This window comes from Mixophyes fleayi, chromosome 6, assembly GCF_038048845.1.
Source record: "Mixophyes fleayi isolate aMixFle1 chromosome 6, aMixFle1.hap1, whole genome shotgun sequence".
Lineage (NCBI taxonomy): Eukaryota > Metazoa > Chordata > Amphibia > Anura > Limnodynastidae > Mixophyes > Mixophyes fleayi.
The window spans coordinates 114,410,136-114,482,224 of record NC_134407.1 but is presented as its reverse complement, the minus strand read 5'-3'; the positions used below and the strand labels follow the sequence as shown (position 1 = coordinate 114,482,224).

General features: G+C 40.5%; 1 protein-coding gene across 1 annotated transcript; it reads left to right on the top strand.

Annotated features, from left to right (window-relative positions):
- The first annotated feature begins 16,920 nt into the window (after positions 1-16,920).
- Positions 16,921-69,585, top strand: DRGX (dorsal root ganglia homeobox). The gene is made up of 6 exons (XM_075215272.1): positions 16,921-16,954; positions 19,725-19,825; positions 21,392-21,493; positions 40,208-40,380; positions 41,224-41,345; positions 69,311-69,585. The coding sequence occupies exons 1-6, from the start codon at positions 16,921-16,923 to the stop codon at positions 69,571-69,573; spliced, it is 795 nt and encodes a 264-aa protein (XP_075071373.1). The 3' UTR covers positions 69,574-69,585.
- Positions 69,586-72,089: the final 2,504 nt, after the last annotated feature.

The window sequence follows — 72,089 nt, the reverse complement described above, 5'->3', positions numbered from 1 at the left end:
ATTTGCAAATCCTAAAAAGCGTTGGATTGCTCGGAGAGTAGTTAGCTGGGGCCAACTTAATACAGCGTTCACCTTTTCTGGATCCATCTTAAGACCGACTCCGGACACAATGTATCCCAGGAATGGAATCTGGGATAATTCGAATGAACATTTCTCTAGTTTGCAAAATAAAGAATTTCTTTGGAGTCTGGAAAGGACCTCTGCCACCTGTTGATGATGAGTGGGCAGATCCTGGGAAAAAATTAATATGTCGTCCAGATAGACGACGACACAGACATACAGCAAGTCCCGGAAGATCTCATTCACGAAACCCTGGAAGATCGCGGGGGCGTTACACAACCCGAAGGGCATAACAAGATATTCATAATGGCCATCCCTGGTGTTAAAAGCTGTCTTCCATTCGTCTCCGGACTTGATCCGGATTAAATTATAGGCACCTCGAAGATCCAACTTGGTAAAGATCTGGGCTCCCTTAATGCGATCGAAAAGTTCAGTGATTAACGGAATAGGGTACCGATTTTTGATGGTAATGGCATTGAGTCCACGAAAATCTATACAGGGAGGTAATGATCCATCTTTCTTCTTTACGAAAAAGAACCCCGCTCCAGCGGGAGAGGTAGAAGGTCGGATAAATCCTCGCTGGAGGTTCTCCTTAATGTACTCAGATGTTGCTTGAGTCTCATGTAATGAAAGTGGATACACACGGCCCCTAGGAGGACTCTTGCCAGGTTGTAAGTCAATCGGACAATCCCATGCCCGATGAGGAGGAAGGCATTCTGACTGAACCTTATCGAACACATCCGCAAAGGAAGCATACTGAGGAGGGAGGCCCGGTGGACATGGTGAAATGGACAACTGCTGTATTTTGAGTGGAACAACTTGAGAGAGACAATGATGACGACATCCGGGACCCCAGGAAGTGACTTGAGGAGTGCTCCAGTCAATCTGAGCGGAATGAAGTTGAAGCCATGGAAGGCATAGTACGATGGGACTGGTAGTAACAGGAAGGATCAATAAAGAATTTTTTTCTTGGTGTAAGGCTCCAATTTGAAGAGTCAGTGGAGACGTACTTTGAGTAATGAGGCCATTAATTATACGTGATCCATCATTAGCAGTAACGGCAATGGGAACCTTTAAGGAAATCACTGGTAGAGACCATTGATTCACTAGGGAACAAGAGATAAAATTTCCAGCAGCTTCAGAGTCTATAAGTGCTTGAGAGACAAAGGATTTGGTAGCAAAGGAAACGGTGACATCAAAAGCACAAACTTTCACATTCGTAGAACATGGAGAGGACTCCGGGGACCCTAACCTTACCTCTCCAGAACTGGTTAGGGCCTGGCATTTCCCGACTTCCTAGGACATGAGTTCAGCATGTGAGTAGAGTCAGCGCAACAGATACAGAGTCTATTTTTCACTCTTCGTTCTCTCTCCTCAGATGTTAGTTTAGAGTAGAGATGGTCACTAACCCCCGTGTTTTGGTTTTGGATCCGGTTTTGGATCTGAATTACCGTCGTGTTTTGGTTTTGGTTTTGGTTTTGCAAAACCGCCATTGCGTGTTTTGGTTTTGGTTTTGGTTTTGTTTGGTTTTGTTTTGCAATTTTTTTGGAAAATCCATGTTTTTGGGCCTAAATTAACCCAATTTAGTGCTCCAACTGTTTTAGAGACAAGTAATCTAATTGTTGAGGTAATAAATCATCCAAAAAAACAGTTTAATTCTTCGTTGGTAGGCCTATTCTACACACAAAACAGATTGTCTTCCTCTCCATCTATGCATATTGGCAATGCAGCCATTGTCTTTGAATGTATATTACACCCTACACTTATAGTTAAATATGTAAAGAAATGGAAAAAGCCAGTTTGGTTTCTGTCTCTCAAGGCCCCCCTCCACTTGTATAAAATACCAAAAAATTCAGCCATTATAGACTGTACAATATTAATTGACATGGAGAAAGCCAGTTTGGTTTCTGTCTCTCTAGGCCCCCCTCCACTTGTATAAAATACTAAACAATTCAGCCATTATAGACTGTACAATATTAATTGACATGGAGAAAGACAGTTTGGGGTCACTCTGTCTCTCTAGGCCCCCCTCCACTTGTATAAAATACCAAAAAATTCAGCCATTATAGACTGTACAATATTATGAAAAATGGACAAAGCCAGTTTAGGGTCACTCTGTCTATGACACCCTACCCTTAAGGATAAATTGCCCTAACAGCAGCCTTTCAAGATGGTATGTGATATGGAAATGCCACAAGTCCCTTTCCTCTTTGGGGGTAGATTGCACCCTACACTTACATAGAAAGTTTTAAAAAGATGTTATCGGCATCATCTTCAGCTTAATCCTCACCCTCATCAGTGTGTACGTCATCATCACAGACTATCAATTCATCGCCGCTTGAATCCGCCATTAGAGAACAGTCAGTGCTTGGATGTCTTGGATGGTAAAGGCCTTCCTCGTGAAAGATGTAGTTCATTTTTATAAACATCATTTTCTCCACATTTTTGGGAAGTAACCTTCTACGGCGATCACTGACTAAGTTCCCTGCTGTGCTGAACACTCGTTCAGAGTACACACTGGAGGGTGGGCAGCTTAGGTATTGCAAAGCAAGTTTGTACATGGGTTTCCAAATGGCCTGCTTTTCTTCCCAGTAAGGAAAGGGACTGTCTGACATTTCCATATCAACTACCTCTTGAAAGTAATCCTCCACCATCCTTTGCATGTTTATACTCATATTGGATGGAGTTATGGGCAAAGTGACACATTTTTTTGAAAAATCCTTCAAACCAGCCCAGATGTTAAATTGTTCTGGTCTGCCCCCTGTGTCTTCCCTGCTTCTTTTTTGGAAATTTAATTTTTTACGAGCAACAGCTTGAGAAAGTGAAGGAGGACACATCGTCAAGCCGAGGCCCAGTTCAGCGGCCAACTTGCTGAGCAATAGCTCCTTGCAAAAGTTCACATCTCGCTCATTTACAAATAAAGACTCATCATCATCATCATCATCATTTATTTATATAGCGCCAACATATTCCGTAGCGCTTTACAATTGGGGACAAACGTAATAAACTAATAAACAAACTGGGTAAAACAGACAAAGAGGTGAGAAGAGTGAGACTCAATGTAGGTTTTAAACCTTGGATCAAGCACAGTGGCCAAAACGTACTGATCCGAGTTCAAGATCTTAATAACTCGAGGATCATTGTGAAGCGAATTAAGTACTTGATCGACAAGGCCAACATACTTTGCTGAATTGCTTGCTTTCAGCTCCTCCTTCATTTTCTCAAGCTGCTTTTCCAATAGTCTAATTAAAGGAATGACTTGGCTCAAACCAGCAGAGTCTGCACTGACCTCACATGTCACAACTTCAAATGGTTTCAGCACCTTGCACAGCACTGAAAGGATTCCCCACTGTGCAAGAGTGAAATACATCCCCCCTCCTTTCCCAATGTCATGACTTGTGCAATATGCTTGGATGGCTTTGCGCTGTTCCTCCATCCTCTGAAGCATGTACAGGGTGGAATTCCACCGAGTTACCACCTATTGCTTAAGTTGGTGGCAGGGCAAGTTAAACTGCTCTTGGAGCTGCTGTAATCTCCTACATGCTGTGGCTGAATGCCTGAAATGGCCTGAAATTTTACGGGCCACCGAAAGCATCTCCTGCACCTCACGGTTATTTCGTAGGAAGCTCTGCACCACCAAGTTGATGGTGTGAGCAAAACAGGGAATATGTTGAAAATCACCCAGCTGTAATGCTCGCACTATATTGTTGGCGTTATCTGAAATGACATACCCTGGGGAGAGTCCGAGTGGTATAAGCCATGCATCAATCACATCTCTCAGTTTGCGTAACAAATTGTCAGCCGTATGCCTGTTAGTGAAGCCGGTGATACAAAGAGTGGCCTGCCTGTGACAAATGTTACGTAGTGGTGTACATGCTGCTGCTGTTCCTGCTGGTGAAGGTGAATGACCAACCCAGTGGGCTGTCACAGTCATATAGTCTTTGGTTTGGCCACTTCCACTTGTCCACATATCTGTGGTTAAGTGAACAGTGGGCAGAATGGCATTTTTCAGCGCAATCTCTACATTTTTACACACTTTTTGGTATAGTTGTGGAATAGCTTTACGGGAGAAATGGTGTCGCGATGGAATTCTGTAACGCGGACACAAAACCTCAATTAACTGTGAAAAACCAGCTGCGTTTATTGTGGAGATTGGACGCAGATCTAACACTAACATTGCAGCCATGGCGTCTGTGATTCGCTTGGCGACTGGGTGACTGCTGTCATATTTGCTTCCCCTCGCAAATGATTGTTTCACAGTTAATTGCTGAAATGTAGGACTGCTCATTTTATTAACCTGCCTCTGGGATGACAATTCACCCCCAGCAGCAGCAACAGCAGCAGCAGGACTAACGCTTTCTTCAGAGGAATCAATAATAGTGCCGGAGTCATCCAGCCTTAAGTGGGATGCCGGGCTAACTCCGAGCGCTACTGAGGGTATTGATGAGGATGGTGTGGTGGGTGTATTTTGTAGCCGTCGGTATGTCGGTGAGCGGAGGGTCTTAGCTGATGAGGGAGTGCTTGTATTCTTTTGGGAAGAACTTTCAGCTTTTCCCAACACTTTGCCATGAACTCTCGTTAAATGGCGTAACATAGACGAGGTTCCAAGATGGTTAAGGTCCCTCCCTCGAATGACTGTGGCTTCACATACACTACAAATGGCTATACAATTGTTGTCTGGATTTGGGTAGAAATAATTCCACACATAAGAAGTGGATTTTTTTGTTTTATGCCCAGGCATGACAATGGCCTTTTTCTTGTCACGTGCCAGAACTGCTGCCACTGGTGCAGGACTTACACAAACAACCTCATCCTAATCAACATCCTCATTAGCGCCCTCGTCGCCTACACAAATGTCCCCCTCATCCTCTTCTAATTCCAAAGTGGCATCCTCAATTTGGGTATCACCGGCTACACTCGGGCTATTAAGACACACATCAGCAGAATGCTCACGATTAGACATCCCACTGTTGGATGGACTCTCCACAGGGATTGTTGTCATTTGTGAATCAGAGCAAATATTCTCCTGTAATGCCTCACTGTTATCTTGCAGCTCGGCTTTGACGCGTAACAGTAGTTGTGCACCAATTGTAGGATGGGTAACTTTTTGGGATCTGCCACTAATAGCCAAAGGTGAAGGCCTCATTCTCTCTTTGCCACTGCGTGTGTAGAATGGCATGCTTGCAATTTTTTTTTTATCGTCACTTAACTTTTGCTCAGTTACACTTCTTTTTCGCTTCAATACAGTAAAAAATTTTTTGGTTTTTGTTTTTTGCACTAATTTGAAAACACTCTGTTGTTTGACATCGCCTTGGCCAGATGACGTACTGGGAACACTAACATCAGGACTGGTGACAGAACCTGGTTGCTCATTCAGATCATATGTGGACTGCTTTGAATCCATTCTGAGCGCAAACCACTGGGGAGTGCTAAAAATTATTTAGTAGATACTGCTGACAGTTATGACTTTTGACAGCCAGAAATATTAATGCACAATTAGGGAGGACACCCCAAAAGCACTGAGGAGTGCTAAAAATTATTTAGTAGATACTGCTGACAGATATGACTTTTGACAGCAGGAATATTAATGCACAATTAGGGAGGACACCCCAAAAGCACTGAGGAGTGCTAAAAATTATTTAGTAGATACTGCTGACAGATATGACTTTTGACAGCCAGAAATATTAATGCACAATTAGGGAGGACACCCCAAAAGCACTGAGGAGTGCTAAAAATTATTTAGTAGATACTGCTGACAGATATGACTTTTGACAGCCAGAAATATTAATGCACAATTAGGGAGGACACCCCAAAAGCACTGAGGAGTGCTAAAAATTATTTAGTAGATACTGCTGACAGATATGACTTTTGACAGCCAGAAATATTAATGCACAATTAGGGAGGACACCCCAAAAGCACTGAGGAGTGCTAAAAATTATTTAGTAGATACTGCTGACAGATATGACTTTTGACAGCCAGAAATATTTATGCACAATTATGGGGGACACCCCAAAAGCGCTGGGGAGTGCCAAATATGAAGAAAAAATAATAAACCTCTATCCTCCTCTCTGCACTAGCGATTTTGGTTAGAGCAATTGCAAGAACAATATTGTATTCTCTGTCCCTGCTCTAATTAGCCTATGACTACACCCTGCTCTCTCCCTCTGTCAAATGGCGATGGATTGCTGTGGAGGCGTGTATTTATAAAGTTGAAGTATCGCGAGAACCGAGCCCCGAGATCCGACGACGTCACAATGACGTTCGGCCTCGATTTGGATTCGGAATGGGCGGGAGAGTACCGAGCTGCTCAGCTCGGTACTCGGATACCCAAAGTTCGGGTGGGTTCGGTTCTCGGAGAACCGCACCCGCCCATCTCTAGTTTAGAGCGACCTAGCTCCATAGGTTCTACTGGAGGTGGAGAATGACGAACTTGAGATACTGAGCGAAGAGGCGCTTTGCAGGAAGTTATTCTCTCGGAATCTCTCTCACGAAATCTCATGTCTACATCAAATCATCCAAGGAGGAGGGTAACTCTTGAGAGGTCAGTGCGTCTTTAATTTTATCGGAAAGCCCCTGTCAGAAGGCGGCGATCAGTGAATCAGTGTTCCACTGAAGTTCAGAGGCAAGTATCCGAAATTGAATGACATACTGAGCCACAGTCCGAGATCCTTGGCGTAGTCGGAGGATACTGGAAGCTGCAGAGATAACACAACCAGGTTCGTCAAAAATACTTCGAAACGTAGAAATAAACAAAGCACTATCTTGTAATAGAGGGTCATTTCTTTCCCACAGAGGGGAGGCCCATGCGAGAGTCTGTCCGGAAAACAAAGAGATGAGGTAGGCCACTTTGGAACGATGAGTAGAGAAGTTATGAGGTTGAAGTTCAAAATGAACGGAGCATTGATTAAGAAAGCCCCTACAGGTTTTGGGATCTCCATCATATTTAGAAGGAGTAGGCAGGTGTAGCGTGGAAGCGATGGACACCTGGGATGGCACTGGGGAAGGAGATGGAGACACTGGAAGCTCAACGGTTGCTGCTACATTTTGCACAGGGGTTCCTTGGGAGGCTAAAGCCTGACAAAATTGCAACAACTGTTGTTGGCGAACATCTTGTTGTTCGATGCGGGTGACCAGATACTGCAGCATCTCTTTAGCTGTTGGTTCCGATCCTGGGTCTGTCATGCCCTGATCTTACTGTCACGGGCACTAGGAGTCTTGCCCAGGATTTCACCAGATGACTGGGCTTACCAGAGTCGTGAAGTTCACACAACGGTCCTCTGGTAGCGGGGTGACTAGCGGAACAGATATCACAGCAGATGGAGAGAGAATGCCAGTAAATAATAGGAAAGTCAGTGACTTGCAGCAATATTTGGTCAACGAATCAGCCTCTAGCTGATATAGTGGAAAGGCAGATTTGAACACGGAGATCAGGATGGACGTGAGTAGATGCAGGGAGGTGCAGGGAAGTCAGTGGTCTGCGTAAAGCAAGTTGTACCACTGCTTATGATGAGAAGACTTGTCCAGGTGCAGGTAGGTAGCGGGGAAGTCAGTGGTCTGCGTATAGCAAGTTGTACCACTGCTTATGGTGAGAAGACTTGTCCAGGTGCAGGTAGGTAGCGGGGAAGTCAGTGGTCTGTGTATAGCAAGTTGTACCACTGCTTATGGTGAGAAGACTTGTCCATTTGCAGGTAGGTAGCGGGGAAGTCAAAGGTCTACGTATAGCAAGGTGTACCACTGCTTAATAGGTGAGGATGTGTACAAGTGTTGATGAGTGGAAGCATACAAAGATAATAGGATGCAGACACTGAGAACACAGAGGAACTTGATCCCAATAGGTATGCAGCGTATCCAATAAAGTCTATATAACGGTATGTGTGGCGCTGCGTGGTAGAGACTTGCTCAGCACAGATATGCAGGCCAATAATGGATAGTCAATCACAGTTATGCATATAACGACTGAGTAGTACGGTTAATTCCAAACAGGTATGCAGCATAGCAATAACAGTCTATAGCGGGTATGGATACCGCTGCTGAGCGTGGAGACTTGTCCTAGCGGATATGCAGAGTAAACATAGAAAGTCAATAACAGATAGGCATACCGCTATTCAGTAGAACAGTCTGTCCACAGCGAGATGCAGGAACTGCAGAGACGCTGGACGGCAGAGACGAGTGTAGGAACCACAGGTAAGTAGATCCGGTAAACAGAGTCCAGCTGAGGACACAGGCAGGAAACAGAAGACTGTAGCAAGTATGGAAACCAGCGATGAAAAGCACAGGGAATCCACAGGAACTGAAGACACTAGTAGTACACAGGAGATAGTAGCGGGTATGGAAACCAGCGATGAGTAGATCAGGAATCAGCAGGAAACTGAAGACACTAGTAGAACACAGGGAACACCTTCAGAGACTCACAGGGAATGAGACTCCAAGATCAGGCAATGAGGTAATGCACACAGGTGCCTTAAATAGGGAGTTGCCTGATCAACCAATTTGGATTAAAAGCAACAGTCACAAGAGTTATTGGGAGCTGCGCATGCGCAGTCCATTAGGATGGCGGACGGCCGCGGTTTAGGACAGGTGCCGGCAGGAAGGCTAGCGAGCCACGCACCAGCGCAGAGGCACTCACGGTCCGGTGAGTGACAGACACATCAGAAAAGTCTGTGTGAATATTAGAGAAGTAAAGTGTATTTGCTTAGCAAGTGAATGCCAGTATTATAAAATTAAATAATGAATTTATAGTGGAGAGAGTCAGCTTTGGCAGCAGAGGATGTAGTGTCAGAGTATGTAAGCCAGGTTTCTATAGTGGTAAAGAGGTTAAGAGATGTCTGTAAGTGAGTAGATCATGGATGGATTTGAGTTTGTTACAAACAAATCTCACGTTTCAAAGTGCACAGGAATGGGGTTGGAGGGATTTAAAGTACAAGGTACAGTAAATGGGGTGGAACAAGGAGTGTGAGCAGATGGGGATTGGACAGGTCCATGGTTGGGTGAGATGTTGTCAGCAGCAATAAGAAGGAGCAGGGAAAGACAGAGGACATGCAAGGGTGATTTGGATAAGTGTGTGATGTTGGTTTGCCCATGTAGAAGAGGTTACTAATGGTGGGGCAAGCAGGTACCTGCTCAGCTATACTAAAAAGCTCTTAGTCACGTGATCTACAACTACATTATGCATTTTTTTTATTTTGGAGGTTCAATTTGGAAAGTGGAACAGAGCATGTAAAGCAAAACATTTCTTATACAGTATTGTGAGGTTAGTCTTCTTTTCTTCTCTTTTTCTATTTATTTATACAGCATTGACATATTACTGTAGAACAAAATATATACATTATATTAACATATACTGTATAACACTTCAAATAAACAAAATGTTGCCCATTTTTGCTTTCAGGCCCTATTTGCTACATACTTATGCCACAAGTAACTATTGGACCAAGGGCTTCAATTCTAGTAATGTTAAATATCATTTTCTATATAAATACAGACCAGATAAACTCTGGTGTGCCCACACTATATATTTAGCTACATATAAATACATATGTAGACAAATTACAAGGATCTGCTGTCTAGATGGAGAAATATAATAGAAAGAGTCCCACATTGAGGGCAGTAAAGAATGGTAAAGTGAAGGATCATGGGACCAGTTGTCTGTTGTTAAGTGACCAAAATATTTTATGTGCGTTTAAATTTATTAAAATAAAAATAATAGCTGTTACATTATTAGTAAGGTTGAAAAATGACAGGCCCATCAAGGTCAACCTTCCATTAATTCTTAATGTGAAGCCAAAGCAAAATTTTCAGTGTGATAGTTGCCAATTAAACTTCTCTAGTGAGAAAATAAATACTTGACTGCAAAAAGGGCAATCATATACATTTCTTGGATCATTCACCCCCATAATATCCTTTGCTAATTAAAGCTGCAGATACCCACAGTGTAGGGTCACCTTGTCATAGTTAGAGCGAAGCCCAGGCTGGTTAGCACAGGATTGGCACTTCTTTTGTGTTGCTAAAACACAGCATGGCCACTTACTTCCCAGAAACTATAAGCCACATGCTGAATAACTCTAATGTTCTTCCCAGTACCCCTAGCCTGTGGGTACCAGGGCAGTGAGAAATATTGGAGTGGCAACTTTACAGCCTCAGAAGTCCCAGTTCAACATAAGATAAGACCCTTATCCATTTTACAAAGAAGAGTATAATTACATAAATAAAACACTGCCACACATTTGTAAAAATAAAGAATAATTAAATAAAATACTCCTCAGTTCCGTTGTTCACCTTTTTATTATAAAAAAAACTACTTTCTTTCTTCTTCTCCTGGCATCCTTGCAGTTTTGAATCCAAAGGGATCTTGGACCTTAACCGTTGAAAGTTGAGGTGTAGCGTGGAGCCATGGAACCTGGAACAAGTATATGACCCATATGACCTCCCACATTCTGTTTACAGGCCCCACAGACCACACACACATGCCTTTTACATGCAACATATTGTAATCCTCCCTCAAAAATAACATTAATCATTCCATGTCACTTATCTATCTTACTGAAGGAGGCAGCCACAGAGCCACATGTAGAGAGGAGAGGGATGTAGAAGACAGGCTATAGGAGAGGAAATAGGAGGAGAGGGGATGAATGGGATGGAAAAAGAGTAGTGAAGGTCTGGAGACAGAGGTGAGGGGTGGGACTAGAAAGGTGATTTGTCCTTCGGGAACCATCAGCAAGTACAGCAATGATGGGGACTGCCCTCTTTAGGACAGGGCTGGCCCTGATAATACCACATGGTCCCCACTAGATCTTTAAGTCTGGGACCCCACTCAGAATGAGTGAGGGCCTCAACAGATCTTTGAAAATAAAAAAATGCTGGCCTCAGATGGCCAGTCTTTGCTCCATATATTTGGCAGCCCTGTCTTCCAGTATCAAACAGCAAAGTTATCCCAACACAACATGTACAAATGCTGTACAAAATCACATAGAATCACAAATAATGAGAAATTGACTATTATGGAGTAGCGGTTTGGAAAAAATGCTACAGTGTCAATCTCAGGCTTCTGACTTATGGGGACGGGTGTATTCTGTGTACTTTGCATACTGTGGGTTAAATTTTAGTTCTACAGTACAAACAGTGGAATGTGTAGTGAGTAGGTGAAATAAACTGGAGTACAAATTTCTGCTTGTTTCAGTGCCTATATTCTGATCAGTCATTAACTTATTTCACAATATCAGAACAGGCAGAGAAGGGACAATTGCTGGAAGACTGGAAATGGTAGGTTCAGTGTGTAGAAAGTATTGTGGTAAAGAAGGTGAAGTGTAACTTGCAGTAAGGATCAGGAAGATCTGAGCTTTTGGTAGATATGGGTGTATATTTTAAAGAGTCATCTGGAGTAAAGTGTGTACTGTGATTTAGTGTAAGTGGTGTTAGAGCAAGGTTATTGTCCATGACCATGCTAAATTGTATATGGGCATTCCATTTGAAGTTGCTACTATGTTTTAGTATATAGACTAGCAAAAGTGACCTGGATGTTGGCAAAGGTCAACTCTGCTCCATTTTTTGCATTATATGCAATAACTAAATACTGTATATAGCATTGCTTTGCTCCACTGGAGCACTGGTGCTCTATTTACATTAGCTCCCAATATACACATGTTTAATAAACACGTAAACATTAAATACATATATGCATTATTCACAAATTCATTATGGTCAGAACATACATGTATCATGCACACATACCCAACACATGCATGCATCATACACACATGCATTCTGCCCAATACATGCATGTATAAAATATACCTAATAGATATATTATACATATATGCATTCTCCAGATGTATCAATCTGGAGCTCTCCCTACATGTTCCCAACAAACCTTACTAATAAGCCATACCGGGGACCAGTATACAATGAATATGCTTGGCACTGCCTGGAGAAAGAAGCGATGAAGCTGCACATTCAAGGCATCTAGCCAGGGTGATAGAAGTCCATATAAGGGTTAGTAGCCACAATAGAATGTTTCTTGCCACCATAGAGAGTAAGTGGTTAGCATTGTTTATGGCATGGGTAGAGGGCAGGGAGGTGAGATGAGCAAGTGACTTAGTACTTAAATGGGTTCATGGGTAGCGTATGAACCCATGCAGGATAGGAAAGAAAGAAAGATCCTTTACAGCATTGCAAGGAGTTTAGTTGTGTTTCTTGTGTTTAGCTGGTGTTTGAGGGAGGACCATGTCCTCAGCCAGGTCTGTGTACACAACCATTTTCTGTCCCTGGAATGCAACTTTACTTTAGTACCATGATTAAAAATTTGCAGCTTCAATTAAACAATATTAATCAATATTAACATTGCCAAAACACCTGACCCAAATTCCATCGCCACATATACAGGGAAAATAAGCTCAGCAATGCATACCCCACTATTTATTACCTTTATGAACTTCCCAACTTTTTCAGTGTCACAAGACTGGCAGACGTCAGATATGGTACCAAAATTTAAAAGAGGAGCAAATCCAAACCAAATAAATTATAGATCAATGGGCTTGACACCAGAGTATTCTGATTTAAGAGATTCTAGGAGATAGTTTCAGAAATATTATATGGGGTTTTTCACTGTGATGAAAAATCAGGGTGTGGAATTCCCTGCGAGGGAAGGTGGCAAATGTTGTAAAGGTGTCTTATTTGCTGTCCTCTGGACGAACACAGATATAGTTTTAGAAAAGACTGAAAATGATTCACCTTCACTGTGTAGTTACCATATTGTGCATGAACAAAATAAACATAAACAGCTAATATCTAGGAAAAGTGCTGGATACACTTGTACACAGGCAGCAGGTAAATGTCAGTGTAGACAAATGTAAATGTAATTCATTCGGATCGTGGAAAAACAGAAGTAAAGTATTCATTAATTGATACTTTGCTTAGCAAATCATTGATGTAAAACATGAGAACAATTGTAGAACACAAATTACCCTAAAGAAAGATATGGCAGTAGCAGCCAAAGCTTAGAACATCTGTGGAGATCCTTTGAGTGAAACCAGACTCAGAGTACTTGGTGCTGATGGCCTAGTCTCTGATGTGCACAAAACACATTTTAGTGTTGGAAAAAGTGCAGCAAGGAAAGCCAAAGTGAGTTAGTAAAAAAAGCTCTTAGCCATGGTGTAGTTTAGGTCCCTGGTGCAAAATCTCAGCCTGGACCCCATCCAGATACACGGAGGCACCAGCATGGCTCTATTTAGTGGATATTAGAGACTTTTTAATACTGAAAACTGGTGAGAATGCTGTGCCATGATATCATCACACAGTGCACCACAGTTAGAGAAACCTCTTTATACTGCCTAACCAACTGTGAAGGTTCTTTTGTGGTCATAAGGAGTGTAAATAAAACAAACAGCTCTGAGCCACCATATCATACTGGGGTGGCAGAAAGTTATCAATGACGGTGTTTTTTTTTTGCTGCCAAGGTCATCCCTATTGTTATTGTACTGGCTGTTAACTATGATGAACAACTGTCAAAGTTGGGATTTGTTAATGCTTTTCCATTAGCAGGTTTTCATAAAAGACAAGAGGCAATCAGTGGAGATCATAAGGAAGATTTTATTAAAAGTCATTGGAAAAAGAGAGGAAGAAATGTCAAACCAAAATGACAAAACAGCTGCTCACATAGCGACATCCACTTGCAAATGTATAGTTATGGCTTCCACAGTTTTCATTAGGTATTAAAGATGCGGGATTATTTACCAGCAAAAAATATCAGCAGGCTAAATGCTCTGCATGTATTTACTGCTAAATAAAAACCTACTGTGTTGGAGTTAATCCAGGCTAGATTTGACTGAAGTGTTTAAGACATGGTAGATTTTTTTCCATTATTGAGGATAGCAAATGCTTAAATTTGATTTCCCCCTCCCCCATCCTGATGACTGCGATGTGAATGTTATGTGTATGTGGATGGAGTCATTTAATTGTGTTACCACTGAATACCATTATTATATTTAAATAGCACTACATCATTCCTTGTAAACATTGCATAGAGGTTAATTGAAATACATGTAAAATGATGATGATTATTATTATTATTATTTTATCTTTTCTATGCCCTACTGCAGTGATTAATAGTCTCTCACTTCCTTTTTTTAAACCCTTGAGAATAATCTGACAGGGACTTCACCTGGGTGTATGTTACATTTTCTTAAATGGGAAAAAAAGCTAATAAAGTCCCTGGTGAATTCCTGAAAAGCTTCCTACTAATGGACGGAGTCTGTGTGAAGTAATCTATTTCAGCGATGTTTGTTGTACAAACACATTGATTATAACAGACACAAGACAAGGGAGAGTTGCAGCGGCTTGGCTTGAGAGGGTAAACACCCTTGGTGATGTATCTGTTTTAAATGCACACACAAATGTATTAACCTCTTATTTTACAATGGGACTAATGGCTTTGTTGCAACCAAAAAGATAAATGTGATTAGTAAAAAAAAAACGTGACGAAACAGTTGATGGGAAACTAAAAACTACCATTCGCCCTGGTGTTACACCACATTCTGCATTGAACATTTCAATGTTTATGAAATATTAACTCTGCTTTTTCTTGACCCCAAAAATAACAGTCTAGACACCGAGCAGACAACAGCAACCTATCAACAGCTGTCTGACTTTAGATCTCCTGATGTATCTTGAGTGGGTCATCAGGCAAACTTTATTTTCAGTGGTGCATAAATTAATTACACGCATTTAATAACCAAAATATCATTAGATTTCCCCTTTAATATCATCAAGGCAATGCGCCAGGGAAGCTCTTAATAGTTCAGAGGGCCATAACAGGCTATTATCCTTGTGTAATGCTATTACAGAACCAATTAGGTACCATTATGCTGTGTATTTTTTTTCTATTTTTTTCTGTTTATGTGATCTGATCCAATCACTGGCCTCTGATTCGAATGTTTCAGGCTTGGATACTTTAGAGTTTGCGTTAGGCTGAAAGACTCTCTCCATCCATCCCTCCCTCCATCCCCCCTCCCTTCATCTTTCTCTGTCTCTGATGCATTTTAAAAAGTAATTGCTGGGGTCCCGCTGCATATTATTTACAGGGGAAAAAGGCTATAAATCCAGTTACCCCATGCTGAGAACAAAATCAAACTTTGTCTTTGCTACCGCTTGCAAAGCGCAGCTCTGCGCAAAGAGACCCTAAAAGCCATCCACGCTGACAATTAGAGGGCTGATTGCCAGTTACAAGCCAGCAGCTTGGATCCTCAGGGCATCAGGAACAATCTGTGCCAGTGAAAGGGAGGAGGCTGCACACACTGGAGAGCAGCAAGTCACATACATCTGGGAAAAAAGCTTCAATTACATTTATCCGCGACGCAAGACCCACACTTTTATCTCTTTCAGATCTCAAATGCATCCATAGATTTATATTGCGAAGAACTATTGTTATATCTGGACAGAACTCGATTTTAGAAGCAATGTCAGTTAGGTTTACCTTGTCAGCCTATCTTAATTTACAAGTTCAATTGCCCTTAATCTACCCGGTCCACCATAAACACAGTAGTAAGAACCAGAGGCAGTCGTCAGGGTAATTTACTAGATTTCTGATTACTCAAAAAACAAGCCCTATATAACTGATGGAAATCGCGAACTGGCTAACTACAAACGCATGAGTCATTAATAAGGTATTATGTATTAAAACAACATCTTGTCCCTGCAATAAGCACTAATTTCATCTTTACCCACCCGGGAAGTCACCTTTACCCACTCTGGGAGCCGGTCACTGTCACCCCTGGAACTACTCTCAGCTCTGCCTTGGGAAGAAAAAGAAGGCTTTTAAAGTGCTGCTGTTTGCTGATATGTGACGCGCTGTACCTCGTGACTCATTAGTGGTACCCAGCAGACCTATCCATGTTACTGACTGTACACAGCGCATCAAATAATCCGATTAGGGCCAATTATGCGTGAGATTATAAAGGCAAGTGCTGAAAGGCGAGGCAAGCATCACCCAGCGGCAGACAGACAGCTGGCCTTTCATCCGAGCTGAGGCACTACCTTCAGCACCGAGCAGCGGACAGTTCCTCGCAGTGCTTGATCTCAATTACTCTCTTGCCTTGTTTTTCCCACTTGACCCATTCCTCACATTCTTAGGTCCGTAGTTCTCTACGATTGCTTCATCAGTCTTAAGTACGTCTTTCCCAGCAAAATCACAACTTTGGCCTGTCATCATTTTTGAATACTGAACAACCTATCCTTACCATCCGCTATTCAGACTTCAGCAAAAGTAAAGGAACTATCAACGGAAAGGCGTCTACATCCAGGTAAGGCAGCATATTTGACAGGTGATAATGTAGCATGCATTGCGATAGGTAAAGGGAAACAGTATTCAAGTTCTGATAGTTACGTTTGTTTACTGTATTGAAAATACTTACAGATCTTTTATTGGAGTTTCATGCCTCTTTTCTCTATAGTTTGAATAGAGTAATAGGGAGGGAGTCAATTAAAGGTTTGGCCTCTGGTATCCATTAGGTTCCCCATACGGAGTTTCCCTACATGGTTACATATTGTATCTTACGAATTGGCTGACTGGGGTTTAAGACATATGTGTTGTGCAGTTTGTTTCAAAATTATATTTACACCCATTGTCATAAGATTGATATCAGATTGATGACAACTTGCTACAGTCGTTTATCGGGATTTTCGTTTTATTTGGGCGTGTGAAGAATAGTTTGAAGGCAAGCAAATTACACATTACTGAAATTATCTATCTATCTACCTATCTTATTTCTATAACTCATCATTCATTATATGTCTGCACAGGATACATCAGCAGCCGGGAGAACCTAATATTTTCCCCTTGGTTTAATTTGCAGGTGACAATCCAGTGAAATGTTTTACTTCCACTGTCCGCCACAACTAGAAGGTGAGCATATTTTCTACATGGCCTTGTCACATTTTATATATACAAATATAATACGATTTATTTAATGTTCAAATAAAGTAAAGATGAACACATTGCTATGTTTTAGAATTTTGTCAAATACTGGATTCTGTTTCAAAATTTTTTGCCGAATTCTGAAGTGAATAAAAAGCCTAATTTTAATATTAAAATGAAGAAAGGAGGGCTAAACAATGTTATTTATCTTTCGTTTTCTCTAAGTAATGAACAACTTTATTTTGTGCACTAAAATTATATGACAATCATGATTCAAATTGAATTGTTCGAACTCCAAATTTTGTCTGGAAATTGTCTGGAAGTCTGGAAATTACTAAGCCAAAATGAATATCGAATATGAGTTTCCTATATCCTAATATAAAGGTTATCATTTATTATTATTAATATTATTATAATTATTATTATTATTAGTAGTAGTAGTAGTAGTAGTAGAAGTAGTAGTATTATTTACAAGACTAATCCTTGCACTGCTCGGCTATCTTGCCACTCTATAATAAATGTCTTTGAATGTACTATAAAGCACATAAGTAGCAATAAGTAGCAACCCCAGTAAATCCATAGTAAATCCATCATATTTTTTGATATATAGAATTGCAAAGCTTTCTTCTCATTTACAAAGCAAAGCTTCCTCCAACTGTTAAGCGGGGCTCACTAATGCTGCATAAAATATGAAGCAAGCCTAGAAAGTCTCCCATTCGTTTCAGTAAAAGGCTGGGGGAGGTAAATGGGATTTGAGTAGGCTAAAGCCTGCCTCTCCCACCTGCTCACTGGAGCCTGAGGGCATAGTAGATAGATCTAGCGACACAGATGTTCACTGTCCAGGGCTGTGTCACATCCACACAACTCTAATACCGTTTTTCTAAACACATCAATCTTTCATGTTGTTTTACAAACATCCTGTGGAAAAAAAAACATTAAAAGATTTTACAACCTCTCAGTGCCTGCGGGTCAGTAGCAGTATGGCACTGCAACGCGGTGTTTGTTGTCCCTTTTTGGTCCTGAAGGAGTTATATTTGTAATCTCAAATAACAGCATTAACTTCTGCCTCAGGTGCATACATGGGAAATAAACCAAGCTGCTAATTAATAAATACAATCAATTATCGCCTTTAATTAAATACGAAATCTTATCTGATTTTTTGATCAATTTCTGGATATTGTCTTGCCCCGGGCAGTCATTTGCCACAGAAGAATGGGGTTTGTCCACAGACATTCTTATGAATGCACCTCTTCATTTGCAATTTGAATTTTAAGATAAATTGGTATGATCCTTATTTATTTCTTTACCAATTAATTAACTATTAAATGTTGCTTCTTATCAATAACAATTTAAACTTATTGAACCATTTCCTCCTGTTACTATTAGTTATCTGTGCAGAGTTTAAAAATATATAAGTAAAAAGGTATTTAGTCTCAGTTTGCAATTTTCGTGTGAAACAATATTTTTTTTATTCTTTGTATTATGTTTAAGTGTAAATATTTACAAGTAACCTGTTTTATTTATATATAATACACATGTTATTTTGTAATCCCGTTCGAAACTTCTTTTGTCCCACTTGAGCTTCCTATTGATGACAATTTTATGGATTGGAGGGATCAAACTGACTTTGTCGAAAATAAAATTATTTTCATTAGTAAATTCAAAATCGTTGTTTCTGGCGGACCACACTGAGCCTGGCATAAAAGTATCTTTCTGAAGAAATATACATTATGACAGTTTATAATTAGACTTGAATTGATTTAGATGTAGAAGCAGAATTTGCCAGTAATGACCCTCACAATAATACAGACACACACATATACACATACCGTAGCAAACAAGTGAAAGGTCTATAACTGGAAACAGGTTGATATTAAACGTGTGGGAGACATACATTCTCCTTTCTATGCTTTAGTTGCACCTTGCAACGTAAACATTCGCTTGAGGGTACTTGGACTTGTAACTACATGGTACATGGATGCCTTGTGCCCTGCTTCCTACGCACTTTTTGGATTATTGACGGATTTACTTCTATGGCGGTTAGTGTTTGGGCATCAATCCCCTCTTTTGACGTTTCCGATTTTATAGATGACTAGGAGTGTGACTTGCTGTATTTCGGTTTATTTTAATTCGTTGTGACATTTTGTATTTTAAGACGCATCTGATGTAGGCATCTTATTTGGAAACATTCGTTCATATAGGAGTGAATAATGGTTTTGATTGAATCGGATATTCCTTTCATTTGGGTTGACATATCTGTGGATATTTCGTGGATATACGCTTTCTTTCTTCTGACGTTGCTATAGCTAGTTGCCAAAATGGAAATAAAAATTTCAGGTACACTCTTACTTATCAGCTGAATCTGAGACGGCCACAAGTCGGCCTTGGTGCACTACAACCCCCATAGTGACAAGTTCACTAAATATGATTATAATATATTGTTTGTATTTACAATATTCTTTGTTCAATATTAGCATTAAAGCCCATAAGTTCGGAATACTTGGAGAGACTGGCACTTTATACAGAGAATCGGACAAATTGTTCTGGGCAGTAGGTTACTATGTGGACACTTTCAGGGACAAATTTCCCAGGGAACAATTTTTATAAGCTCAGGCTGCCCATTGAAATTACGGACACTTGGCAACAGTGTGTTATATCGGGCAAGCTGAGGTGACTGATTTGATTAGGCAATGTGTTATGAAATCGACAGGCTTCTGTTTAGAAGCTGAATCATAGCATGAATTATTTTGTGTTTCAGTGGGATCTCCTCCCTTCGGGGGCCATTCTGCAGCTGAGTTTGATGATGGATTCCTGCGCAGAAAGCAGCGGAGAAACCGGACCACATTCACATTGCAACAGGTATAGTAGTCGGGGAGGAATGGGGCTGCTCTTTTGGAACACCGTCATTTAAACACTCAACTTACTTTTTAAATAATAGTCTAATTTCTATTTTCACACCTGGTAATATTCAGTAAACTATGGTAATTAACAAAACTTAAACATTTAGCGTTCTAGCTGTTAAAGGACTATAATTCCCACAATCCCTACCACTGTATTTGACACGTGTTGAAGCATCCTGTCAGAGTAGATCTATGAAACGTTTGTAGAACAGTTCTGAATTTATTAAGATAATAACCAAGGCACAGAGTAAGAAAGAGCAGTTTGCAAGATCAAACATTAATTGAAATTTAAAATGCTGCACTAACCTAGGTTATGTGTATCAATTTACTGAGTAGCCATTTTAAATGGGTAATAATTTATTGGCAGCATTTCCTGTTTTTCTCATTTGATCAGATTGGCAGAGATATTTATGACATATTGAAAAGGCATATATTAGTAATTTAAAGCAGGGTGACCTATAAGCCAATGGGCTTTCAACAACAGAAAAAAAGTGCAAATAGTGATCAGTGAAATTATTGATTGAAGACAAGGTCTCATTGTAATCTTGATATATATTGTCTAATTTAGATCCAGTCATTGCGAATGATCAATCTACAAATTTAAATATTACATTTAAATATATTTTGACTACTAAAGTCTTTATCTGGATATGTATCTGTGGTATTTTCTTGAAAGGGATGTTACCATATACTTTCTTAGCTTTTTCCTAAATTTATATGTGTATTACTTTATTATTATATGTATTTTATATTAAATCTTTGTCTTAATTTTCTTCTGGAAAAACTCATGCTCATATTTGAAACAATGCCCTTAAGTGTCTTTGACAAATTCAGATAGAATATGCGTCGTGTGATGATCATAAATTCAGTTATATTAGTACATTGCTAGTCTAAAGAAACACAGGTCCATAAAGTAATTTTTTTCTAAAAGTAAATAAATAAAAAAAGGAAAAACAAATATAATTCACATATGTAGCGTTATGCAACAGAAAGCCTGATTTAGCACACTAATTCAGTCTTTGTGCACATAAAATACTTAGCACAGTCTCATAGAATATTATAGAAATAGTGCACTTGGTTGTGAACTTGGTTGTGAATGGCCCATGAGGGAATGTAATTATAAGAGCTCATTTACTACTCATGATTAATGTGCATATAATATACACTGTTGGTTTTAATATAGTTTTAATATAGTTTAATGGATCAGTACATATCTTTGAAGATATTCTGGTGCATAGTCTGTTAAACCCAAGAGGTCACTTCATCAGGAATTTCATATGATTTTCTTAAGACAGTGATTCATTGTATTCTTCCTTGTTCATATCCAACAAGAACTGAGCAACAGCAATATATAGCAGCCAGAATAATTACGAAAAATGCAATAGTTTATATGCACCTTGTTAAAATCCACCTCTTGTGCCTGACATCTTCCCTACCAATATCACCCGCTTTGTTTAGCTTTTAAATCTCCTTGTAATTAGCCATGAGAAATTCATCCTGCTGATACCTGTCTGTTTTACTCCAGCTGGAAGCATTAGAAGCTGTGTTTGCTCAAACTCACTATCCTGATGTGTTTACCAGAGAAGAACTCGCCATGAAAATTAATCTAACTGAAGCCAGAGTACAGGTAAGCAACCTGAAGTGTCTACATTGACTAAAAAGAATGATATAGTTGAAGGCAGAATGTGACTTTTAGTAATTTTTTGAAATTATGAGGTCTCTGTCTTTAAATGATTCACCTCACACAGTTGTTGACTTTTATACCAAAATTGATGGTACAGGAATGCTTAATTCAATGTGCATTGAAGAGACAACAAACTTTAATTCATTTACAATTATGCATACAAGCTTTTTATAAAAGTATGATACAAATACAAGAGAGTTTGTTTTTTAAGAAGAAGCATATATACCACAGTAATAAATAAAATAAAATAAAAATAACCCCTTTTTGCTTCTATCATGCATTATACATGGGTGATTGTTTAATGACCGAAGCAACCGATTAGATATTTGTGTTCAATGTCTAACTTGTACTAGATAAGTGGCATCTGTTGTTCACATAGGAAGCAATGTTTAATAAAGCTCAGACTAGGACGCTGGTAAATCTTGCACTATTGGAACATAGTGCATACTATCTTGAATGGCTTTTTCGCTGTGATTAGTGTTTTACACTGTTGACTGTCATGTCAAATGTAAGCATATGGTGGAACAAGTTTTAATGATCCCTGGGCTTGCAGCATTTTATAAGAGCTTTTCATCTATGTCCTGCTCAAAACTGTGAGAATATGTCAAATGATCACAAAATGGTTGTCTGAAGTAGTCCCAAGGGAGCATATATTCACTTCATATTTTAATCACCTGCAATCATTAATACTGGTGCCTGTACACCTCTACAAGAATTGCATTGTTAATTATGGGTCAGATTGAAGTGCAAGAAAAATGTGTAGGCTCAATCCCCCTCCCCCTTTATCTAGTCCACTTTTTATACCAATGCTCAGCAAAGCAGTGCAGAAACCAAGGTCATTGGTCTTGATGCCGGCATGATTTTCAGAGAGATGTTCTCCATTTGAAATGTGACAAGAGCACATTATGACAATATCTGTGAGAATGATGACAATTCATTTAAAGGATCAAATGTTGCAGTGAATAGCACTGAGAGAGAATGAGCTAGTGGACTTTTGTACTAAATCAAGCTTAAAACACACAAAAATTATATATGAATTACATATTTAAATATGTGCCTCTTGTCCAAAGCCTGCCCAATGTTACCAGACTTCATCAAAGAGCGTTTGCCAAAGAGATATTGAGCATTACTTATGAGCATTTGCAGCATATAAAGAAAATCCAGCGTGATACAATGCAGACACCTCATGGGTGCCTTGTTGTGAATGATGTGTATGAGGCCTTATGGTGGATGTGAAACTATTGTTTCTTTCAGGATGAACGATAATTTGATAACCTGCATTTGGGGAAATATGCAGGATTTTACTTCAGACTTTTAGAGCAAAAGGCCCACTTATTTAGAAAACAAGGTGGCAGTTTATGTTGTCATTTGTGGCAAAGGTTCTACTGAAAATGTAGGGAAATCTATGTTGGGATTGGCAGATATTATACAGTATACAGAAGGAGCTATGTAATGTGGCTATTCTGGAAAATTCCGCAAGGCTTGGACTTAATTTTATAAAATATTTTTTAGGTATAAATTTTGGATATAACTTGGACCTGACCGCACTGTAACATTTATTGCAAAGCAGTTTGGGTAACTGGATAACAGTAGGAGGTGCTTAATCAAAGAGATCATATCAGGTCATTAAAGATTTCAATAAAATGAGTGAAAAGATTGTTTGCAGAAATATCTATATCTGATAAATCTGATAAAGAAAGCATGTCCAGTAAAGAGATTGCTTAATCATGATCCTTTTATCTACCCACACACAGCAATATAACTGTTCTAAGGTACTTGGTGATCAATATTTAATCTTAAAAGATCATATGTAAGATATAATGTTTTCTATTAAGATCTTTTGTGTGCCACACACATATCGCATATCGTACAGTTACATCAAGTATGATCACATAGTGAGGAAACAATCATTGCATGTGTGGGCACTTTCACACTGAGTTACTGAGCCCTGCACTCTTGAATTTACAACAAAACATTTCACACTGTACTGGCAGTTGTTGAAATTTGGTCTTATTTTTATTATATTATATTTAACACATAGGGGTATCTAGTCAACACACGAGTTAGAGGTCATACTAATGGGAGGAAACAGGAGTCGGATAGTATAGAATTTGGGAGACTACTTTAAGTCAGGAAGCAACTAACCTCTACATTTAATATCATTTATAAGTTCAGGTTACAACCTTATATTATGAAAGCCAACTTGTTATCCATCTAGAAGCAATCATCAGAATCATCAGTAGCACTGCAGTGATGACACATCTAATGTAAGCCTTTTATATCACTCGCTAGCAGGTAATTTGGAATTTGATCTAAAAGAAATGTAAAAAAAAAGTGCTATAATCTCTATGTTATCCTGTAAATAAATGAAGCCATGTAGCCTGGTGTAAAACGCATAGTCACATATATAAAATACAAGTGTGGATATGTAGAACTTGCAGCATGTTTGGTTATAATAGCACAGATACATTTGTATATAGCAAGGGAAGTACATAAACCGAATAGAATGGTTATCTGGAATTATCTTGTTTCAGATCTTTAGGTACAGTGAGATCTTGCTTCAGAACGACACAAAATTTGCTGTATTTCCCCCTCCCACCCCTTGTCTCAGGCACAATCCTGACATCAGTTCAGAGAGCACATTTGGCCACTGAGAGCAAATGAAGGCTATTTGTCACTTTCACCGTGCACTTTAATAACATCAACATAATGTGGAATATTAGATTAGCTTGATTAATCGGTCATTCATAATTAACTAGTGATAATGTTCTACACTAATTTGTCCGCGTCTCTAAGGTACTGGATTGCATCAGAGAACATCCATTTCCTTGCATTGGAAAAAAGAGAGAGAGAGAGAGAGAGGGAGAGAGAGAGAGAGAGAGAGAGAGAGAGAAAGAGAGAGAGAGAGAGAGAGAGAGAGAGAGAGGTGACTCTCGGAACAGTCTCAGCATTATAACTGTTCCCTGAATACAAGTCCTGTTATATTTCCCAGTAAACTAGTTGTGGGGTTATTTTTTATATATTAGTCCTGTCACTTGGCTGGCCATCTGTCTGTGCATTTTGGAGCTCATTTTGAGTTGAACGCAAATTGCTTTTTTGACTTATAATACACTCTTTTACATCTGAGCATGCGTATAAACCACTGACTTCGAACTAGCGCTTTGTGCGCTTGCACAGAAGTAAAAAAGCGCATTATACAACAAAAGCACATTTTGGGCCTCATTTAAAGTCGGACGCAAAGTCCGTTTTAGTCGCATCCAGCAAAAAAACACTACCACGCATGTGCAGAAAGCACCAAATCCGCCTGCAACTTGGATGCAATTAACACTTGCGACAGCTTGCGACTCACTACGAAAGAATGGGAGGAACACGGATTTGTGAAGGCGTGACCATGTAAATACATCCTAGTCGCAATGAGGCGCAGATGCAACACATGTTAAAACAGGGCTAAAGCTGTGCGGCAGGAATTAGGTGGCGCAAGCTTTAGCTAGCTGCAGGAACTGCTCACAGCTCGATAGGGTATTATGAGTGGGATGTAATTGGGGTTGCTTGCCACTCGTAATACCCTACCAAGCTGCGGCACACTCCCACTCCTACACTTCTTAAACGGACTTTGCGTCCGACTCTAAATGAGGTCGTTTGTGTTCAACTCAACATGAACCCTTTATGAGCAGGCCCATGATGCTAAGATGAGAAATTACATCAAATGAGAGGATAATACCATTTTCTATATTGTAGAAGTCAACAATATTAAATACAGAACACTCACCATCACATATAGCTCTATAAAATTAAGAGAGAAAATGAACATACTCCTAATAGTATATTTTACAGTACTTACAAGAGTAAGCTTTGCTTATATTCAATAAACTTATGATCATCTTGTTTCATTGCACAGGAGATGTTGTCTGACTGTTTATTGCTGTTATTGTTTAACATTTATTAAGTTTACTAGATTGTTTCTTTTTAAAATAATCTGTATAAAGAGTACACAGAACAGTGTTTATTTGGATTCTGTGGTAATGTAAATATGTATTTGTTGCAAGTCCTATTCATATTAAATCTTTATTCTTGTAATGTCTAATATAGATTTATGTTGTTATGTGCAGTAGGACATGTCTGTGCTCATTATTTAAGAAGATTGTGTGTATATTGAAGTGTACTTTTTTCTGTCTCCAGTCACAGTTCCTGAGTCAGACAAATAATTTAAGGTGACTTTTCCCCAGTCATACTGCTCCTTTCATGTCTTCTCGCTACTCTAAGTGAGATGAATTGGACAATTAGTTGCCTAGAGGTGGTATAATAGTTGCATTTCTTGCTCCCTTTAGAACATACACTATTACCAGCACAATATTTTCAATCAGGAGAATAGTGCTGTATCAGTATTTTGCTACACTCTGCTTGTATTATAATAAATTAAAAATATACACCATCAAGCAGAGTCCATTCGCTGCAAGAGTACCTGGTACAGTTTAGCAGGTTCCTTTTATTGTCAATCAAATCATAGTTCTTAAGGAACAGCAAGAGAGCATAAAGACAGACAATAATTAACAGAGCATATTTACTACAATGCTATATAAATGAACCCCTGTTATAGATAAATTCTCCACTGTACCAAGCAAACAATAAAAGGTCTATTTATCAATAGGACAAAACCCATAAATCTGTTGAAAACGAGAGTTAGGTATTTTTCCTATTTATTTATCAAAGCCCCCTGGCCGGTGAAGATTATTCACAAGGAGCCTCCGGAGATGCTTCCCCATGCAAAGCAAAGATGTCTTCCATTTGCTAACGCCACCTCTCTTAGTTAAATAAAGGTTTTTTTTCCTTTTACTTAAAAATAAAAAGTTATTTTTTACATTTTTAAAATAAATAATTTTTATTTTTTCATGAAATCTGGAAAAAGAAGCCCAAGTCCAAGCTTCCAGTTCCAGTTCACAATGCAAACACCGGCATGCCAACTCAGGCATGTGCAGAAGGACACTGCACTGGCCTGGCGAGTGCCATCACTCCTCTTACCATTGCCAGCTAGAATAACTGGGCAGCTGAGCATCGCTCAACTACCCAGGTAAATTTTTTTTGCTAAAATACATGATAGAATTTATGCAATAAACAGCAATAGAAAATCTTCATAATTGAGTACTCTTAAATAGACCCATAAATCTCCAGTATATCTGCTGTTGAAATGTCTAGTCTTCAAAATCCACTACAACCTACAAAGTTCTATTGGTATTCGCCATCCTATTTTTCTTTTTTTACCTGAAGCAAGTTAATCAAGTATTTCTAGGAATGGACAATAAAACAGGCAACTAACATGTTTTGAAAATAATATATTCAATATCTTCAAAAGACTGGCTCTTCAGATTCACGGCCAAGATCCCCACATAGTAGTACAATATTTGATTTTACTATAGTTACAGTATATTGGTGTTGTAATAACAAATGTTAAAGTACATTAAATAACTTTTTAAATCATTTAAAAAAAAATAAAAATTAAATTTGTTTATAAATGCCTTGGGACCTGGAATCTGGACCATAGAGTGACTAAGCCAAATAATAGTTTCATTATTTATAGCAATAAATTGGTGTCTGTGGATAATATATCAGCATAGACATGCTTAGAAGCAACTTCCACTCATAGTGCATTAATGCAAATGCGAAGAAAGATATGTTTTTTGTGCTTGATAACATTTGCCTTATGTTATTCTGAACGTAATTAAAAAATAAATTGATATGAAAATGTTTCAGTTTTAAACAGGACAATATTTATGTAACTCAGCTATGCCCAGTACACTTGTTCATTTATACCACTTTCATACTGCCGCCACGGCAATATCCCGGGTTGTTAACCCGGGATATTGCCGGGGCACAGGGCAGTATAGATAAGAAGAATCCCGGGTCGGGCGGGTTCATACTGCACCTGCCCGACCCGGGTTTTAGAAAAAAAAAAGTGAAAAAAAATATTTTAATTACTAAAAAATACAAAACAAATGTTTACTTAACTTATTTTCAGCCAGCGGTGTCTCCAGTGCGTTGCCGGCTGTCAGGGGGACCTCTGGGTACTAAAATGACGTCATTTATAGTCCATTATGTATTTTTTATTCATTAAAATCTTTTTTTTTTACTTTTTTTTACTTCCCAATTTTTTTTTTTACTGTATGAATGGTGAGACCCGGGAATTACACGGGTTGCACCATTCATACTGCAGGCGAGCGGGGTACAACACGGGAATTACCCCTCGCAAAATCCCGGGTCTAAGTCCCGGGATTTTAGACCCGGGATTTTGTGGTTGGACAATTCATACTGCACCAAGACCTGGGTTTTTCAGCGTGCCTCTGCAAAAACCCGGGTTTTTGGTGCAGTATGAATGGGGTATTAGTAAAAGCTGAGAGTGTATCCATAGCATGACATCTCAAACCTAAAGGTGTCCATAAAAGCTGCAATATAACAGCTGATATTGGACAATTGGGTTGATATCACATTGTGTATGGGCCATAAACTAAAACAGTCCCTGATAATGAGCACCTTAATTTCAGGATGATTATTATTGGACATGGAGTGAAATACAGTCAGAAGATAACTGAATATAGCTCCTATTGACCTGAATTGCCCAATATATTGTTATTTTAAGATTCACCCCCTAGTAAAAATGATCAGAGGGGGAGAGGCATGTGCTGGGTGTGTGTGAGTAGAGGAGGAGGGGTGGCTTATACAGGACCCTCTCACCCATTCAATGATGATTAATGGACAGAAGATAACAGCTTAATGTTGTCAAACAAAACCCTAAATGGGGAAATGAACGAGTTCCTCCCCAGCCCGCTGGTGCAAAGTCATTAAAATATTATAATGAAAAATAACTCAATTAAAGAGCTTTCCAGCTCTGACCTTCTCTCAATTAACAGACAAAGCTTTTGCACAAGTGACCTAAATTTAGACTAAAGATTCTCATTACTCAGCGATTGCCGATGCGTGGGATTAAAGGCTACTTAAATATAATAAAGAGAATCATTAATTACTGATAACTAATAAACAACCATACGTTGAACAGACAGAAAGACGGCAACTCCGTAACCCATTCACTGCTGGACTGAGCACATGTTGCTGGTAAACTGTGCATTGCTGTATATGTATAGTTTTGCATTAATTTTATATAAGCATTACATTAGGTATTATTAAGTTTGTGTTGTGACTTGTCCAAAATGATTTATGCTGACACTGGTCCAAGCCAGGTTTATTTGCTTTAGATTTAGCTTAGTCAGTGTATATTCTCACCACATATTTACCCAATGAAACATTGTAAATGAAGTCTTGTTAACCAGGGAAGGGCTGGCAAATTTTAGCCCGACTTGACTCAGCAGCCTATCAGGAACATTTTTAAGGAAAAAAAATGCAGTGACCCAGCCCAAGGAAACCCACTATCCACTAATGCCCCCCCCCCCCCCCCCCCATCCCCGCTCCGCAACCCAGCCAGCCCCTGTTGCTAACTGTGGCTATTGGGAGCTGTAGTTGTAAACCTTGTGAAGTTTAAAACTTATGATATCAACACTAAAGACATACAGGGCCTGAGCCATTAAGAAAAGTAAAGCAAAAAAGAGACTAAATGTTCTCTGGTTGTTTTTTCACCTAGCACACACATACTTGATAGCTTTATTTTAACACTGAAACTTAAAGTTGATCTAGGACATGCCCTATCCCAACTATAAATCTGTCCCCACATTTTAAATTTACCTCTCCCTCCAATGCAACATGGTTTTTCCCAGGAGCAAAATTACTCCTTTTATATGCTTTACTCTCTTTGATAACTCAGGCCCACAAAGTGCTGATGGTCATGACATGCTTCCAGTTTTCAAGTGAAAAGCAAATTGTTCATATGGGACCTCATTTAGAGTCGGACACAAAGTCCGTATAAGGAGTGTAGAAGTGGGAGTGTGCCGCAGCTTGGTAGGGTATTACGAGTTGCAAGCAAACCCCAATTGCGTCTCACTCGTAATACCCTATTGAGCTGCAAGCAGTTCCTGCAGCTAGCTAAAGCTTGCGCCACCTAATTCCTGCCACACAGCTTTAGCCCAGTTTTGACGTGTGTTGCGTCTGAGTCTCACTGCGACTAGGATGCATTTACATGTTCACACCTTCACAATTCCATGTTCCTCCCATTCTCTCGTAGTGAGTCGCAATCCGTTGCAAGTGTTAACTGCGTCCAAGATGCAGGCGGATTTGAAGCTTTCTGCACTTGCGTGGTAGTGTTTTTTGGTTAGATGTGCCTAAATCGGACTTTGCGTCCGACTCTAAATAAGGTCCATGGTGTTGATTCATGTTATCACTGTAACAAGCAATTGAATTTGTGTTACAAATACATATTGCTTTGCATGTCAAAGATGAAAAGCCACAGAAAAAAGTGAATTCACACTGCTATATGCATAACTTTCCTCTGCAGAATACAGATGTTGAGTGCTTTACAGCAAAATATTACTCTAGTTGTTTCCGGTGTTCAATGGTTATATTGCAGTGGAGAGTGATAAAACCACAAGTAGAGAAACATTTTAGTTTTTCTGAACAAACTAAAGTGAGTCTGCATACCATGTGCTGAACTAGTCATTTTTGTTAGACAAACTGCTACAGGCAAGCCAGTGAAAACCATACTGTACATTAGTATAAATCTGGGAACCATTAATTCATTATTTATTAGAAAATCCTTTCATATTATAAGGAAACACATCCCCTTACTATAGATACTAGGTATATGAGAAGTCAGTTCAGTGTTTTGTAATTCAGTCTGCAACCATGTGCACTTATATGATTTTAGAAGTGTTTTATTAAAACCATAGATTATCTAAAATATACCTTAGTAGCACATGAAAATCTACATATTGGGCCTCATTTAGAGGTGGACGCAAATCCAACTCAGATGCGCAAAAAGCATTTTTAGTCAAGGATCCGTCTCACTTTGCACTCTGATTGAGATGGATGTCTCCCTTGCAAATATTCCTGCTTAGAGAGGTGGAACGGGGAAGGAAGTGGGTGAGCCTAGCAATATAAAGGCGTGTTCACGCTCTTTACATGCTATGCAGAGTTGAAAGCAGCAGGGCCATTCCACGTCAGTTCAACCAGGGTTGTCCCCCACCCATCTCAGATATCTATGAAAATTTTTTAGTTAATAGAGGATGTCAAAACAACTATTTCTGCCAAATAACATCATGAAAAGCTTCTGCTGCTAAGATATGAAGAATTTCAGAAAACATGCTGTAATCCTTTTTTGTCTCACAAAAAAAGAGCCAGAAAAAGCTTAAAAGTTATGTCACTTCGAGGCACCTTCGTGCATATTTGGTGGTCATGCCCTGTTATTTCCTCCTTCTGGGACAGGGTTTTGAGACTTCTTTCCTCCCTCCTCAAATGCCCTATTAGGAAGAACACATGGTCCTTCCTACTCTGTTATCCTATACAAGACCTAGACACCCACTCTGCAAAACTTGCTTCGCATGTCCTGGCAGCCGCTAGATGCCTGATTGCTAAATTTTGGAAACAAGCGGTCATCCCCCGCATCTCTTCTCTTAGATCATATATATGGTTCAGTGCCAACATGGAAAAAATCACGTCGCTGCTGCGAGACAAAGACAAATTTCATCAAATTTGGGCCCCCTGGCTTCATGCCTAGGATCCCCGCAGTTTTCTCTTCCTCCAAATAGTCTCCCCTACACAATTCCAGATGACATCGACCCCCTTACTACTTTAAAATACTCTCATGCAGACCTGATAACGCTTTCTTCTGAAGGTGAACATGCTTTTCTTAGTATACCCCTCGAGACGGCCATCTCCCCCCCCCCTTTACCTACCCTACACCCCCTTCGATGCCCACTTCCTTTCCCCCCTGCCCCTTACCCATTACCATCTTGTTATATTGCAGTACATTTTACTGTCTTGTGAGTGACATTGCTGGATATCTACTCTGCTCTGTGATTATTTCAATCAAAATGCTTGTTGTCCTAAGTTTATGTCATTCATACTTTATTATACAATAAAATTTTGAGTTAAAAAAAAAAAAAGTTATGTCACTGAAGTGGACCTAAGAACTAGAGATGAGCGGGCTCGGATATCTGAAATCCGAGCCCACCCGAACGCTGCCGATCCGAGCCGGATCCGAGACAGATCCGGGTATTCCCGCCAATTGCAAAACTGAAACCGAGGCTCTGAGTCATAATCCCGCTGTCGGATCTCGCGATACTCGGCTCCTATAAATTCCCCGCTAGTCGCCGCCATATTCACTTGGGCATTGATCAAGGTAGAGGGAGGTTGTGTTAGGTGGTCCTCTGTCCTGCTATATCTCGTGCTGTGCTGTGTTCTGCTCAGTCCAGTGGTGCTGTGTCCTGTGCTCTGTCCTTCTGAGTTCAGTGGTGCTGCTGGGTCCTGTGCTGTGTCCTGTTCAGTCCAGTGGTGCTGTGTCCTGTGCTCTGTCCTTCTGAGTTCAGTGGTGCTGCTGGGTCCTGTGCTGTGTCCTGTTCAGTCCAGTGGTGCTGTGTCCTGTGCTCTGTCCTTCTGAGTTCAGTGGTGCTGCTGGGTCCTGTGCTGTGTCCTGTTCAGTCCAGTGGTGCTGTGTCCTGTGCTCTGTCCTTCTAAGGGCATTGTTATTTCCCCATTATTCCCAAATTATAAAAAATTTCCAAAGAAGTTATAAAAAAAATTACAAAAAAAGTAATTATAAAAAAAAAAAAAAAAATATCCCAAAACAATCCTGCAGTATAAGTCCATTGGTACTGCTATTACAAAGTTCACTGATTCAGCAGTATAAATCCAGTGGTACTGATATATTACAAAGTTCACTGATTCAGCAGTATAAGTCCAGTGGTACTGCTATTACAAAGTTCACTGATTCAGCAGTATAAGTCAAGTGGTACTGTTATATATTACAAAGTTCACTGATTCAGCAGTATAAGTCCAGTGGTACTGATATATTACAAAGTTCACTGATTCAGCAGTATAAGTCCAGTGGTACTGCTATATTACAAAGTTCACTGATTCAGCAGTATAAGTCCAGTGGTACTGATATATTACAAAGTTCACTGATTCAGCAGTATAAGTCCAGTGGTACTGCTATGACAAAGTTCACTGATTCAGCAGTATAAGTCCAGTGGTACTGATATATTACAAAGTTCACTGATTCAGCAGTATAAGTCCAGTGGTACTGCTATTACAAAGTTCACTGATTCAGCAGTATAAGTCAAGTGGTACTGTTATATATTACAAAGTTCACTGATTCAGCAGTATAAGTCCAGTGGTACTGCTATATTACAAAGTTCACTGATTCAGCAGTATAAGTCCAGTGGTACTGCTATTACAAAGTTCACTGATTCAGCAGTATAAGTCCAGTGGTACTGCTATATTACAAAGTTCACTGATTCAGCAGTATAAGTCCAGTGGTACTGATATATTAAAAAGTTCACTGATTCAGCAGTATAAGTCCAGTGGTACTCTCCTGTGCCGCATATAATTTTTAAAGGCTTTGCCGAGTGTGTGTGGCTTAGGGGTACGCTCTCTTGTGCTACATATAATGGAAAACAAAAATTTGGAGGATAAAGTAGGGAAAGATCAAGACCCACTTCCTCCTAATGCTGAAGCTGAAGCCACTAGTCATGACATAGACGATGAAATGCCATCAACGTCGTCTGGCAAGCCCGATGCCCAATCTTCTAGTACAGGGCATGTAAAATCCAAAAAGCCCAAGTTCTCAAAAAGTAGCAAAAAGAGAAACTTAAAATCATCTGAGGAGAAACGTAAAGTTGCCAATATGCCATTTACGACACGTAGTGGCAAGGAACGGCTTAGGCCCTGGCCCGTGTTCATGACTAGTGGTCCAGCTTCACACAAGGATCTAAGCCCTCATCCTCCCCCCCTACAAAAAATTTAAGAGAGTTATGCTGTCAGCAACAACAACAAAACAGCAAAGAACTCTGCCTTCTAAACAGATGACATCACAAATCCCCAAGGCGAGTCCAAGGGTGTTGGTGGTTGTGAAGCCTGACCTTCCCATCACTGTACGCCATCCAGCATTTGCAGCACGCCCTCTGCATATGCTGGAAGGATCACCCACAGTCCAGTTACAGATTTGGCTAATGAAGGTGTGAATGTTGTACATCGGGAGGAGGATATTGATGTAGCTGGCGCTGAGGAGGATGTTGATGATTATGATGCAGACAGATACCAAATTGCCTTTCTCAATTTCTATTTATATTCTAGATTATATAACGGCTGAATAGTTTTCTATTTTACTCCTAGTGGAGAGGGGATCTGATGCAGACAGATACCAAACTGCCTTTGTCCATTTCTTTGTATATTTGAATTTCTAGTTCTACAGTCTATGCAGGCTGCTTTTTTATATTCAACTACAAGTGTAGGGCGGGGGGGGGGGGCATAGATAGCCACCAAAGTAACGTGGTCCATTTAATTTCACTTTCTAGCTCCACAGTCTGTGCAGCCTGCTTTTTTTTATCTTCAAAGTATTTACAAGCCTTGCAATCTAAATTAACTAGAGGTAGTGACGTGCTAGAACTCCACCCTCTATATGCTGCAGAGGATGGAGGAGCATCAAAAGGCCATTCAAGCCTACACAGCCACCTACGACATAGGAAAAGGAGTGGGGATGCGCCTGAGTCAAGCGCACTGGAGAATGATTTCTGCTTTGCCAGGATCCGAAGGTGGTCAGTCTTTTAAAGTCAGAGGAATACATTCTGCCCACCGTTCTCGATCCTCGGTTTAAAGCGTATGTTGTGTCTCTGTTTCCGGCGGACACAAGTCTACAGTGGTGCAAAGACCTGTTGGTCAAGAGATTGTCCTCTGAAGAGGACCATGACATGCCACCAGCTCCACCTTCATTTTCATCACTGTTTGTGCAGTTCCAAAAAGAGGAACTGCCATTTCTATTGCTACCTTCTTTCTATTTGTATTTCCTGTGTCCTGTGGTCTGTTCTGCTAAGGGCATTGTTATTTCCAAGTTATCCAAAAGTTAAAAAAAAATAAAAATATTTTTATAAAAAAAAATATAAAAAATTAATTTAAAAAAAAGAAATAAAATTTTTTCCAAAATTAATTGGAAAAAAATATTACCAAATTTTAAATAATCTAGCTTGTACTGCTATTTAAAAGTCTAACTACGATCATTCACTGTTGCTGTACCCAAAAATAATAGGTACTGCTATTAAAGTACAGTCCAGTGGTACTCTCCTGTGCCACAGATAATTTGTAAAAGCTTTGCCGAGTATGTGTAGTTATGTATCACAGGTTTTAAGAAGAGGCACAACACTGACAACCTGTTAGAGAAACTGAGGGAAATAATCTCTCTGTGGCTCACCCCACTTAGACTTTCCTGGGGATTCGAATAACTGCCATTTCTAGTACTACCTTCTTTCTTTCTCTATTTAAAAGAAACTAAAATACTGCCATTTCTAGTACTACCTTCTTTCTTTCTCTATTTAAAAGAAACTAAATAACTGCCATTTCTAGTACTACCTTCTTTCTTTCTATATTTAAAACAAAAAAAAACCTGTCATTTCTAGTACTACCTTCTTTCTTTCTCTATTTAAAAGAAACTAAACAACTGCCATTTCTAGTACTACCTTCTTTCTTTCTATATTTAAAACAAAAAAAACCCTGTCATTTCTATTACTACCTTCTTTCTTTCTCTATTTAAAAGAAACTAAATAACTGCCATTTCTAGTACTACCTTCTTTCTTTCTCTATTTAAAAAAAAACAAAAAACTGCCATTTCTAGTACTACCTTCTTTCTTTCTATATTTAAAACAAAAAAACCCCGTCATTTCTATTACTACGTTAATTGTTTGTGCAGTCACAATAAAGAGTAACTGCGCCCTTAACTGCTATGTTGGTTTTAGACGTCCATCCGGTGTCCGCCATCTGTTCCCTGGAATTCAGACCAGTTGAGGGCTTTTTTATTATATTGTGGCCCCGGTATCAAATTGGGTACTGGGGCCACTCCACTACGCAGTCCAGATACTTTTTTGGTAAAATTCAGACCAGTTAGGGTTTTTTTATTATATTGTGGCCCCGGTATCAAATTGGGTACTGGGGCCACTCCACTACGCAGTCCAGATACTTGTTTGGTGGAATTCAGACCAGTTGAGTTTTTTTTTATTATATTGTGGGGACCACTCCACTACGCAGTCCAGATACTTTTTTGGTAAAATTCAGACCAGTTGAGGTTTCTTTTTATTATATTGTGGCCCCGGTATCAAATTGGGTACCGGGGCCACTCCACTACGCAGTCCAGATACTTTTTTGGTGGAATTCAGACCAGTTGAGGGTTTTTTTATTATATTGTGGCGCCGGTATCAAATTGGGTACCGGGGCCACTCCACTACGCAGTCCAGATACTTGTTTGGTGGAATTCAGACCAGTTGAGGTTTTTTTTTATAATATTGTGGGGGCCACTCCACTACGCAGTCCAGATACTTTTTTGGTAAAATTCAGACCAGTTGAGGTTTTTTTTTATTATATTGTGGCGCCGGTATCAAATTGGGTACCGGGGCCACTCCATTACGCAGTCCAGATACTTTTTTGGTGGAATTCAGACCAGTTGAGGGTTTTTTTATTATATTGTGGGGACCACTCCACTACGCAGTCCAGATACTTGTTTGGTGGAATTCAGACCAGTTGAGGGTTTTTTTATTATATTGTGGGGACCACTCCACTACGCAGTCCAGATACTTTTTTGGTAAAATTCAGACCAGTTGAGGTTTTTTTTGTTATATTGTGGGGACCACTCCACTACGCAGTCCAGATACTTTTTTGGTGGAATTCAGACCAGTTGAGGGTGATATATTGTGGCCCCGGTACCAAACTGTGTACCGGGACCACTGCACTATGCAGTCCAGAAAGCTACCTCGGTGAAATGTTTTGGACTAAAAACAATATTGTGAGGTGTGAGGTGTTCAGAATAGACTGGGAATTAGTGGAAATGATTGCTAATGAATGTTATTGAGGTTAATAATAGCGTAGTAGTGAAAATAAACCAAAAAAACTTGATTTTAACACTTTTTATGTTTTTTTCAAAATAAATCCGAATCCAAAACCTTAAATCCGAACCAAAACCTTTCGTCAGGTGTTTTGCGAAACAAATCCGAAACCAAAACCTCAAGCAAATCCGAATCCAAAACACAAAACACGAGACACCAAAAGTGGCCAGTGCACATCCCTACTAAGAACAGGGTAACTGTCAGCTTGTTGTATATTTTAGGCAAGATGATTGTGACACTTCAAACTGTGTGAGCCTGTGCGTTATTAGCGATACCCATGACCATGTAGCTATAACTGTGCCTGCCTTCATTACGGTAGTTATGAAACACTTAGTGATATTATTGTCAAAATTGTAGTATGTGAATTTAGTGATGGTGCTAGTGCACAATATAAGAACTGCAAAAACGTTTTTAATTTATGCGTCAATAAGGATGACTTCAACATTCAAGCAGAATGAAATTTTTTGCCACATCTCATGGTAAGAGTCCATGTGATGGCATTGGAGGGACAGTTAAACATCTAGCCAAACGCACCATTCTGCAAGCAGTGGAAACCCATCACATCTTGATGCCTTTGGACCTGGGCAAATGAAAATGTACATGGCATAAAGTTTTTTTTACGTATCACAAAACGAAATACAAGACTGCGAAACCAAGCTGCATAGCCGTCTAGAAACAGCAAACACTGACAGGAACACGTTCTCATCACAGATTTCGGCCTATTAGTAATGATGAGCTACACATATATTGATTGTCATCAGACGACATAAAGACAGGAGGAACCAAAGTTAGTGTCACTATGACCACAGTCACAAAAAATGTGGACAAAAGTGATCTGCAACCTGGAACATACATAGCAGCAGTGTATTATAACATCTGGTACATTGGGTATATCATTCAATGTAATGAGGAGGAACAAGGGGCCTGATTCATTAAGGATCTAACTTGAGAAACTTCTTATTTCCATGTTACAATGCAAGGGGTGCAAATGAGTGTTCTGTTTTGCACATAAGTTAAATACTGACTGTTTTTTCATGTAGCACACAAAAAATATATATACCTTTTTTAAACACCCCCCTTTTTTAAACACCCCCCAAAAAATGGGATCCCTAATGTGAAATGTAAAGTGGTCTCAGCTATATAATCCAATGGTTTTTGAGTAAATAGTAATATGGCAGTCTGTATGTAAAAGAATACCAAATGAGCAGCTGCCAGGATTGACTCTTTATGTGTCTCCCTCTTTCTTTCTCTGGAAAGTTTCAGTTTTGGTCTCTCTAAAGGGAATCCCCTTCCCATCAGTTTCTGTTTGTTTCATTTCCTTGTATGGGAGTTTTATCCCATTGTCTCAGTTTAGTTCACTTTTTTGGTATGGTTTTTAACAATGTGTAAATTATGTATGCTGTACAGCAGTAATCGAGCATCAACTTCATTATTTTTTTTCTCCACTATGAAACAGAGTACCCGGCTGATTTTTTTTGTGGTAGTAATTTATACCTTTTTTAAACACCCCCCAAAAAATGGGATCCCTAATGTCAATTGAATCTAGCGTTTTCTAATGATATTCGAAAAACGTGCGTTGTTGCCGTAAGACAAAACATGAGGCAGATAAAGTCATTTGGTTTGGATTTTTGGATTCGGGAGCAAGAGTTACCTTAGGGGTCCAAATTTTGTGTCGATTCCTTAATTAACACCCGTAATACTTGAAATAAACTGGATAAAGAAGCTGCGATTAGTAAATTATTTAATAAATTGAAAAATCAATATATAATCAACTAATTATCAGACAGTCGAGATATTTGGCAGAAATAGTTGTTTTGACATTCTCTCTTAACTAAAAATTTTTCAAAGAAATCTGAGACGGTGGTGGACAAATCATGTTTTTTTGGGTGATCTGATGTGGAATGACCCAGCAAGCAGCTGCAGATAGGGCACTAGGAGACATATATTTTGCAAGTGCTTTCTCCTGGTGCAACAGACCTTGCTGTATTAAAAAAAGATGTGATTCCACCTCCCAAACAGCTTAACCAACCGTACTGCTGTTTGGGGGGAGAAGCATGCTGGTTTTTTTTTTAAATTAATTTATTCATTCATTTATCTGGCTTACAGGGCCACTGTGCACTTAAGTGTATTATGCACACCGACCCATAAGGCAGATAGAGGTGTGTTTGTGCAATTTGCATAGTATTCTGAGTAGCACTAAACTAAAGATCGGTGTGACTTGGAAAACTGTGTAAATTATAGGATGCAATTTACACTTACGATTTAAGTGTTAATTGCATCCAACTCTGCATCAGGCCCATAGTGTATATTATACTACCAATTAGGTCAGTGATGACTGCACGTGCTGCTACACTTGCTTCATGCGTGGCCCTTCAAAACTTCAAAGGGCTATACATTGCCCTTAATCTCAGCAATAAAAAAAACATCTCCAAAGTGACCTCTTCAACCCCACAACAGCCACTCACACCTAATGGGAATCACAATCTGGGCCATTGATATGAAGCATTATTTAAACTTAAATAACCTAGCTAATACATAATGAACAACTTCCTGATGTGTGCTAAACAAAAAAAGTCTTCTCTTTGCTACATCACGCTTGGCAGATTCTAATTTGTGGTCAAGTGCATCATTCGCAAACCTTTAATTACAAGCAGTTCGCTACACCTGCCCCTGCCCACCAAAAAGTAAAAACGATTTTTCAGCCATATCTGCGACTATGTCTCCGTCTGAATTCGTATGCAATTACTTGAACATGCTTTTACTGTACATTGTCTATATTAGAATGGGGTCCTTTTAAACTGATTTAATAAGCAGTGAGGCTTCAAAACCTTACATGTGCATATCAGCTTTCTACTACTGGACTTTAAATTTTAATGGACAGAATACGTTATTGCAATTTGTGAAAACCTTGTTATCATACAGATTGGACTTCATCGAATCCTGGTTCAACCTTTCACAAATTCAAATATTGCTGATCTAGTGGAAGGTAAAACAAAACCCCCAGTGCAACAGTTGCCAAGTTAGCCTCAGAGGGGAAAATTCCCCCCTGACTTCAACCAATGGTAATTGCTTAAACTCCCTGGATCAATCAACCTCATAATGTCCTTTAGTTGTTATAGCTACAGACACTTTTTTGTAAAAAAGTCATCCAATCAATTTTCTACATTAACTTAGTAAATTTATCAACACTACCTTATGTGGTAAGGATTCCTTAACATTACTGCATGTACAGTAAATAATTCTTCCTATGCTAATGGTGAAATAATATTTCTTCCATTCACATCTTATGTGTTGTATACTGTTCTTGAAACAAAAAGTTCATTAGACAAATCTTTGTATTAACTTATATAATGTATATGTTAAATATGTCAACTCTTTTCAAAGTAAATTAACATAATTTTTCTAACCTCTCTTTATAACTTAACTCTGACTTCCATTCCCTTTATTGATGAGGTTGCATGTCTTTGAATCCTTTCAAGTTCTCCTAACTTCCTTTCACTTTGAGGCGCCCAAAATCGTACCTTGTATTTAAGACAAGGTCTAACGATTGGCTCATATAATAGCAATACTATACTAGCATCACAGCTGAGATGACATTTCTATTAGATAACGTTACTCTCCACTCTCTTTTCTACAGGTTTGGTTTCAAAATCGTAGAGCAAAATGGAGAAAAACTGAGAGGGGCAGTTTTGAGCAGGATGGATCAAAAGAAGGTGCTGCCGAAGTGACACCCCCCACCAGAAACATTAGTTCTCCTTCTACAGGGGAAACTGCCAGGGGCAAAAAAGAAAACTTGGATGCACAACAGAGGTAACATGCTAAAATATACAAAATTGCTAATATTAAGGTTTTTGTGGCCCTCAACTTTCTTAATTTTTGATTTTTGTTTTATTGGTGTATGACTTATGTTAATCTTTCCATTAGAATTTCAATATAAAGGACCAGAGTTTGGCAACTGGGATACTTACAAAAAGATTTATTATTCTGACGGTGGTAATCGTATTACCGATTATGAAACACCCTCTGATGGTGGTAATCGTATTACCAATTCTGACAATTCCGACAAGTGTCATACCTACAAAAAAATGGCAGAAAAATACGAACTAAATAGAAGCAGACTTACCTGAAACATGAAGAGGCAGATGTCCAAAGGCACCGCAGGCTGACAGGCAGTGATTCCGACTGGACAGATCTCTGGCACCTCAGTGTGATGTGTGCGCGACTTAGATGAATGGTAATTTAAAGGTGCTGGAGACCTGTCCAGTCGGAATCACTGCCTGTCGGCCTGTGGTGCCATCGGACATCTGCCTCTTTGTCTTTCAGGAAAGTCTGCTTCTATTTAGTTCGTAATTTTCTGCCATCAGGTTTATTTTGTAGGTATAACACTTGTCGGAATTGTCGGAATCACTAAGCCGTACCCCACCCTATTCTGAAATAAATATCTGTGGACATAGGGCAGAGTAAAATTAGGAAATTCTATTTGTGGAAATGAAACTTTCTGGAGTTTAATTGTAAAGTTTAACCTGTCTTTAGTCAGTTGAGGCTGTCCCTTTATCCCCTAGAGATGTGCAACCTTTCTCTACTAAAATCAGATCTCTTACATGTGAAGAGTGAACACCTATACCTATCTATTTTTTTCCATTGCATACTTAGGTGTTTATCCCATGATAGGACAGTGGCTACAGCAACATCATTCTTTCCATCCTGTTTGCCTGGAGCTCTCTTAAACACTGCCAGCTATGCCCAAGCTCTGTCACACGTGGCTTCTCTGAAAGGTAAGAACTTCTGCAGTACTCCTAACATATCCCAAGAGATTCTAAAATTTATCATGCAATAACGGTTATTTTACTGCTGCAAAATGATACAATAAAATATTACATTGTATTGTATAACCACGGGATAGCACCACTAGGGGGACCAGCAGAAAGACAGTTTTATGTGTTACTTTTCTTTCTATTTTATCTGCCAGTTGCGCTAATTATCAGTTTATGTAGTTTAAGCAGTGGAGGATGACAAGACTAGAACAAACAACAGATATTAGACACAGTTGCCTTGGGCACAATGGAGCACAATGCTAGCATTCAACACAGTGGATTTTCTTGTGTTTCAGAGAATCTGTGTTTTTAGTGCCAGACTTGCACTTGGCCATCATCAGCAGGGCAATTTTTCTGCTTTTCATGCTTTGTTAAATTAATTGATGTGTATCACACCACACATGGTTAGAGTCTAAGCTGTACAGCATTTCACTATATGTAAAATATAGCTTTCTTTAAAGGTTTGGTATCCACTTTCAAGAACCAGTGTTTTGGTTTTCTGGCATTGCCAAAAATTTGATTACAGTTTTCTTGAACCACTTGCATTCCAAGAAAGTCTACATACTTCAAATGTGTTAACTGAAAGCAAACATTGTGTACGACAACTCTGAATATGCAAACCAAACAATTGTGCTAAATTTTCAAGGAATTATAAAAAATCAATCAAATAAGGAAAATGTAAGGGCTGTTGAATTTATCTCCAGTCTTGAACTGAAAACAAATCAGTTACAGTCAACTGTGGAGGTGCCCAAGGAGGGGGCAGTAACATTATTTTAACTGATACACAGCACTTGGAGGGGAGGATGTGGGAATGGTCACTTTGAAGTTAAGTTACAAACTTTTCATACTGAAATAAATAAATGCATACTATACACACAAACACTACATTTTCTGTACACATATACTGTACCTGTACACACACACTACACTTAAGTGACAAGCTTAACAGACCTCAAGAAATTAACAATAACACTGTACATACAAGAAATGTAGATACACTCTCTCTAGCCAATGAAACCTTCATATGGTTCAAATGGACAAAAATGGACTCTTAAGATTTGTTATAAAAAACTTAAAATTTTACTGTGCTCACAGACATTAACACAAACACCTTGACAGACTTTTAGATACAAACCAAAATAAATTGCAGCTACATTCACCACAAGGAGCAAAAACAAATAACAATATACAGGGGGAACGGTATTATAAATGTAGAAGCAAAAAGACTGGGTATTTTTTTGTAGAACAGATGCAAATAATTTCTTATAACATAGAAAAGTCAGTAGAAATAATTTAATTGCCAGGGATGCCAATTTCTGAGGAAAATCTTTAAAAGCTAAAACTGTCTCTGGAAATTAGAAACATAGTGCTGCTATAATGTAAAAGTGTGCAAGGCTAAAGTGAACTGTTTGGACGTAATGAATGCATAGTTCATGGGAACCTGGTGGTTAACACATCAGTGAGTTTATAAGTCATGTTAGTAGGGACAGCAGCTGGAATATGTGGTAAGAGCAGTGTGCATATTGAAATAGGCAGATGATGAACAGCTGAATGATGCACTTACCCTTGCAGAATCTTCATGTAGAGCTGGCTGGTGGTAGGGGCAGGAGTTGCAGCTGGAAATAATGTCCTGCAAAGGGGTAGTTTCTAGGGATATTATTTCTAGGGACATTTCGGATTAGAACAAGCGCCTGTAAACATGTTATGCAAGGTATTGTGTTGGAAGAATGTTTGCACTACAAAACCCATCATACCATGTTTAAACTTGGCTTTAATGCAGTTTTATTTCTATTTAAATATTCCTCTTCAATAGATTTTAATTTGTAGATTGTGTAGAGATTAACAATAGAGAGTATTAAATTCAAACAATGTGCTAAATAAAATAAAATGTATTGTACAGTTAGATAATATTGAAAATATGGACATTTCAGGTGGCCAGGGACACATTTTTAAAACCTAGCAGTGTGGATTTGGATATACATTCCGACATTCCTGACTTCAACACCAATCCTCCTGTAGCTGAACGTTTCCTCTGCAAAGTCTTTTTTCCTCTCTAAAATGAATCTTGTGGAGCCTGTGACTTTTGGAAAACTTATATGCCCCAGTCTCAGAATAAGCATTTTTAGTTATGTATAATTACAGAACTAATGTAAATATAGGGTTTGCACATACTGCCAGCTTTTCCAAATGTGTAAATTGTTCTATGCGCAGAGCAGTAAAATAAACACAACTAGCAAACGTGAAAAGTGGCTAATAAAGACATAGAGGTATATTTACTAAACTGCAAGATTGAAAAAGTGGAGATGTTGCCTATAGAAACCAATCAGATTCTAGTTGTCATTTATTTAGTACATTCTACAAAATGAGAGCTAGAATCTGATTGGTAACTATAGGCAACATCTCCACTTTTTCATACCTGCAGTTTATACCCCATAGGCTTTACACATGATAGTTTTATTGGAGCTGTAAATACATCATATTTGCCAACTCTCCCGTAATGTCCGGGAGACTCCCAAAATCTGGGTCGGTCTCCCGGACTCCCAGGAGAGCAGGCAAGTCTCCCGCATCCCGCAATTCCCTGGCCAAAATAATGCGATTTGCGTCATTTTGGCCCTGCCCCCGCAACAAAACGTCATTTTCTTCGCTGGGGGCTGGGTCAAAATGACCCGATTGACCGTGCCCCGCCCCCTCCCACCCTCTAGTCATGCCCCCTGCCTGGGATCTCCCGGACTTCACTGCCTGAATGTAGGCAAGTATGAAATACATCTTAAATTAGTAGTTAGTTCCCTTTATAACTGGGTTAAAAACTAGTTGTTTGTCTATACATTATAACCAGATTATAAGGGAATTAGTGTACAGGCAAAAGTTGGTGTCCATAGCAACCAAAAATGTTCTTACTGTCCTTTTTCAAGAGCAGCTTAGGAGAGAAACACAAACATCTGATTGGTTGCTTTGGGTAACACCACCTTTTTCCTTTGCACCATTTTTTTTATATAAACTTCCCTACTAATGTTAATAGAACTCTACAAACTTGGCACTAGACAATTTAAATAGCTGGCCTGTGACAGTCAAAACTTCTTAAGAGTTTAACACTTTTTTGCATAGTTGTGCAGATATTTCCCCTATCATATTGCACTGTGCTCTGTGGTTTTCTGCCCAAGTCAGTGTCATAGTTTGTTCTCATGGCGAGCACAGAATGATTTTGTGATTGTGTGGTCTGACGGAAGAGATTTCCTGCCATTACAATTACTTACTGCTAAAAGCATCAGGGGCCTGTGGATTTGCTCAATCCAGTCACATCCTTTAATGGCCAACAACATAGCTCAATAATTAATAGCAGCTACCTATTAATTGGGGAGCAGCAGGATCTGTCATTGCTCAGTTTCTAAGCTTGAACTGATTGTACATAGGTATCTCAGAGAGTGCTTGGTATAACAAGTGGCCTGTGCCTACTGTTATTCTTTCATTTTTATTTGTTCTCCCTATGCCAGCCACATTCATGTGTTTTTACTTGTTCTTTATCTTGCTCAGCAGAAAGGAAAACCACTGAATGTGTAACATAGTTGTCAATGGTATCTGACTGAGTCTAAAGTAAGCTTCTACCAGTGTTCTAATGTTTCTTACAGCAAAAAGCTTAACTTTTACTTTGCAACAATGCAATACTATTCACACAATAGTATTCTGCTGCTAGTCCCATTTCCTTTCTGCTGCTAGTTCCACTTCCAACACCATTTTATAGAGTTCTAAACCTGTAGTCAGACTATGTCAGTGTACAAATGTCAACTGCCTGAAATCTGAACTCACTGTATGTGAGTTGATAGCAGCTGTTCACAGTCCACACGCTATCTGCATTCAACAACTTTCGCAAACTACTAGGAATCATACTGGTCAATGGGGTTAATTCTCATACATTCTAACTGCAATTCTAACTGTGTAAAGGGTCATGTTGTAGAGCTGTAATTTTTATTTTAACATTGCATCTCATCTAATAACTGTTCATCTTTCTGATGATAGGTTTAAGTACTTATTAATTATATAGACTCCTACCAGCTTTCATTCAGCTATCAAGAATAAGTAGTGAAGGGGCGCTGCAGACCAAAACCCTCCTGCCCCATACCCACAGATTGGTTCCACATGGCTTTTAAGATGACAATATTTGCTTTTGCTTACCAAATCCTTAGAAAAAATAGGGTTTATTTTTTGGGAGTACAGTAGTTCATTAAGTGCTCAAAAAATACAGTTGTAAAAATATATGTTCACTGTTTCTCTTTAGGGGTTATGCTGGGTACACACTACAGAATTTGTGACCAATGTGTTATCTACAACTATTTTACTAGCGACTGAAAAAAAAACCCTGATCAGCATGCCGATTCATGTGTACACCCTATACATGTTTTAAAAGATTTACACTCAGATCTGTGCTCTTCAACTGTCATAACCGTCAGCTGAAAAGATCATGACTCTGTAAACTCTATGGAGATCCTAATCATGAGTGCATTGCAGAATTGGAAGAATGTTGTTCCATAGCTGAACGAGATTTACAGTTCTGCTGAACAATCAAATCAAACGATGGTCAGTGCTTTGGAACGACTATTGTTCATCATCTAAGTGTACACACTAATGCAATAAGGTTGTTTATCGGGTGATTGGCCAGGTAATTGACTGAAAACACTGTAGTATGTACCCAGCCTTAGTCCATGCTCTGTACAGTCTGTAGGTAATTTATGTACTAATCATTGTTTTAAAGACTTCTCTAGAGGTACAGATTATAATTATTGTGTTGTGTTGATCTACCCTAAATCCTGTGAAAAGGGATTTTCTCCCAGTATTTAGGGATTCCTATTTACCAAAGTACCTGGTGATAGCTATCCAGCTGCTATAGCCAGTGATAGCCTTCACCTACATGTGGAAGTACCAGTGGCGGATCCAGGGGGGCGATTGGGGCGATCGCCCCCCCTAGCAGGGGCTTGCTGCCGGCGGCTGCACACTGTGCAGGTCCGTTAGGCAGTGATAATGTGCTGCCCGGCTGCTCTGATTGTGTTTTAAACACAATCAGAGCAGCAGGACAGCACATTATCACTGCCTAACGGACCTGCACATACTGTGCAGCTGCCGGCAGCCTTAGAAGTTAGAAAGGGGGCGGGGCTTAAATCCCATCCCCCCCCTATATCGCCCGGGGTAGAAAAAATTTCTAGATCCGCCCCTGGAAAGTACTGCCGCTGTCTTCTGATTGGCAATGTCAGGATGCCAATTTTTTGTTTAATTCATTTTAATTTTTTACTTTAATATTTTTTTGTACAACGCGGAACTGGAAGCCAAAGTCTGGTCTTCTGGTTCCAATGCTGGCTCAGGTATGTGCAGTGGGTCCCAGGACTCGCTTGGAAAGTACTCCTCTTACTGCTTCCAGCTATTATCACCAGTATCAGCCCTTGTGACATTTTCTTAATAAATTGCCTGATAAAACATTTTCTATTGCTGACATTTGCAGAGATAGAATTTCTTGTTATCGGAGGGGTCTTAATAAATAAAGCCCTATATCATAAAGCTATTCCTTTTAGCAACTTTTAAACTATTTCCTTGAGAGGCAGTAAACTGTTCATTTCATGTGTTTCCTAAAGTTTCACATGGATTAATAAATACTCAGCAGGATTCCCTTGCAACACTTGGTTAATATCTTCTTCAAGCCTCTGGAGATGCAAAAGTTAATCACTGTTGGCATGGTATCCGGGATGTAAGAGTTAATGCTTGTTTCCAGTGGTCGATTTGTTTGCCTGTACAGAGCTTTGATCAGAGGTGGGGAGGTGAGATTTGGAGTAGTTGGGGGGAGGGGTGGGGGCTCTTCCTGTCAGACTCACAGAATTGATTCCCCCTCTCTCCACCACAGGGAGGCTGGATTATTACATTAAGTATTAATCTGTTCAGATGATCTCACCATACCTTGTTCTGATTCAGCACTATATCTGCAGCTAATGGAGAGAAAACTCTTTCACTGCCAGACCTGCAAAATCATGCAGAGTTTAGTATCTGTAAGAAGAACAGTATTAATAGATACAGTGTGCAATAATTTTCATTATTGACAAACATAAGTTTCTGGAACAGGTTTCACTTTCCCAGTATATAATCAATTAAAGACTCATCATACTTATTATGCAATATAAATAAGTTACACCATACTTGTCTATTTTTGAAAAATGATTTCAGGGAGATTGCGTAAGTGAAACCTAGGTGCTGTGCATAGCCACCAAAGGGATTTATCTAGCCCTACCCATGGGCGTATCACCCAGGGGTGTGTCCAGCACCCCCAGTTGGAACTTATATATGTATGTGTCAGTAGCAATCTTAGCCATCACTGGTCTTTCTCCAACACTCAGCAAGCCACTGATTTCTGGCGTTCCCAATTAGAATCTTTAACAGAGCCCAGCTGGGCTCAGCCTCAGGCTAGATATGACACAACACCTCTCTCAGGTGTTACCACTAACCTCCAGTACTGATGAGACATGCAGGTAATCACTAATCAACCAGCCACTATAAGAACCTGCTCAGTGCACTCCTCAAGTGTCTCTGTATCAGTTGTGTCCAACATCAATATTCCCGCTCCAAGAATATACTAGAGAGTATAGCATCTATTTGTATTTCTTCAACTCCAGTGTCCTGTCTCCCTGACAGCAGCACACCCATATTCGCATCTCCATCTGCAGTGTTTTCGGCAGAGTCCTCATACCAGCTATGTAGTTTGCTGCTTTCATTCTGTCATGGAGGATACCAACTACACTGGGTCATGACCTAGGTCCTCACTGAGCGAAACCCATATACTCTTGTGGGGATCACTGGTTAAGTCTAGTGGGGGTTTTAAACTCTGCTCCAGTATATTTGGTTATGATATTCCGGCCTACTAGCTTTTGTCATCTGTGTGTGTGTGTGTGTACTCTGCTGCACCTGCTGTCTATCTCTGTTCTACGGGGTTATTGCAATATATTCTGTTGTATCCATTTGTTTATTCCTCGCTATATGCTGTTCAAACAGTTGCAACACATCCGTGTACCTTATTGCACGCTGCATGCTGTTCAATTAGTGCCAACACATCTGTGTACTTTATTGCATGGTATGTGCTATTCATACAGTGCCAATACCTCCATGTACCCCATTACACGCTACGTGCTGCCCATGCAATGCCTACAAACTCTGTGTTGCACATTACCAAATCCCCACACTTGTGTACTCAGCTGTACCTTCAGCATTTTTCTTACAGTGTCAAACACCTCAGTGTATTTTGGTGGGACAACTGTGGGCGGTCCTGATGTGCATGGGTGGGAATTGCAGTAGTTCACTTACACGTTCCTCTGCACTGGCTAACCCTCAAGTGTAGATATAAATGACCAGAAGGCAGGTTTATAGCAATGTCTCTTTAATGTGTTGGGATACAAGTGTGGTAATTTATGGTGCAGTGCAAACAGATGCCGCTGATTTGGGCACCAGATTATCTCTACAAAAAACACACTCTTTATTTACAATCCTCTTCACTCCAGCGTGATACTTGATTTACAAATAACACTAAAATAAATATATACATTTCCTTTCTCCTCCACTACAGGTGCCTTATCCTTTGGTCTATAACACATGCTCACTGTGCCCCACCTGGGCTTCTCATTAAATACTGCTAAACTACAGCACCTATCTCCATAGGGTCAATTTACATGATCTACCCTCTCTAGACATGGAGTGATAAATTGATCAAGCTGCGGGTTTGAAAAAGTGGAGATGTTACCTATAGCAACCAATCAGATTCTAGCTGTCATTTTGTAGAATGTACTAAATTAATATTCATCATCATCACCATTTACTTATATAGCGCCACTGATTCCGCAGCGCTGTACAGTGAACTCATTCACATCAGTCCCTGCCCCATTGGAGCTTACAGTCTAAATTCCCTAACATACACACGCAGACAGACAGAGAGAGAATAGGGTCAATTTTGATAGCAGCCAATTAGCCTACTAGTATGCTTTTGGAGTGTGGGAGGAAAACGGAGCATCCAGAGGAAACCCACGCAAACACAGGGAGAACATACAAACTCCACACAGATAAAGCCATGTTTGGGAATTGAACTCATGACCCCAGCGCTGTGAGGCAGAAGTGCTAACGACTTAGCCACCGTGCTGCCACAGGTTGCTATAGGCAACATATCCACTTTTTTCAAACCTGCAGCTTGAAAAATTTACCCTGGGGACTCTATATGGCATGTTATGCACGTTTTGTCGTTATCCAATAACGATTGTCAAATCTCGATTTGTGTTTCCAATGCACAAATATTTATTCTCAAAAAGTAGCAGAATAATCAAACGAAATAATAGTAAGTACAGCCGTTACTTATCGCAGGCGCTCTGGATCCAGTGAACAGTCATTCAGTCCTGAAGTCTGTGGACAAGATGTCTGATCACTGTATGAAAAGCTCCTGCTTATATGCAAACAGAAATACAGTGAAACAATGCAGATGGTGTGGCCTGCTCCTATTGGTCCAGGTTTAAGGAAGGTCCAGGGGGTTGTAGATCATAGGCTGGTTCAATCTAAGGAATCCAAAGGTGAGGGTCATCTCTCCAGGGAATGAGCTCTGTTCTTCCCGCCAAAACTCCAATTACAACCAGTCCATTAGCATTTTACAGTCAGCATCATATTAAAGATTTATCTCCTAACATCAATAACTAGAGTATGCAATGTGCGATCTCTTCGAAGAATGCACCGGACAGCTGCTGATGTAAAGGGGATCAATATGATATCAGACATGTCACGTTTCCTTTAACCTGAACCATATGTATCACTAATATGCATATAACTTTTACATATAAACACTACTATATTTTGACATAAATAACTATGTGTTTCGACTACGATTAATGTGTACTATTTACAACTGTGTGTGTTTGTGCGAATGTATACAAAAGTGTAAAAACTGTTATTGCCACGTGTTGCAGCTGGATACTTCCTTCCACGCCGTAGCATGCTCTACGCATAATTTCAGACAAAGACAATGAAGTTCGCTCAATATTAATTGAAATGACTTTATCCAATTTGCTGACTTCAACAGGGAGATCCTCAATGCTACCATTATTAATTGGCTCCACACTGCTTTGGCTTTAAACCCCCTTCTTTATTATGGCCCCCCTTTTTGTTTTTACTTTTCAGGGGCTCTTCTTTATTATAATGGGGACTCATTCCCTTCTTGTGGCTCTCTGAATTTGGGACTCCTTACCCTCTTTATATGCAGCCACACTCTGAGGTAATTTCTCCCTCAAATCTGTTTCATTTCACAGTTATGATGTACTTTGTCCCCTTGTGGCAGCAGGCCATGCACCTGCACCAAATTTGACAGGGGATCCTGGTACCTCCTTCCCTTTGTCCCGGGTACCTGGCTGTCACACTCTCCCCACACACTGTTCCCCAGCTGATACTAGCCTTATTTTACTTAGCAACCATTTCTGGTGTGTCTCCTCTGGGTCCAAGTATTAGGGCCACACATTCAGTCTCTGGGAGGTGTAACTAGCAACCCCAGCGGGAGCATTACATTTACATCTTACACTAAACTTCTTCATCTTGAAAGTGTTCCATAATGGGCAAGTACAAGAATTTCAGAGGAATGAAGTTCAGAGAAGGGATTGCACTTTTTGCCTTTCGCCTAAGCAGTCATAGCCTATTTAAATGCAAAATGTAGAAATTCTACATATCTTACTAGTAAAGCAGAATTACATGACAATAGAATCAGTTGTCATGGACCCAGTCGGAACTAGCGAGCTGTGGGTCCCAGTGCAGGAAACTGGGAAGGAGGGAACCGGGGCCCACAGCTCGCTATTTACCTGTGCAGCAGGACCCATTATCTCCATGGGTCCCGGTGCACTGCACCTGCTGCACCAAATAGTTCCACCACTTTATGGACCTCTCCCTAAGCTTAGCATGACCTACACTCAATTATAACACACACTCCACACACATTCCAAACATGTGTACACTAATCACAACACACACATTAAATTACCCCAGCCCCCCACTCACTCATCTTGTAAGGTCCTCAGTCCCTATGTTTTCTCTTCATTCCGATGAACTACTCATGTATTCCCTTCTCTCAGTGTGTTGCCTTCTTCTCCTACAGTTGGAGTACCAAATGAGATCCTTTCACCACCTGTAATCTTTGTTCCTACTGATGCAATATACATTGTTCTCTCAGTTACATCACACTCCCTACACTTAACAGGCTGCCTTAGTTTAGGAGAGAGTTTAGTGGTGTAGGAAGTGCAACTGTGCTGCTGATAAAATACACATTGCAGTTGTATCAGGGAAACGGATCTTGGAAGTGGCTACCCTGCTGTCTGTCCCATTTCAGCATCTGAGACCTCTTCATGCCTCCCTCCCTCTCCTCAAGAATATGCCATGAGGTCTGTGCAATATAACAACCAATAAGATATCTATGGAATGTACCTTACAATCGGATCTGTGCAATATGCCTGCCAATAGATTCTTAAGAGGTAACCACACCAAGTTGAAAAATCAGGAGATTATATCTTTTACACAACCCCTATATTCCTGATTATACAGTTATATGTCCAGAATTATTTTCAATATTACTGGAGGGTGCACCCAAATACTCAATATAATTCAGATATGGGAATAGGAAGAAAAAGAGAGAATTCTATCGAGGCACTCCGGGATGTGAATATATATATATATATATATAATATATATATTGCTAGGAACTCCTCCAGCCGGCACAGCACAACCAGAGTCTACTCTGCCAGTCAGGTGTTCACTGGAGCCCCTGATGGTGGGGACAGGCTGAACTGCAGACTGACAGAGGGTCGTGAAGTGTGTACCGGCTGGGGAGAACCCAGGCAAGCGGAGTGGAGTCCAAGCAGAGGTCAGGGGCCGCAAGCAGACAACAGTAACAATAAACAAGCCAAGGTCAGGGGTCACGAGCAGACAGGGAGGTCGGTATTCAAGCCAGAGGTCAGGGTCACGAGATACACTAGCAAAGTCCAAATCCAGGCCAAGGGTCATACACAGATAATCAGCAGCAAGTCCAACAGGCAGGAACAAGGCAAATAGCAGGTTTAGCAGAATGGATACAGAAACTATAACCGGGAATGAGGCAGCAGACCTCATTGCCTTAAATACAGACACAGACCAATCAGGAGTTGGATACACTCCTGCAGACTAATTACTAGCATCCAGCAGGGCCAATCAGGGCTTGCCCCTGAAATGCACAGTTGCAGGCTAATGCCTGTTAATTCAACGTCCTTATTTAAATCAGCCCACAGGCTGCCTGCTACGCGCATGCGCCCTGGTACCAGCACTGCCGGGACGCAGCGCTAGTGTAGAAGCAGCCGGCCATTGCACTGGTGACGGCCGGACAGGAAGAGGAAATGACGTCCCGGTCGTCAAGGTGACGGCCGGGACGCCATGGGGAGCCAGAAGCGGATGGGTCAAAGAAACCTGACACCCAGGTTTTCTTGGAAATTTCCTGAAGAACTCCTTCAGCTGTTTAGGAGCATGGAGTTGTCCCCGTGGAATCCAAGACCGCTCTTCTAACCCACGATTCCTCCACTGCACTAGGAAGTGCACCTGACCTTGCACTTTTTTATAATAAAGGATCTTCTGAACAACGTATCTTTGTGGTTTGTTTGAATTTCTCCCAGACAAACTTGAAGACTGGGTTTGAGTTGGATATAGTACTGGTTTCAATAGAGAACAATGAAATGTGTTGGGGATTCCCAACGAGCCCGGAATTTTTAACCTAAATGCGACAGAATTCACCTGCTTGATAATAAGAAATGGAACGATGAATTTGGGGCCCAACTTTTTACAAGGCTGTCTGAGCCTAATATTTTTTGTAGACAGCCACACTTTCTTGCCCACCTTGAGGGAACAGGGGGTACAGTGGCGATCCAAATATTTTTTTGCAACAAATGAGGCTTGTCTCAGTGATGACTGTACTTTCCTCCAGATAACTCTGAGATCCCTGGCAGTGGAGCGGATCTCCTGGATACCAACGGACTTGAGTGAGTACAAGGAGTTAGATCTGGGGTGAAAACCATAATTGCAGAAAAACGGAGAGGCTTTGGTAGATGAGTGACATGAATTATTACAAGAAAATTCTGCCCAGGGTAACAAGGAGGACCAGTTGTCATGGAACTCCGATGTGTAGCATCGTAAAAACTTCTCTAAGGACTGGTTCAGTTTGCCCATTTGACTGAGGGTGCTATGCGGATGATAAACTGACCTTGATTCCGAGAAGGGTACAGAAGGATTTCCAGAATTGTGCTATGAACTGAGAACCCCGATCAGAGACGGTGTCAGTAGGGACTCCATGAGACGGAAAATATGTTGAATGAATAAGACGGCCAAATCTCGAGCAGTGGGAAGTCTGGTTAACGGAATGAAATGTGACATTTTGCTGAACCGGTCTACCACGACCCAAATGGTATTGTGTCCTGCAGAGGGTGGCAGATCAACTATAAAGTCCATGGACAAGTGTGTCCATGGTTTTGCAGGAATGAAAAAAAAGGAACTAACTGACCTACTGGACAGATCCTGGGGACTTTGTTTCTGGCACAAACCTCGCATGAGAGGACATCTTGACGTCAGCAGACAAGGATGGCCACCAGACCGTACGAGAAAGAATTTCAAGCGTCTTGTGAATTCCGGGTGCCCAGCAGTCCTACTATTATGCGCCTCTGCAAGAACCACCTTCCTTAAATGGACTGGAACAAAGAGACATCGCTCCGGAGTAGTATCAGGGGCTAATCTCTGGAATCTCTGAAGTGTGATACTCAGATCTTAGGTTAACCCAGCATGGATTATGAAGGGAGGAATAATAGACTCTGGGTTTGTAACCGGAACGTGGTGTGCCAAGAAACTTCTGGACAAAGCATCTGCCCGGACATTTTTGGAACCTGGTCGGTATGTGATCAGGAAATTAAACCGGGTAAAGAATAACGACCAACGGGACTGTCTGGGATTTAGGCGTTTGGCCGATTGAATATATTGTAGGTTCTTGTGGTCGGTAATTACAGAGATCTGATGTGAAGCACCCTCCAGCCAATGCCGCCACTCCTCGAAGGCCCATTTGATTGCCAATAGTTCTCTATTACCGACATCATAGTTGGCTTCTGCTGAAGAGAACTTACGGGAGAAATAGGCACATGGGTGTAGACGATTAGTATGAGGATCCTTCTGTGATAGGATAGCACCAGCACCGACGTCAGAGGCGTCGACCTCAAGAACAAATGCCTTAGCTGGATCCAGGTGTCTAAGGACCTGAGCGGAGACAAATGCTTTTTTTAGGCTTTCGAATGAGGCTACTGCTTTGGGCAACCAATTAGTCGGATCCATTCTTTTGCAGGTCAGGGCGACAATGGGAGCCACAATGTCAGCAAAGCCACAAATTCTATAATAGTTGGCGAAGCCCTGGAACCTCTGCACCGCCTTAAGATTGTTTGGTTGTACCCAATCCAAGATAGCCTGAACCTTTGTTGGATCCATGGAGAATCCCTCAGAAGAGATTACGTAACCTAAAAAGGATACCTTCTGTACCTGGAACTCACACTTTTCCAGCTTGGCGTAAAGGTGGTTCTCTCGCAATCTTCGTAGAACCTGTTTGACGTGATTCTGATGTGCGGGTAAAGATCTGGAATAGATGAGGATATCATCTAAATAGACGACCACTAAAAGAACCAAGGAACTCCCGAAGAACTTCATTGATCAAGTCCTGGAACACTGCAGGCGCATTGCTAAGACCAAACGGCATGACCAGATACTCGTAGTGGCCAGAGTGCGTATTGAATGCTGTCTTCCACTCATCTCCTTCCCTGATACGGATGAGGTTATACGCTCCACGAAGGTCGATTTTTGTGAAGACAGTAGCACCTCTTAATTGATCAAATAATACTGAGATGAGAGGAAGGGGATAGGTGTTCTTGATTGGGATAAGTTTCAATCTCCGGTAGTTAATACAGGGTCTTAGTCCTCCGTCCTTTTTGGATACAAAGAAGCATCCCACACCTACTGGAGATTTAGATGGCCTGATGAAGCCTTTCTTCAGGTTTTCATCAATGTATTCCTGCATGGATTTGGTCTCTGGACCAGAGAGGGAGTACAAGCGTCCCTTCGGTAACTTGGAACCAGGAATAAGCTCGATGGCACAGTCGAAGTCACGGTGTGGTGGTAAAGTATTAGCAGCCTTCTTGGAGAACACATCCCAGAACTCATGATATTGTGAGGGAAGCTGTTCCGGAATAGGCTGAATCACACGAAGAGAGAGTGACAAGCAGGACTGTGTACAATAAGAGCTCCACTGAAGAATTTCTCCTTTTACCCAATCAATACAGCATTTTTAGGGCAAACAATTTGCAGACCTAGGTGAACTTTCCTTTCATTCCCTAGGCATGCTCTTTTCCCGGCTTATTTGGGCAGGAATGGGAGAAGTTGCCTTTAGTGCCACAATAGAGACATAGGCCTTGTGACCGCCTCCTGTCCCTTTCCTCAGGGGAGAGACGATACGCTCCTAATTGCATGGGCTCCTCACCATCCGTGATAACAGGAATCAAGGCAGATGGAAGAGAAGACACCTCCTTCTCAGACTTACGTTCCTTAATTCTTCTGTCGATTTTAATGGCGAGGTGCATCAGATCCTCCAATGAGGTAGGAGTCGGTTATTGTACCAAAGAGTCTTTAATCTGTTCCGACAGGCCTAGACAAAACTGACTACGTAAAGCAGGGTCATTCCATCCACTGTCAGGTGACCATCTACAAAATTCAGCACAGTATTCCTCTGCCGCCCGCCGACCTTGTTTCAAGGCCCGTAGATGAGCCTCAGCGGAGGCCATTCGATCCGGGTCATCATATAGTAGACCTAATGCCTCAAAGAAAGCGTCTACTGACTGCATGGCAGGACTGGTCTGCGGCAAGGAAAGGGCCCAGGACTGGGGGTCACCCTGTAGGAGGGAAATGATAATCCTGACTCTTTGCTGCTCTGAACCGGAGGAGCGGGGTCTCAACCGAAAATAGAGCTTGCAGCTCTCCCTGAAATTCCGGAACAGGGACCTATTTCCGGAGAACCGATCCGGCAAATTCATTTTAGGTTCACAGGTGGAACTCGGAGCAGGTTTAGCAGACTGGATACAGAAACTATAAGGGGGAGCCAGAAGCGAGCTGCGGCGGCTGTGAGTACCGCCGCGGCTCGTGACATATATATATATATATATATATATATATATATATATATATATATATATATATATATATATATATGTATATATATATATATATATATATATATATATATTCAAATCCTGGAGTGCCTCGATAGAAATCTCTCTTTTTCTTCCTCACTGCTGACTGCTGTCATATTTGCTTCCCCTAGCAAATGATTGTTTCACAGTTAATTTTTGAAATGTAGGACTGCTCTTTTTCTTGGCCTTCCTCTGGGCTGACGATTCACCCCCAGCAGCAGCAACAGCAGCAGCAGTGGGACTAACGCTTTCTTCAGGGGAATCAGTTATAGTGCAGGAGTCATCCAGCCTTAATAAGTGGGATGCAGGGCTTACTCCGAGCGCTACTGAGGATATTTTTGAGGATGGTGTGGTGGGTGTATTTTGTAGCCGTCAGGATGTTGGTGACCGGAGGGTCCTAGCTGATGATGGAGTGCTTGTAATTTTTTTGGAAGAACTTTCAGCTTTTCCCTACACTTTGCCATGAACTCTCGTCAAATGTCATAACATAGGCGAGGTTCCAAGATGGTTAAGGTCCCTCTCTCGACTGACTGTGGCTTGACATACACTACAAATGGCTATACAATTGTTATCTGGATTTGGGTAGAAATAATTCCACACATAACAAGTGGATTTTTTTGTTTTATGCCCAGGCATGACAATGGCCTTTTTCTTGTCACATGCCAGAACTGCTGCCACTGGTGCAGGACTTACACAAACAACCTCATCCTCATCAACATCCTCATTAGCGCCCTCATCTCCTACAGAAATCTACCCTCATCCTCTTCTAATACCAAAGTGGCATCCTCAATTTGTGTATCACCGGCTACACTCGGGCTGTTCAGGCACACATCAGCAGAACTGCTGAAAGGGCCCTTCTTTATGGGTACACTAACAGAATGCTCACGATTAGGCATACCACTTGGATGGACTCTCCACAGGGATTGGTGTCATTTCTGATTCAGAGCATACATCATCCTCTAATGCCTTACTGTTATCTTGCAGCTCGGCTTTGACACGTAACAGTAGTTGTGCACCAGTTTTAGACTCTAAATTACTTGGTGTCACTCATCGGACGGTTAGTGCCTCTGGTTTAGGACATGGGTCTCTCTCTCTTTTGCCGGCGCCTGTCCGCCATCTTGACCAAGGATTGTGCATGTGCAGAAACCACAAACTGTTAAACTTGGTCAATCAATCACCTCTCACTACTTAGGGCACCTGTTACTCTATTACCGTTGCCTGTTCTTTGGTTCTCATTCCCTTGTGACTCCAAGGTGTTTCCGGTTTCTACTCGTTCTCTCTGTTTGTTGTGGATCATACCTGCGCCTGGACAAGCCTTCTCTCCATATCGTGGTACAACTTGTCAGCCACAGACCACTTCACACTATCTTGTTACATATCTGTACCTGGACAAGCCTTCTCTCCATATCGTGGTACAATTTGTCAGCCGCAGACCACTCCACGCTACCTTGTTACATATCTGCACCTGGACAAGCCTTCTCTCCATATTGTGGTACAACTTGTCAGCCGCAGACCACTTTACGCTACCTGATAACATACCTGCACCTGGACAAGTCGTCTCTCCATATCAGTGGTACAACTTGCTAGTCGCAGACCACTCTACGCTACTTGATAACATACCTGCACCTGGACAAGTCGTCTCTCCATATCTGTGGTACAACTTGCTAGTCGCAGACCACTCTACGCTACTTGATAACATACCTGCACTTGGACAAGTCGTCTCTCCACATCAGTGGTACAACTTGCTAGTCGCAGACCACTCTACGCTACTTGATAACCTACCTGCACCTGGACAAGTAGTTTCTCCATATAAGTGGTACAACTTGCTAGTCACAGACCACTCTACGCTACCTGATAACATACCTGCATCTGCACAAGTCTTTACAGTTACCAGCCGGAACATGTGTCAGTAGCAGCTTACCCTACTATTTTGCATGGTACCTGTTATTAGGACTAAAGCCTATAGTGACTCTGAAGTATAGCTGCGAGTCGCTGACTCTCATGCTGCATTATTGATTGGTCCTTCCATAGACTTTATCCAGTTGTCATATATTGGTCTTCTGTATGCTACCTGTGTGCTAATGCACTTTGGAACTTTCTCCTCCTATTATTACAGCTCATCAGTCTACCGTGTTATCAATGTTTCCATTGTTCAGAGACTGCATTTATATCATTGACATTCCATTTTCTATTCAGTTGTACAGTTCCGCATATTCACCACACTTCCCAGAGGGCCGTGACCTGCACAGTGGCAGCCGCTAAAACCATACTCCCTTGCGGGAGTTCCTGGAGAAGACCAGCCACTGTGTTAGACTCCGCGCCTCTGGTAAAGTGAAATTCCACCTGGTGAATTCTGGGTAAAAGTCCTAGTGCCCGTGACAGTAAGAACAGGCCATGACAGACCCAGGATCGGAACCAACAGATAAGGACATGTTGCAGCACCTGGTTACTCGGATTGAACAACAGGATGTTCGTCAGCAACATTTACTTCAATGTTTCCAGTCTCTAGTTTCTCGTGGAGACCCTGTGCAAAATGTATCCTCTACTGTTAATCCTCCAGTGTCTTCTTTGCTCCCAGTGCCATCACAGGCGTCTACTGCTTCTGCTCTACACCTGCCTACTCCTTCAAAATTTGATGGGGACCCGAAAGCTTGTAGGGGCTTTCTTAATCAGTGCTCCATTAATTTCGAGCTCCAACCTCAAAATTTCCCTACTCATCGTTCTAAAGTGGCATATCTAATTTCTTTGTTTTCTGGACAGGCTCTGGCATGGGCCTCCCCTCTGTGGGAAAGAGATGACCCTCTATTGGAGGATAGTGCCATGTTTATTTCTACTTTCCAAAGAATTTTTTATGAACCTGGTCGTGTTATATCTGCTGCTTCTATCATTCTTCGATTACGCCAAGGATCTCGTTCCGTAGCACAGTATGTAATCCAATTCCGCACAATTGCCTCTGAACTTCAATGGAACAATGAGGCATTGATAGCTGCCTTCTGGCAGGGCCTTGCTGACAAAATTAAAGATGTTCTGGCCTCACAAGAGTTACCTTCTTCTTTGGATGCTTTGATATCTGTGTGTAACCGAGTGGACATGAGATTCCGAGAGAGAAATTCTGAAAGGGAGTCTTTATCTAAAATACCTGTCCGCTTGGCTTCCCGATTTCATCATCCCTCACAACCAATAGAACCCATGGAGTTGGGACTTTCTAGATTGACTCCAGAGGAGAGGGAGCGACGATTAAAGAATAAACTCTGTATCTATTGTGCTGACCTTAATCATATGCTGAACTTTTGTCCTAAAAAGTCGGGAAACGCGAGGCCCTAACCTGTTCTGGAGAGGTAAGGTTGGGGTCCCTGGAATCCTCTCCATGTCATTTGGATTCTAAAACTTGTTCGTTTGCTGTTACTATTTCTACTTCCACTAGGTCTTTTACAACTCAAGCACTTCTGGACTCTGGAGCCGCTGGAAGTTTTATTTCAAGTTCCCTAGTGTGTCAGTGGTCCTTACCAGTGACTTCTTTAAAAACAGCTATTGCCGTCACGGCCATAGATGGTTCATGAATTATCAATGGAATCATTACTCAACGTACTATTCCTTTAACCCTTCAAATTGGGGTCTTACACCAAGAGCAAATTTCCTTTTTGATTCTCCCTGTTACCACTAGTCCTATTGTACTTGGCCTTCTGTGGCTTCAACTCCATTCTCCACAAATTGATTGGAACATTCCGCAAGTTATTTCCTGGGGTCCAGCCTGTCATCATAGATGTCTGACTCAAGTTGTTCCCGTGAAAATAAAGAAATCCTCTATAGCACCTTGTTTGCCTGGTCTTCCTCTACAGTATGCTTCATTTGCTGATGTATTTTATAAAGCCCAGTCAGAACATCTTCCGCCTCATCAGGCTTGGGATTTTCCAATAGACTTACAACCTGGTAAGAATCCTCCAAGGGGTCGTGTTTACCCTCTCTCGTTACCAGAGACTCAAGCGATGTCTGACTATGTCAAGGAAAATCTCCATCGTGGGTTTATTCGGCCGTCCATTTCCCCCGCTGGAGCGGGTTTCTTTTTCGTTAAGAAGAAGGATGGGTCATTAGGGCCTTGTATAGATTATCGAGGTCTCAATGCCATAACCATCGAAAATCATTACCCTATTCCGTTAATTACTGAACTTTTTGACCGCATCAAGGGAGCTCGGATATTCACTAAGCTGGATCTTCGTGGTGCTTACAACTTAATTTGGATTAAGGCCGGAGATGGATGGAAGACAGCTTTTAACACCAGTGATGGACACTATGAATATCTTGTCATGCCATTTGGGTTATGTAACGCCCCAGCTGTCTTCCAGGGATTTGTGAATGAGATTTTCCGGGACTTATTATATGTTTGTGTTGTTGTCTACCTAGACGACATATTGATATTTTCTCAAGATATTTCATCTCATCGACAGCACGTGGCAGAGGTTCTTTCTAGATTTCGGAGAAATTTACTATTTTGTAAGTTAGAGAAATTTTCCTTTGAATTATCCCAGATTCCTTTCTTAGGATATATTGTGTCTGGAATAGGCCTAGAAATGGATCCGGAGAAAGTGAATGCAGTTTTACATTGGCCCCAGCCAACTACACTCAGAGCCATTCAACGCTTTTTAGGATTTGCTAACTATTATCGACGTTTCATTCTAGGATTTTCTTCCATTGTCTCTTCTATAGTGGCTCTTACCCATAAGGGTGCTAATACCAAGCAATGGCCTCCTGAGGCTCTTCAAGCATTTCATTTCCGCAAGAAGGCGTTCTCAACTGCTCCTATTCTTCGACAACCTGATGTGACTCTTCCATTCTTCCTGGAGGTGGATGCCTCTAATGTTGGACTAGGGGCTATTCTATCTCAGACTTCGAGAATAAAAAGCACAAGGATGGAATTTCTTTTGTACCGATCTATATTACCTGCTGAGAAGAATTATACTGTTGGGGATAAGGAGCTATTGGCCATTAAAGTGGCTTTGGAGGAATGGAGATACCTGCTGGAGGGTGCTTGTCACCCAGTGACTATATTTACCGACCACAAAAATCTTCTCTATCTGCAGTCAGCTCAATGTATGAACCCCCGACAAGCAACATGGTCACTTTTTTTCTCTCGTTTTGATTTAAATTTAACCTTCAAACCTGCTTCCAAGACTAAAAAAGCAGATGCATTGTCTCGGGCGGTTGCTTCTTCCTCCGATATTGAAGATTGTTTTGATCGTCCTATACTTGATCCTAAATGTGTGAGTTTAGCTGCTTCTTCCACCAATGTTCTACCGTTTGGAAAAACCTTTGTGCCACCACTTCTTCGAAAGAAGATTCTGTCATGGTATCATTCTTCTCGTTTTGCTGGGCATTCTGGAGTATGAAAAACATTAGAGATTCTCTCTCGGAGTTACTGGTGGCCATCTATTAGGAAAGATGTCAAGGAGTTTGTGGCCACTTGTGATGTTTGTTCCCAATTTAAGTCTTCCCGTAGAACACCGGCGGGATTACTTCAACCACTACCTATTCCTTCCAAACCATGGACCCATATAAGTATGGATTTTGTTACTGATATTCCTCTCAGCAAAAAATTTAATACCATTTGGGTGGTAGTCGATAGATTCTCTAAGATGGCTCATTTCGTCCCTTTGATAGGGTTACCTTCTTCCTCTACATTTGCTGATCATTTTATCAATGAAATATTTCGACTTCATGGATGTCCGTCTGAAATTGTTTCGGATAGAGGAGTACAGTTTGTCTCCAGATTTTGGCGAGCCCTTTGCAAGACCTTAGGTATTCGATTGTCATTATCATCCTCATACCATCCTCAATCGAATGGACAGACCGAGAGAGTCAACCAAGACCTAGAGACTTTCATTAGAATTTTTTCTTCAGCCAATCAGGACAATTGGGTAGACTTGCTTCCATGGGCGGAATTTGCCCATAATAACATGTATCATGAATCATCTTCTAAAACACCATTCTTTGTGGTATACGGTCACCATCCGTCTCTCCCAGAATTTCCTTCCCTCCCTCCCACCCAAGTTCCTGCTGTTAATGTATTATGTCAAAAGTTTAAATCCATTAGGGCTCAGGTTAAATCCTCTCTGAAGAAGGCATCTTCGAGATATAAATTCTTTGGCGATAAAAAGAGGCGAGCAATTCCAGCACTTAAAATTGGAGATCGTGTATGGCTCTCTACCAAGAAAATTCGCCTGAAGGTTCCTTCTATGAAGTTTGCTCCACGTTTTATTGGTCCATATAAAATCATTCAGGTGATAAATCCTGTTTGTTTTAAGCTGTTATTACCTAAGAACCTTCGTATCTCCAACTCTTTCCACGTTTCATTACTCAAGCCTCTTATCATCAACCGATTCTCTGTTCCTTCTTCAGCACCTCGCCCAGTTTAAGTTCAACAAGAGGAGGAGTTTGAGATTACTCATATACTTGATTCTAAAATTTCTAGAGGAGGTCTTCGTTTTTTGGTGCATTGGAAAGGCTTTGGTCCGGAGGAGCGCTCTTGGATCCGTGTGGATGACCTTAATGCTCCAACACTTCTAAAAAAGTTTTATACCAAATATCCGGGCAAACCCGGTTCCAAGTGTTCTGTGCCCACCTTTAAACTGTCACTCACCGGACGGTTAGTGCCTCTGGTTTGGCACATGGGTCTCTCTCTCTCTTGCCGGCGCCTGTTCGGCGCCGCAGCCGTCCGCCTTCTTGACCAAGGATTGCGCATGTGCAGAAACCTCAAACTGTTAAAACCTTGCTCATAGTCTCATTGGTCAATCAATCACCTCTCACTACTTAAGGCACCTGTTACTCTATTACCGTTGCCTGTTCTTTGGTTCTCATTCCCTTGTGACTATGAGGTGTTTCCGGTTTCTACTCATGCTCTCTGTTTGCTGTGGATCATACCTGCACCTGGACAAGCCTTCTCTCCATATCTTGGTACAACTTGTCAGCCGCAGACCACTCCACGCTACCTTGTTACATATCTGCACCTGGACAAGCCTTCTCTTCATATCACGGTACAACTTGTCAGCCGCAGACCACTCCACGCTACCTTGTTACATATCTGCACCTGGACAAGCCTTCTCTCCATATCGTGGTACAACTTGTCAGCCGCAGACCACTTTATGCTACCTGATAACATACCTGCACCTGGACAAGTCGTCTCTCCATATCAGTGGTACAACTTGCTAGTCGCAGACCACTCTACGCTACTTGATAACATACCTGCACCTGGACAAGTCGTCTCTCCATATCAGTGGTACAACTTGCTAGTCGCAGACCACTCTACGCTACTTGATAACCTACCTGCACCTGGACAAGTCGTCTCTCCATATCAGTGGTACAACTTGCTAGTCGCAGACCACTCTACGCTACCTGATAACATACCTGCATCTGCACAAGTCTTTACAGTTACCAGCGGGAACATATGTCAGGAGCAGCTTACCCTACTATTTTGCATGGTACCTGTTATTAGGACTAAAGCCTATAGTGCCTCTGAAGTATAGCTGCAAGTCGCTGACTCTCCTGCTGCATTATTGATTGGTCCTTCCATAGACTTTATCCAGTTGTCATATATTGGTCTGCTATATGCTACCTGTGTGCTAATGCCGTGTTACCATTGTTTCCATTGTTCAGAGACTCTACATTTATATCATTGACATTCCCTTTTCTATTCAGTTGTACAGTTCCGTATATTCACCACACTTCCCAAAGGGCCGCGACCTGCACAGTGGCAGCCGCTAAAACCATACTCCCTTTCGGGAGTTCCTGGAGAAGACCAGCCACTGTGTTAGACTCCACGCCTCTGGTAAAGTGAAATTCCACCTGGTGAATTCTGTGTAAAACTCCTTGTGCCCGTGACACTTGGTCTTGCTTGGTCATGAGTGACCGTATAAGAAGAATGCTTGGTAACATTTTTTGATCTGCCACTAATAGAGAAAGGCGAAGGCCCCATTCTTTCTTTGCCACTGCGTGTGTAGAATGGCATGTTGGCAATTTTTTTTTTATCTGCAGTTAACTTTTCCTCATTTACACTTCTTTTCCGCTTCAACACGGTAATTTTTTTTTTGGTGTGTGTTTTTTCCCCTGATTTAAAAAGACTATGTACTTTGACATAACATTTCCCAGATGACGTACTGGGAACACTACCATCAGGACTGGTGACAGAACCTGGTTGCTGATTCTGCTCATATGTGGACTGCTTTAAATCCATTTTAATGAGCCCAAAGCACTTGTAGTGCCAACAATTGTATTAGATAGATACTGCTGACAAATATGACTTTTGACAGCCAGAAAAATTACCGTAAAACAATGGGGAATATGGGACACCCCAAAAGCACTTGGAGTGCAAAATATTGTTTTAGATACTGCTGACAAATATGACTTTTGACAGCCAGAAAAAATACTGTTAAACACTGGGGAATATGGGACACCCCAAAAGCACTTGGAGTGCCAAAAATTGAAAAAAAAAAGCCTCCTCTATCCTCCTGTATTGCTGCTCTAACAATTGCACATAGATTTTGATTTTATAATATAATTGAATAGATTCGAAATGAAAGAATAATAGAAAGATGTACAATTATTGCTCTGTCCCTGCGCTAATACAGCCTCTGACCTAACCCTGCTCTCTCCCTCTGTCAAATAGCGATGGATTACTGTGGAGGCTGGTATTTATGCTTTTCAAATCTCGCAAGAACCGAGCTCAGAAATACGAATAAGTCACAATGACGTTTTGCCTCAAATTCGAATCCGAATGGGCGGGAGAGTACGGCTCGGTATTCGGATAGGCGAAATTCGGATGGATTCGGATCTCGGGGAACCGAGCCCGCCCATCTCTTGTTAAGACCAAAACCAGCAGTGTCATAGCAAAAAGTTTTTAAATTAGTATGACATATTATGTTATAAAAAAAATATTATTAATGTGTTAATAGCTCAATCCAGTGAAAAGGCAAACACTTTTGATGTGCAATATAGTGAAAAGAAGAAAAATGTATTGTGCTGTAAAAGTGGACGCATAATCTGGTGACCACAGTACAAATGCAAGGCCTTATAGGGGCTGAAACACACTTATGTAGTAGTTCAGTGGACTACTTCCTTTGCAGATTTCTGCCCTCTTTCACCTCTAATTGGCTTACCCTGCTTAAGTCTGGATCTCCGTGCAGACTGGTAGGTTAGTTTATACTAGAGATGGTCACTGACCCCCGTGTTTTGGTTTTGGATTCGGTTTTGGATCTGGATTACCGTCATGTTTTGGTTTTGGTTTTGCAAAACTGCCATTGCGTGTTTTGGTTTTGGTTTTGGTTTTGTTTGGTTTTGTTTTGCTATTTTTTTGGAAAATCCATGTTTTTGGGCCTAAATTAACCCAATTTAGTGCTCCAACTGTTTTCGAGACAAGTAATCTAATTGTTGAGGTAATAAATCATCCAAAAAACAGTTTAATTCTTCGTTGGTAGGCCTATTCTACACACAAAACAGATTGTCTTCCTCTCCATCTATGCATATTGGCAATGCAGCCATCGTCTTTGAATGTATATTACACCCTACACTTATAGTTAAATATGTAAAGAAATGGAAAAAGCCAGTTTGGTTTCTGTCTCTCAAGGCCCCCCTCCACTTGTATAAAATACCAAAAAATTCAGCCATTATAGACTGTACAATATTAACTGACATGGAGAAAGCCAGTTTGGTTTCTGTCTCTCTAGGCCCCCCTCCACTTGTATAAAATACTAAACAATTCAGCCATTATAGACTGTACAATATTAATTGACATGGAGAAAGACAGTTTGGTTTCTGTCTCTCTAGGCCCCCCTCCACTTGTATAAAATACAAAAAAATCCAGCCGTTATAGACTGTACAATATTAATTGACATGGAGAAAGCCAGTTTGGTTTCTGTCTCTCTAGGCCCCCCTCCACTTGTATAAAATACTAATAAATTCAGCCGTTATATACTGTACAATATAAATTGAAATGGACAAAGGCAGTTTGGTATCTGTCTGCATCAGATCCTCTCTCCACTAGGAGTAAAATAGAAAACTATTCAGCCGTTATATAATCTAGAATATAAATAGAAATTGAGAAAGGCAATTTGGTATCTGTCTGCATCATAATCATCAACATTAGCGCCCTCGTCGCCTACACAAATCTCCCCCTCATCCTCTTCTAATTCCAAAGTGGCATCCTCAATTTGGGTATCACCGGCTACACTCGGGCTATTAAGGCACACATCAGCAGAATGCTCACGATTAGACATCCCACTGTTGGATGGACTCTCCACAGGGATTGTTGTCATTTGTGAATCAGAGCAAATATTCTCCTGTAATGCCTCACTGTTATCTTGCAGCTCGGCTTTGACGCGTAACAGTAGTTGTGCACCAATTGTAGGCTGGGTAACTTTTTGGGATCTGCCACTAATAGCCAAAGGTGAAGGCCTCATTCTCTCTTTGCCACTGCGTGTGTAGAATGGCATGCTTGCAATTTTTTTTTTATCGTCACTTAACTTTTGCTCAGTTACACTTCTTTTTCGCTTCAATACAGTAAATTTTTTTTTGGTTTTTGTTTTTTGCACTAATTTGAAAACACTCTGTTGTTTGACATCGCCTTGGCCAGATGACGTACTGGGAACACTAACATCAGGACTGGTGACAGAACCTGGTTGCTCATTCAGATCATATGTGGACTGCTTTGAATCCATTCTGAGCGCAAACCACTGGGGAGTGCTAAAAATTATTTAGTAGATACTGCTGACAGATATGACTTTTGACAGCCAGAAATATTAATGCACAATTAGGGAGGACACCCCAAAAGCACTGAGGAGTGCTAAAAATTATTTAGTAGATACTGCTGACAGATATGACTTTTGACAGCCAGAAATATTAATGCACAATTAGGGAGGACACCCCAAAAGCACTGAGGAGTGCTAAAACTTATTTAGTAGATACTGCTGACAGATATGACTTTTGACAGCCAGAAATATTAATGCACAATTAAGGAGGACACCCCAAAAGCACTAAGGAGTGCTAAAAATTATTTAGTAGATACTGCTGACAGTTATGACTTTTGACAGCCAGAAATATTAATGCACAATTAGGGAGGACACCCCAAACGCACTGAGGAGTGCTAAAAATTATTTAGTAGATACTGCTGACAGATATGACTTTTGACAGCCAGAAATATTAATGCACAATTAGGGAGGACACCCCAAAAGCACTGAGGAGTGCTGAAAATTATTTAGTAGATACTGCTGACAGTTATGACTTTTGACAGCCAGAAATATTAATGCACAATTAGGGAGGACACCCCAAAGGGCACTGAGGAGTGCTAAAAATTATTTAGTAGATACTGCTGACAGATATGACTTTTGACAGCCAGAAATATTAATGCACAATTAGGGAGGACACCCCAAAAGCACTGAGGAGTGCTAAAAATTATTTAGTAGATACTGCTGACAGATATGACTTTTGACAGCCAGAAATATTAATGCACAATTAGGGAGGACACCCCAAAAGCACTGAGGAGTGCTAAAAATTATTTAGTAGATACTGCTGACAGATATGACTTTTGACAGCCAGAAATATTTATGCACAATTATGGGGGACACCCCAAAAGCGCTGGGGAGTGCCAAATATGAAGAAAAAATAATAAACCTCTCTCCTCCTCTCTGCACTAGCGATTTTGGTTAGAGCAATTGCAAGAACAATATTGTATTCTCTGTCCCTGCTCTAATTAGCCTATGACTACACCCTGCTCTCTCCCTCTGTCAAATGGCGATGGATTGCTGTGGAGGCGTGTATTTATAAAGTTGAAGTATCGCGAGAACCGAGCCCCGAGATCCGACGACGTCACAATGACGTTCGACCTCGATTTGGATTCGGAATGGGCGGGAGAGTACCGAGCTGCTCAGCTCGGTACTCGGATACCCAAAGTTCGGGTGGGTTCGGTTCTCGGAGAACCGGACCCGCCCATCTCTAGTTTATACAGATAGATAAAGCAGGCAAAATGGTGTTGAGAGGAAATTGAGTGGGTGTGTGGTCCCCAGACAGGTATTTGTAAACTGGATAGAACACTTGAAAAAACAATTTTAAAGGAGGAAAATGAGATGAGTTGCAACTCTATGTCTAGGCAGTGTGCCTGGAAAGGATAGGTCAGTGTAATGTGGTTGCCCATTGGGTCAGTGCACTGTGCTGATGATAACGACTGTGTGATGGATTGTGTAAAAGAGTATATGAAATGTGATTGGTGATATGGTATTAGCAATGTGGCTGGCAATGGGGTATTTGCAATGTATATACAATACCTATACAAGATATGTTTAAAAGTGATTAGATTGCTAAAAATAAAAAAGTAAAAATGTGTGCTTTAATTGTATATTGATGTGATCAGAAAGGAAATAAACTGATGAGTGTTGTACCCCTTTAATGTGTTTCACTAATAGTTTTATTGTTGCTTATCAACCGTGAGATGATTTCTATACATTAGCCAAAATTGGAAAGTCAAAAATAAAATACCTGTTTACGATACCTGTGTAATATTATTTACACATTTCTTATTAGATATGGGGTGGGTGTGTCCCACAGTGGATTATCCTTATATATCCTGTTACATCAAACTTGATATTACATGGACTACATTTTATTTTCCAGGTGGTCCTCTATGTTCCTGCTGTGTGTCCGACCCCTTGGCTCTCTCCTTTCTACCGCCTTACAGCTGCCAGAGTCACCGCACAGCTAGTGTGGCAGCTCTTCGAATGAAGGCAAGGGAGCACTCTGAGGCCGTGATGCAATCTGCACAACTACTTCCACCAGCAGGGGCCAGTTCTGGACCCTCACCAACTACCCCACAAGAGGGTGGACAAGAAAGAGTCGCTCCTGTGCAAGAACAAAATGAACAAGAAAAAAATGTATGATGTGCCCACTACCCTGCCATGCACTGTATGCAGCAAAATAGGCTATGAGGCTTATTACCTCTCCTTGGAACAGAACCAAACTGCATGAGGAGCTGGACCATATGAGCACCTTTTAAAATACATCTATTAATATGACTGCAGTCATACTGTAAAATTATATGTTGTTCTTGAATAGCACAATTAGTTCATGCTCTGCAAAGCTATCATCTGGAACTCTGACGAGTATACAAAAAGTGGTCATCTGAACGTGCCACAATTTAGATTAGTGGGTATCTAGATGGGGTGTGCTTCAAAATCAGGTGATTGTGGAAATATTTAACATAAGTCACACCCTAACGCAAGATGTCTGTGGTACCACTTATCATGGGTTACTTCAACACAGGATGCCAGTTCTTCTGCAGAAAATATTGCATCAATGTAATGGCATTTATTATATTTATCTATTTATTTGATATCATCTTATATTTTGGGAAGGTGAGGGGATGATATTTTTACCATAGGTATCATGCTAGGTTAGGTTGTCCTTGACCCAAAAATCTTCTGCCATAAACAATGTGTTCTTTTTTAAATCCTTGTCTGTCAAAGACCTACACATTAAGGCTTTAAAGCCAAAAGTTCCAGGCACCATGAACAACATCATATTTGCCAACTGTCTTTAATTTCCAGCTATAGTCCCAGGTTTTAAATATCTTTCCCTGTTTTCAATAATGACCAGATATACAATGTATTCTGTGTCTAAAATGGAACTTCCACCATCTAATCTTATTTTCTGGGATTTATACGTTAATAATAAGTGTATTTACAATACAATAAATGGCACAATAATCATGTATAGTGAACATATCATAGTGGTTATTGTAATGAGCCAAAGACACCAAGTTTGATTGACTTAGAGTTATAGACTCAGAAGCAAAGTGTCCCTGGAAATAATTTTAAAATGTTGGTAACTGTGCATCATGAACATCACTACTGCTATTTTGAAAATGTAGAGAATCAACTCCAGTTTGCAAGTAGCTGCTGTGCATGGAGGTTTCAAGTGTTCTGGTGTAATGGGTTCCTCCTGCCATTTATTTAATTAACAGCTTTTTAAAACGTTGCCACAAGGGGGAGCTCCTTGCCTGGTGAAAGACTTCAGATAGTTAAAAAAAAAAAGGATCTGACATCAATAAAATGTGTTCATAAAATCAATTCAACAGAACCTTCTTAGAGCCACAACCAATGCTATTTCAAATTACCCTGTTATTTTTATTGTTAGTTCTGCTGAATCCATATTGAACTTTCTTACTTTTGGTTTGCATTTAAAAAGCAGCGTATTTTCAGAGCTTTGCCAGAAAGGAAGTCTATTAAACCAAACTAACAGAATGTACTGAAAAAGAGGAAACCGTTCATCTTCATACTTTATTGTTGCACTAGGGTTGCAACAGAATTTTAAGCAAAAATTAGATGTGACTTTCAGAAATGTCTTCCTCGGAGAATTTAGTTTCTATGTCATAACGCATTGCATTAAAATGATATATATATTTAAAATGTCAATGTGCATTTCACTTATACAGTACTGCAAAGCAAATCAAACATTAAAGTAAAAACAGGAAGGCTAAGGGAATGTACTTTTATCTGATTTGGACTGCCAATTATTATTACACCAGTAGAATTTCTGAATACATGCAAGAATCTTTTACCTGATGCCAAATTATATCTCTATCAAGAGCGATTAGTAGCAGAATTGTGAAGGTCTCACTTTTAACAAATGGGTAGCAACAGAAAATAGTAAATGTTTATTTGTCATTTCATTGTATACTAATGTATCAATCAGTGTCTCATAGTAAACTATATGAGAACAGATGGCTTCATTGACATTTTACATATATTCTGTGCTTAAATTGATATATTATTAAAACGTAATTGCTGTTGACATACCACGTTATTAAGAGCCATTGATGGTGAACATTAGGGTCAGTTTTTAAGGAAAGAATTTAAAGTAGACATGTCATCTACACACAGTGGAGGCATTCATATTGTGGGCTGATCTGATATTCATGAGAAGCCAGCCTCTTAACTACTACCTCACAATATGTCATGAATTTTAGTCTGGCAGTGCCTCACTGATCTGACTGCCTCCTAGCAAAATGATAGACTGCATACTTGGTTGGCCAACAAAATGGCTGTCTCCACTATGTGTAAGTGGCAGGTACATTTAGATCATACTTCCCTACATTTTTGACCTCCCCTTTTGGAGATCCCAAAGGTGAAGTACAAGCGGCAACTTTGTGTAGGAGGGGGTGTCAATGTGATTTCATTCATCATGAGTTTGTCTGCAATGCAAGTCTTTGCACCAATAAGGGCTGGGACATAAGATGCAATGTGGGAAGATGGTCTATTCTCTCGGGAGAACTCAATGAAATTTGGGTCTTTCTGACATTCCAGTAGAGTAGGCAAGTATGACTAGGTATATTATCAAGATATATAAATTTTTGACAGATTAAAATAAGTGAGCCCTAAATGTTGATCCAAAGAGT

Coding starts and splice junctions, on each gene's coding strand:
- DRGX (XM_075215272.1), top strand. CDS start 16,921: ATGTTTTACTTCCACTGTCCGCCACAACTAGAAG. Junction 19,826..21,391: donor CCACATTCACATTGCAACAG/GTATAGTAGTCG, acceptor GTTTTACTCCAG/CTGGAAGCATTAGAAGCTGT. Junction 41,346..69,310: donor ACACGTGGCTTCTCTGAAAG/GTAAGAACTTCT, acceptor TTTATTTTCCAG/GTGGTCCTCTATGTTCCTGC.